Here is a 50,786-nt window from a genome sequence, read left to right as displayed (position 1 = left end):
ACTGGCGGCTCCTGTTTACGACGGTGGCTCTGGTTGTGCTGGGGAGCACGACGGTAGGAGCGGCGGGTAAGTTGGAGTGGTTAGCTGTTAGCTACCTTAGCTTGCTTGGGTTAGTTGGCGTGTTAAGTTAGCTTAGCTCTGCCGGTTCGCTGTCCGTCCTTCCATCTGCGGGGATTTCGTACGGTTAGTTGCTGCTATTAACTCACACACTTACTTAAAAACTAATTATCCAATCATAAGTTACTTTTTCAGAACAGAGTTTAGTAGTCAGTGAGTGATTCGGAACTAGTTTTGCTAGTTTGAGTGGTGTCGAACGCAGACGTTGGCGGTCTGACAGGAAAAGCAGCTCGAGGGTAGTTGATTCATGATTGGTTAGTTAGCCGGCTGGCCTTCTGCACGGTAAGCTTTCTTTCTCTAGACTTACTCTGGCGTCTCGGTCTTTTTACTCTCAGCTACTTTGATCCCTACGTCCGAGGTTTAATTTCGTCCCAACCTGACTGACTCGAGCAGTTTTATTGAAGTCGGTGACATAGACTGGTACGTAATGACGCAGTTCGTGGGTCGTGACACAAGCGGCTGATGGTGACGTCACGCCGCTGCGTTTTTTTTTCCCCTAGTCCCCTTTCTATTGGAAATCCTGGAGAAGGTCGCCCACCCTCATCCCCCGCTTCTTTCCGTGCGCAGTCCCTTCCCCCCCGAAAAGGTGGCGGGAAGCCGCGTGCACCTGCTTTATCGCATCTGATTGGGCAGATCGTGAGAAGTCCGTTCGGCTGACTGCGCCGGTCATGTAAATCTTCCAGAACCGTCACGTGGTTTCTGGATTCGTTATCCCCCCACTTTTCATTTTTCCAAAAAATATAAAAAAGAAGTATTAGTTACAGGGGTCATTTTGCAGTAGTGTCAGCATCTTAAGTTGATAACTACTATTGTTATAGGGACAGAATTTTTTTTTTTTTGTATGTTTCTGGAAGTTTCACACACAAAAAAAAAAATTCTAGTATTGATTGCATTTTCTGACGTTCTAACAAAACGTGATTCATGTTGATTGTGTTAAACTTTGTTTAAAAAAAAAAAAAAAAAAAAAATTCCAGATCAGGTATAAACACTGAAATCCTTCGAGGGCTGTGTATCATTGTGTGTGTGAATGAATTCTGTCTTCCAGATGACTGCAGCCTGAACACCAACTGCACCAGCTGTCTGAACAGTACTGCTGGGTGTTCTTGGTTTGACTGTCCAGGTGAGCGTATACTGCCGTGTCCAGAATCCATAAGCATGTTCCTTGCTAAGGACTTTGGGGGGGACAGGATGTGGTTTCCTTGTATCGGTGCTGCTCCTCAGCTCTCTGTAATTCAGTATGAGGTGGGAGGGTGGGGTGCTTGCGCAATGTGCTGAATCACTTGTTGTTCCATATAGTATGGGAACCTTGTTTGAGGTCCATTTTAAAAAAAAAAAAAAAAAAAAAAAAAACACAAAACTTGAAGCTCTCAATGTCAGTCCCAAGTTTTCAATTAAACTAAAGGGAGGCATTTATCAACACTGTATTGCTTTTTTTTCAAAACTGTTCATTTCTTTAGATTTTAGTGATGGCTCTATTCTCTCTGCTGTCCAGATGGTTTTCAGAATAACTGTTCTGTGAAATGCAAACAGCTGTAAGAAAAGCATTTTGTGCGGTAGCACACCTCAGTTTTCAATAGACTTTCCACATATCTTGAATTATGGGTCACTTGATCAGAGTTGGTAACTTTTGGAAAGGATTTGAAGTGAATCTCAGAGCTGTTGCTGAGATACAGGCTGTTCTGATGTACTTCAAATCCACATGGTAAGTCTGTATATCTGCGTTCCAGAGCAGGAGCTACAACTTACCGCAAACAGCAGCGTTTGGGTAAAATGTCTTAGTCACAGGATCAGAGGGTTTTTGCTCAAGATCTCCAGCTGTTCCTAATTCTAACCAACAAGTTATTTCTTCTTGCAGTATTTCTTGTGTGAAACTTCACTAATCTGAGCAAAAATACATCCTTTTAGCATATGTATAACTTTGCACGGTAACCTGTGTTGGAGTTAAATTTTGGCTATTAATTGTATCGTTGGAAAATTGTGCCTCGGCTTCAGTGGATTTTTCTCCTGTTCAGCTCTTCCTGCTGAACTACAGAAGGCCTGTGTTGTGTAACAACACATCTGCAGTGTTTTCCCTCTGTGCAGTACAGTAGACAGGCAGTGTATCCTGAACTCTCCTGGATATGTTGGGTTTTTTGTTGGAGAATTTACCTCTGCAGCTATTGTTTGTTAGGGTTTCCTGATGCATCGAGCCGCCAACATCTTAAAATGTTATTAGCTTCTGTTCACGATTTTACCCCAACCCAATTTTGTTGATCTTTTTTGAAGGGTAAATTTTTATACAGGCAGTTCATTTGACAAGGTTAATGAGTGATTCTTTAGTAAACATGGTCATAATGATAAGATGGTATAAGACTGTTTGCGTTAGTTTTGTTTAGTCAGTGTTCTGCTTGTGCTGCGTGTTTGCGTAACTCAGACGTAAAGAATCCGGGCTATTCTTGGTGAGTCGGGGGCACTTAGACCAACACGTTTACTTCACAGGGATGGATCATTTGTACTTGAATGTTGGGAGTCAAGTCCACTTTAGATGTTTACGTGGCAGCTGAGGGAATATATAATAAATGCTGTAAAAATCCAGCAATCCCCAGTGGAGGGGTTACAGTGATTTGTTGTTGCTGGATAGTCTTTGCTGTCAGTGCATTCACTGGTGTTAATTGGCTAAATTTCTCAGACTAGTGATCTTGCAAATATTACTCTTGGCAGATTAATGCATTTTAATTTTTTGTCGAGGTGGCATCAACATAATGCAGTTTGCGTGCGCGCGCACACCCACTGAAAAGTGTTCTTGGATTTTAGGACCCCCCCCTGCTGCTGGCCCAGATTGGCAGTTTGCTGTTGAATGTGTGACTGAGGTGATGTTCTGTGGAAACACCCAGTCTACACCACCTCATCAGGTGGGCAGAGAAACAAGTTTCCCGCTAGGGTGCTGGAGGTGGGAGCTGAGCCCTGAGATGTTTTGAGTGTTGTGCATTGTCATTCCTTGGGTAGTACAGAGAGCACTGTGTCCATGCCTTCGGTGAAGCCATGTCCTGTCCAACAGGAAAGCTTGGGGTGCAGCTACAACGCTGGGTGCGTGACATGGTCTGGAGGGCGAAGAACTGGCGGGGAGTAGGACCAGTGAGCTGCTACACTTCTTATTGACATTACTGCTGTTCTTGTCCAGAGCAAGACCTTGACACACAAGAGTTCTTGATAGCTGAAGTGCTATCCCATTTTTCACCTGCTTATTACTGCTGTGTTTTCTACAGATGTCAGCTGATGGGCTATTTAAAGTGTGTGCAATCATGCATGTGTACTGGTTTGCATTTGGTTTATGGCTTAGTCAGGGACTTCTGCATTTTAAAGTTTCTTTATGATAAATTGCTTTTAAGCAGGTTGTACACAAATGTGAATGCTGAACATTGCTCTGCAGATGAGTTTAGAAGAGAAGCTCTCCTATTACTGAATAGAGGGCACTTGGGGGGGAGGGGGAGGAAAAATTGTCCATTGGCAGCACAGTCATATGACCCTCTGCACTGACCCCTGGCTCACACCTCTTTCCTTCCACTGCCTGTTGCATTCCTTTTCCTTGCTGTGGTTGCATGTTACTACTATATTCTGTGTTCAGTAACCATTTTGACCTTTCAGTTTTTATATTTTTTCCACCCTCTATCATACAGTTTCCTTTGCCTGTATGCCGTGTGTCTTCGTCCGTTAGTTGTACTTTTACTCTGATCACATCCGAAATAACAGCAGAGCTTTGTGATTCTGAAACTTTTTTTTTTTTTTTTTTTCTTTCTTTCTTTCTTAATACGAAGTATCAGGGAACTGGTAGAATTAGTGTTTGGTATGGAGGAAGGTGGCGTTAGTCATGTCTTTTGATACATCATAGGTGTCTGGTATTGCTGTGGGGTTGAACCATGTCTCCCCTGGGGGGCATCCTCCCCCTGTGTATTCTGTACCGGTTTCACAAAAACTGTATCTGGAAAATGTTGTTTGGGGATGTCTCTTAAAATAGTTATTGCTGTGAAAGGTGAAGCTGCTTTGTAGCAAGAGTAAGGGTAAAAAATTTATATAATTTTCATCAAGGTTGCATCCTTTTTCTTCAGGTACAAACGACATCCCAAGCTTCTGTGGGAATGAGAGCTCACTGAATTCCACTTTCTCCAGCTGCATACAGCACAACGACACATGTACAGGCAAGAATGTTTTCTCACTTAATTCCATGTCTCTGTTTTGATCTTAAGTGATTAAAATTTGCCTAAATGACCCTCTGAAGAGAACAGGTTTGGGTATACTATCCTTGTCCCTGAGGGCCACAGGGTATGGGTGTTGAGATGGCAGTAGCAGCAGGCTGTGGTGATTCTGCTCACCTTCTCATTCTGATCTTTCGTTTGCAGGAGTTACCCCTACCCCCATGATCTCAACTACAACTGCTGTCACAGGTAACCTCATGTGGGATCTTCCCCTGACCTTGAAATCACAAGAAAGCAGTTCCCATAAAGATGCTCAGTATACCCATTACTCCGCTTGAACTATCTGATATCTTTCCAGTAAGGAGCAGTAAGCCTTACAAAAGGAGTGTGCTGGTTAAGGAACCAAACTATACAAAAAATTTCGGATCCTTTGCCGTTTTACCTGCGAGCGGCATGCATCAGGGAATGTAACATTCTGGGGTATCAAAGTTATTGGATTGAGAAGTGGAGCTACTTGTGAAATTTTTTTCTCTAACATTTGGCTTTAAATTTCAGGGTCCATGAACACCTCAAGCACTACTGCAGTTACTCAATCTCTGAACAACACAACAACAACCACCACTGCTGCTTCCAGTGAGTCCAAGTGTCCTGTTCAACACGATATTTAAATAGTAATGCATAGTTTTAATGTCATAGCCCTCTTAGTTATTTATTCATTTGTTTGATGTTTTTCCAAAACTGTTTGTATACTAAGGTACGTGCTGTGATTTTCTCAGTTATACAGCAGGGTGTTCTTTACTGTATCAGTTCAAGACTAAGGACCTGGGTCTCTCAATAGGAGATGGGGTTCCGTTCTCATTTAAATGCCAGGTGGTGCTTCTAACCACTGTGCCAGCTGCTGTCACTTTCTCACAAAAAACCCTGGAGCTGGAGATTGTCTGAATTTGTAATATGCAGGAAATGGATGTAGAAATCATTATAGATTAGGAAATGCATTGTACATGAGGTAAGAGGTCACTGACCCTGCCCCGGTGACCATCTGCACCCTTATTTCACAGAAACCACCATAACTACAGCAACGCCCTCTCCGCCCCCCCAGAAGAAGTCGACGTTTGATGCAGCCAGCTTCATTGGGGGCATTGTACTTGTGCTGGGACTGCAGGCAGTTGTCTTCTTCCTGTACAAGTTCTGCAAGTCCAAGGACCGCAATTACCACACTCTCTAAAGGAACTGTCCTCTCCCGCTCCCCTGACCTCAGACACCTGTTCCAACCTGCCCACCTGGCCTGGTGACCAGTACCACCGCCTCAAATCCAGTGTTCTCAAACGATGTTGTCACTCACTGGTCATAGCTAAGTGGAGCCTCTGCCTGGGTTGGGGAGGGAGCACGCTGCCTCTAGGCTGCTGGTATTCAGGCTAATGGGCTCTTCAGCTCCCAGTTCCCCTCGTCCCAAAATGGCTTGTATTTAAACATTATCACAGACCTGTAGCCTGTCTGCTGCTTGTCAGCCTTTCAATTGGCACCTTAAAAATAAATAAATCCCACTCGGAGGGAGAATTGCTTGAATACCATCGCTTTAGAGGGAAGCTTTGTGGTCTCTTGCCTTATTTTGTCTGAAACACTGTTTGAAGTTCAAAGTCTTGTACATAGTCTGAAAGATGCAGCTCTGCTTTTAAGGTCTCTCTGCAGAGTCAGTGAGGCAGAGTGTGATCCTCCAAGACAAGCCCGAATGGAATGGCTAAGCTGCAGTTGGGGGTGTTGGTAGAGGCATAGGACAATTCTCCCAGCAAAATTGTTGGTTGGCTGAAGGTCGAGGGTCAGGGGGGTTTCGGGGGCCAGGGGTGCTCCAAGCAACAAATTCATAGAGCCTCCTTGTTTTCTGGTCAACTGATTAGTGTCCTTGAGCTGATCAGCTGTAGCCATGTCCATGTAAACAAAACAAAACTTCTGTCACCTACTTGGTCTGCTTTAGAGAGGAGGGGATGGGGCTTAACACTCAGTTGGACTTTTAGTCGAGCTGCATCCAAGAAAAATTATGATGCACATGACTTCTTGAGGATGGGGTGATGACTAGAGGAAAGTGCCTTACGATGGTGTTAGTCAGGCGAGGGAAGGTGGGATGAATAGAAATATATCAGTAAGGTTCTGTGCCTTCATTGCCAACCCCCAGGCTTTGTGATTGAATGCCAACTCTGGAAGGAGCTGTATCGCTGTGCTGATGTTGGCAAATAGTGTAGATCCCCAGCAGGACTGTGTGATGTTAAGAGCAATGATGTTAATTATAGTAACTTTAGCTTTGCAGAAGGTTGGCCTTTTTTCTTGGGTCTGCCCCCCCCCCCCCCCCCCCTTTCTTTATGGACTAAGATGTTTTCCCTTGATTTATGATGTTGTCTTGGTGCATGTTCAGTGATCTTTCTGAGATGGAGTGGATTGAGATGAAGGTTCTGTGTTGTAGATATTGTTTTGCCCACGTCATCCTGCACCTCCTTTTCCATTAAATGGTTCGCCTGTGTTGGTCAAATTGACCACACATCTTCATTTAGACTATAAATATATTGTCGGCTTAAAAAACCCCTAAGAACTCATGTCTGATTTTAGTTGCCTTCCGTCTCTTTGAAAGTTGCCTTGACTTGAATTTTTGTTCCTTTGTCACTGAAGACGTGAATGTATTTTCAATTTTGAGGGTTTAAAGGCTTGTGAAGATTTTCTTTGATTTTTATGATGGCTCTTGTAACTTATGTAGGGAAATGCCAAGTGTGATGGTTGGGATTTTTTTTTTTTTTTTTTCCTCCTCCTCCAATAGTTTGTTTCATATCTTGGTTAGCATGTTGCTAGTGGTGAAGGATTGTCTCTGGTTCCAGCTTGGAAACCCCTTGGCGTTCTTGATTTAAACTTAGGCAAGACTAGTGAATGCTATTTGAGATCTTTGTCAGTAGTTGGCTCATTGCTTGCGATGTTGAGACAATCGGCAGATATTTTGTTTGTGCTTTATTTTTAGCCTCTTTGAATTGTATGTTTTTAGGTGTATGTATGGGCTTTACGCATTTCGGCAAACCACATTGACCTAAAATGAAGGACTGCTGTATAATGAGAGGTCTTGGCCAAGCATGGTAGGTGGAGCATAAAACTAATCTGTTTCTGCAGTGTTGGCTTCGTTTACACTGTTGCCAAAACTTCACCAGTGCTTGTTGCTTAACTGTAAATTGTCGCTTTAAGTTGCCAAAGTGATACCTTTTGGTTAGATGGAAGTAAATGAACACTAATGTACAAGAGTGCATAGTGTATTTTGGTCAATTGTTTTGTTTGCTAAGGAGAAGCATTTTAAAATCTGCCAAAAAAATGTTTATAGCAGCACTATGCTACATCCAAAGAGTCCATCTTCAAGTTGAAGCTGAAAAAAAATAACTTGCCTATAGTACTTCTTAAACTGATGAAAGGATGCAAAGACACTTTGAAATTAGAGATGGATGACAACTGTACACCAAAAACTGGTTGACTGTCATTGATGGTCATGAATACTGTACCTCGACACAGCTTGTGTTGACTCCTGTTGAGGACTTGCCATGTTAGGTCTTAAAATGTTGTTTGGTATGTGTAGCCATTTGAGTTTTGTGGAAGATTGAGTGATGGCCAGAGGGTTTTTTGGGTGCAGTATAACTACAGTAAGGACAGGCATCCGATACCCTTTTCAGATTGTCAAATTGCATTTATTTCTGCAGCACCTCTAAACAATGTGCCATGTTTTCATTTTCGTACCTTCAGGACAAATTAGTAAAATGTAAGTACACATTTTAACACCCTTGATATTGGTTCAGAAGTGCCTTAATTAGTTTGAAGCTTTTTTCAGTAGTAAGTTTTCACTTTTGTGCCCCCCCTCCAAATAATGAACATTTATTACCATATTGTAAACGGTTTATTTGCAGTGTCACATGTGCCTCAATTTGTGTGCCCTGGGACTTCACAGCATGAATGGGAGCAGTCACATTTCCACTCATTTCAGTAGGTCATTGACCTTTTCTCCGTACTGCGGTGAAATTTTGAAATGTACCTTTCCTGTGGTTTCTGCCATACCACCCCTGCTCAGAATACACACTGTTGCGTATGTAGCCCCTAAGCCTGCCTTAATGTTCTCTGCTTTTGTTTTAAGTGTACCTTTTAATGAGTGTTGGCCCTTTTCTAGTTTTGCGATTTAAAGAATGAAAATGTTAAAACCAATAATAAAGGTTTGAATACTGTTCCACAATCATTTGTCCTAGTTTTTTTTTTTTCCTTTTTCTCCTGTGCATAACCCTTTTCGTAACTGAGAAATTACTACAGCATTTAGGTGGCAAGGTAACTTTTCACTGTTGGAGCTTATTCCTCATCCTGTAACTTTTAATGTTGTACCATTTTACCAAAGTGCTTAAAATGCAGTTGCTTCAATGATGACAGCCTGTGGGTATGCTGACATGTAATGTGCTGCGCTCATGCATCCAACGCACATCCTGTTTGTCAGGCCAACCTTTTGCCGAAGAGGTCAGTTGTAACCTAGAAAAGTGGAGTACAGTGATAACCAAGTGAATGATGAAATTTCCATAGGAAATGCACAGAAGTATTTGTGGTGAAACATTAAGTGTAGTAGTATAAAGATAAATCTTTTACTAGGTAATGAGTTGCATGCTATTGGTTTCACTGCCTTGAGGGTTTTGTTTGTGACAAAAACCCCTTGCAGAGCATGATGGTGATGATGCCTCTTTGAAAATGAAACCCTTGGGCTGGAGGGGACTTCTAGGTCCTTAATCTGAATCTGACTGCGCTACAGGTTGAAATGAGGGCAGAATGATGTGTTCCTGGGGCTATTTATCTGTCTGACATCTCAAAGGGGGGTAAGGGAAGACAGTCATCTTTATCTCACTCCACACAGGATATTAAGCAGGAAGCAATGTTTCTCTGTGCTGCACTTTGTAAAATTCCTTGCTAATATAGGACAGCTGACATGCAAGGATGAGCCTTCTGTGACATTTACTTAATGGACCCATTAACTCCCTCCCCCCGCAATCTCTTTATTACCTAACACCCTTAACCTGATACCTTTTAATCAGCCAGGTTGTTGCCATTGTTCTGCTGCCCCCTGACTCGGTGATGGGCATACAGGAGCTTCTCTTATGTCATGTGTTCTCCATCCAGAATTTAATGCAGATTTTCAATGGTTCAGGCAGGGAGCCATGAGGAACCTTTTGCGCGATTCTAGATGTACGATGGGATGGGTGGGACGCTCGCGTTCTCATGCTGATGGTAACTAACTCTGTGTCAGAGGAGATTTTGCTAATTCTGCCCAGAGCCCTCTTTTTGAACCCTGAGTAGGAAATGCCTCGAGTGAGGAGTGTTATTGTGACCTCTACACTGAGTGCTGTCAACCCTCTTCCTGAACCGCGCTTTTGCTGGGTGGCAGGATGTCAGCCTTGCTGATGCTGAAGGATTTGTCACTTTTTAGGCAATGGGGCAAAGTATTGTACATAGCAGAAAGTGACCTGTGATGACTTTTTTTTTGTAGTTTTTTTCTGCTTTCTTTTAGGATGAGCAAATTTCATTAGGAGTGCAAACCTAGGATTTAGTAGAAGGGAAAAGGAACTGTTCCTGTTTTCAGATCATCTGCAACTATCCCAACCCCCACTTCTCCATCAACTGAGATTTGGACTTGGCTTGGGACTGAAAGAGGAGGGGAAGTTCCATGGGCTTGACCCTGGACCGTCGAGCCCTGCAAAGCCGTGCCTGGGATGAAGGCAGTCAAGCCTCTGGTGTGCCGTTCTCCAGAACCAGCGAGGCCACGCAACCTTGCGGCTCATGTCAAACCACACGCCAAACAGTCAGTCTTTGTGTGCGTCATGGAACAGACGACGCCAGCTCTGAGCAGAATAACTCAATTTTTTTCCTCAGCAGCCTCTGTAATCCAATTGGCCTGAGAAACAAAGCTCTGGATTCAGATTCCCCATGGCCCGTGTCGACGTCCCAAAATGCCAGACCGTGAGCAAAGCTGCGTAGCCTTGTCGCCCTTCTGGTTTTCATAGCTGTCTTCACTTCTCTTTCTGCGGCTTCTACTTTCCCTTTTCTGCCCCACGGAGCTCTCAGCTTTGGGTATCCATCCCCCTTGTGGTCTTTTTTTTTTTTTTTTTTTTTTTTTTTTTTTTAAAGAAAAAAAAAATTGTAATACGATTGACTTGACTCCAAGGTCCCAGAATGACGGTCTCAAAAAACATCGGTTACTAAAACAGACTACCGCCACTAGCACGGAGGAACAAGCCTGCTCCGCAGAAGCTGAGATCTGTAATTAGATGAGAGGTGGAGCGCTCCACAAGTACCAGTGTTTCCAGCGCAGGCCTTCCAGGCCGGAGAGATCCAACCTGCCAGCTCACTGAGCAGTGCTCGCCTCATGGTGATTCAGCGGTGCTCTAACTCATTGCATTTTTTTCTATTCGTAAACTGGATATTACTCTGAATAAGTGCAGGTCAGTCTTAAAACTGCTTTTTCAGCTCCTCTAAGAGCTGCTGCTTTTAGTCACCGAAGAAAGATGGTTATGCACAGGACTTCGACAGGGAAATCCTTTGTCGCTAAATGGAAAGAAAGCAAACGGACGGCAAATTCTATTAACCTGCTATTTGTGGGGAATGTCAGGTATATGGGAACAAATGACTTGAGGGCACTAACAGGAAAAAATGTGATGTAACTACACGGCTATAAGCATAAGACAGAAGGTGGGGGGGGAGGGGGAATCCAAATTTTGCCGCCGTTATCGAGACTTCTCTTACGAAAGCCTTTCGGATTCTGCAGGTCAGCTCTAGAGACCAAAGTCGAGCGGCTCAGTCGGCTGCGTTGCCTCGACAGGCCAGGTCAGCGGATCCCAGATGGCCACCGGCGCCGGCTGTTTGCTGAAGGCGTGTATGATGTAGGCTCTACCTGCTGCTCCGATCACATGCCCTCCTGTCTTTGTGGCTCCTTGTTGCCAAACCCCGCCCCTGAGAAACCGGTCTCTCGAGAAAGCTGCTGTCGCCTGCTGGTAACGACACGTCCTGTCTTGTCCGGACACGCGGCGATAAGTTTTCTGACCTTCAGCATGGAATCAATCCGGTGAAAAAAGTGCTCTTGTGTTTAGTTACTATACACCATATCAAATGGGTTAAATGTGTGGTTATTCCTACCTGTAAACTGACTGGATGGCTATCAAAGCAGGTGCGTTTGTCAAGAATTCACTCACTGGTTAATAGTGCTGAATGGAAAGGTATTTATATGATGTGACATTTTCTGCTGACAAGGACCTTCTGTTGGACTTGTATTTCTACATGTGAAATGAGCAGTTGTTAGACCCACAGTCTGCGGTCTTTATTTAATGTACTAATTTTGAGTGTCGGCCTGACTCTTACAGGGTTCTGTGTTTGGGAGCCAATAACCGCATACCTCTACTAACGGGATCAGTAACCACGGGTCTGGATACTGACCTTGTCTGCTGTGGGCTATAGCTGTGCCTGGCAAATATACTGGTCTTTTGTTTTACACATTTTCACACAGAGATCCCCTGTCACCACATTAGGAAGCCCAGGTGGGGTGGGCAGTCCCCTGGTACTTGGACTCTAGAGGTTTATTCTTTTTCTCCTCCTCTTCTTAGTGGGAGCTTTTTGTTTTCCTTTCCTCAGCTGCCTTATTCTAATGGTTAATTATAACTGCTATTGTACATTTTCCTGAAACTCTTTTCAGCAGTGTCACCTTGGTGAGAAGAGCCAAATATATAAAAAAAAAAAAAAAAACTGAACTAGAAATTGAATAGGCAAATTTTTTTAAATCTTTGTCATAAGCAGTTGCCTTTGTTCATAACAGGCCCGAGTGCAATGTAAAGTTTAAATTAAAAAAACACTGAACACCCTGCCCTTCCTTTATGTTTTTGTTGAGTTGGTATCACAGGTGCAAACCAGGTGCCAGATGGTATGTTCTAGAACCTGCGGATCTTTAACCGTCTCCAAAACCAGAGTTCTGCGCCCTTGATGCAGATCAAAACCGAAACACAACTGCACTGTTGCTGTAGGCGCTGGCTGTAAAACCCCAGAGTAGATCAGGGGAATTTACCTTTGTGGTAGAACTGAAAGGAGCAGTGTGTCAACATTGATTCAGATGTGCGTCTTTGCGGCCCGATGGCAGATGTGCAATTTTCCAGTCTCCAGTAGGCCTTGTACGCAGGATATTTTTATCCCTGAAGTGTTTGCTTTGGACCTGTGTGTTTGCTCTGTGAAGGTTCCCTTCTTATTCCATCCACCCTTTGCTTTGCGGAACCAGGCTGCACCAGCAGGGAGACACCTGAGGGACCCCCTGAAGGGTTTGGACTGATCCTCCTGAGAGGACCTTTGACTCAAAGAGAAAAGGGTTTTTCACAGGGAAACAGACATCTGCTTACAGCAGGACTTCACAGGCACCACGTCTCTTGGGTTGGACTGGGTCAAAAAGAATTTTTAATTTGCACAACCCATCTCTGCAGGAGAACCAAGAAGTGGAAAAGCGGATGTGGGGTGGGGTGGGGTGGGAAACAAAACTACAGCCTGACCTCCAAAAACAAGGACCCTCCCAGGTTAGAAATGACTTGAACCTTATAGCTGCTCAGTCCCTCACACAGAACTGCGGTACCCTGTGTGTAAAGTAAGCTCCTGCTGGGTGGTCATGTTAGCTGGAACAGTCTGCCATGGAGCTGGAACATGGTACAGTGAAAGGAGATAGATAGGAATTTACATTTATTATGCAAACTTTTATCTGAGGTGATGTCAAACTCAGGGCTAAAAAGGTGAATTCCACAACAGATGAGCTTTAGCCACAGCCAAGGAATCATCAAAGCATAGCTGTGTCTGATACCACTCTGCTGATTTACACCCCTCAAGTAGCTAGCTACCTGTATAAGTGGGGTAGCTGTCAGGAGAGAAGTGGCCCTGAAAGAGAGGGGTTTGAGAGCCTTCTGGAATTCCGGGATGGATTCAGTAGCTGTGAGGGAAAGAGGAGCACAGTGGAGCTAGAAGTGAGAAGCAGAGGATTAGACTGGATGAGGCCACAAATAAATAGTGCTGAAAATGGGGGAAAGTATGGAGGGTTAAACGTGTGTGTGTGTGTGTGTTCCCAGCTAGTGTGCTGCATCATCCTTGTGCAGGGCTCAGTGTGAGTGCAGAATGTGGAATCTGAACGAGCCAGAAGCGGTTTTGCTATTCTTAAGAGCATTAGTGCGTGTTGCCTCACGAACAGAGAGAGAGAGCCATGCTTTTCCGAATGAAACGCCGCACAGGCTCGCCTCTTTACCGATGATACAGCATTTTTTCAGAGGAAAGCCTCTTATCCACAGGATTTAACTGGCAGCTTCACTGGAACTGCGTGGCTTTCCCTCATCCCTCTGCTGGGCCACAATGCCTGAGGCTGTCTCCGGGAGTCTATGAGAGATGTTTCAGGCTTCTTCCAAGGACAAGTGATCTGAATGCAGAGAGCATTTTGGTTTATAAAACAGTACAAGTAAAGACCTTCACGATATCTGCTTCAGCTACTATGACCCAGTGAGTTTCTATCACTCTTTGATAAGGAAAGTAGTTTGTGTTCATTTCACCGCATCCCACGCAACCACCACAAAACACGACCCTTGTGATGTTTTCATCCTATTGAAGCATGATCAGCTAAAAGCATCTTGTACTTCCTCATTAAATTGTCATCTGAATTAATGAATATAAATAACTGCCAGCAGCCCAGTCGTCATTGACAATATGGACTGAACAGTGCCCCCTACTGGTGGTAGTTTCTCTCGATGAGGGGCCAGTAGTTTTTTTTTTTTTAAACCATGAGAGCAGCCAAACAAGCTGACATACTCAGTGTACTCCTTAGTTTTCTAACAGTTTCCCATTGCCTTGCTGAACATACTGTCCAATTATGCAATGTAAAAGAATGACTGCTTTAAATGCTTTTATTTAAAAAAAAAAAAAAAAAAAACTTGATAAATCCAGCTGCGTAGAGAAGTCAAGGACTTTTAAAAAAAAAAAAAAAAATTACATATGCCTGGATGGAATTCCACCCTACATTAAAAAGTTTAATTGTGACTTGAAGGCATTATAGGAATACCAGTATGTTTTACTGTCCTGAGTCGCTGGTTGTTGACCCATAGTGATGCTCTGGGGGTGGGGCTGGTATTCCATTAGTCTAAGGTTAATTTTAAGGGATGTCGTTAACCCTCTTATTGGCCTAAGGTGAAATTGAGTGGGCGTGGCTCAGACCCCCACAGGCCAATGATGAGAACGGGGGGGGGGTGGCTAGACTTCCCATTGGACAGCCTCTATGTCCAGATTGGTCTTCAGCCTCTGTACCCCTTTGGGCCCACGTACACTGCTCTGGTTCCCCTGGCTGGGGGGCTTAGATGGGGACCTGTTGCTCTCTGGAGAGGACAACAGAGGTCTCATGCTCCTTCTCTTACTTCCCGTCCCGCTGTTGATCCTGGCGGTACGACTCTTTGGCATCTGGGCTCTCTGTTTCAGCCTCTCCACCTGCCACAGGAGATAGAAAGAGGCAGTAAGGTGTTTTTGTGGAGATGGTTGCACCGGAAAAATGCAGAGTCTGTTTGTTTCTACCACAGTGAGAGCTTCTTTAGGGGACGAAGAGTCCTTTAACTCAAAGCACCAAAATGTCACCGAGCAGTGGAGTGGTGCTTAAGGAACAGAGCAGATATGCAACATTTTTCAGGTGCGAACTCACTGCCAGCTGGTGTTTCCTGAGCTGGGAGATCTGCGCACCCTTCTCTTCCATCCGCTGCACCAGGCAATCCAGCTCGCGCTCCAGGTCCTCGCGCAGCTCACACTTACGAGTCTCCTCGATCTGCTTCATGAGCTCCTGGTGCTCTCTGTCTCACACACACGCATATATATATATAGACCACTCAAGTATGCATCCATAACAAAACTCAAAAAGGAGTTTTGTTTTTTTAGTGTACCTCTTATATGTGAAGATTAAGATTGGAGTGTATCAGTCCACTCCAAGTGTGTTATCTGTAAACAAGAAATAGCTGAAACACTCACAAGCTCATTTCCTCCAGTTCCTCCTGCAGTTCCAGCAGCAGGTCACCCAGGCTGCCCAGGGCTGGGATTCCCTGACTGGATGACAGGGTCCCACAGGCTCTTGGGCTCAGCTTTGCCACAGGCCTCAGGTGGGCATGTGACCGGCCCCATGGCTGAGGACCACGGTGTTTCATCATGTGCAGGACGCTCTGAATGTTGGCGTGCACTGAGTGGCTGGGACTGGTGGACTGGGGAAGGGGCGGGAGGGGGTGAGGACTGACATTACCATCATCACAATCACCACCACCCTTGGGGCACAACCTCCATTGAGCTCGTGCTGTGGAACCACTGAGAAAACACTAGAATTTTCATGGGAATATATTTGGCAAAGTATCCAGGTATGTAAGAAGAATATAAAGGATGCAAGTGTGAAAATGGGATCTTTAAGGGTCCAAAGTGGGATAAATTAATTGCAGTGGAAGCTCCTTACATGTGGGGCGGGGAGGAACCGAGGCCATTGTGGCTCTCTGACCCACTGCAGGTCGGCCGTTACGGTTCCGAGACGTCACAACGTGCAGCAGCGACAAAAGGAACACTCACCATTCCTGCCACAAAGGGCAGCTGCTTGGCTCTGGAGACACACGGAGACCCCAGGGAGACACTTCTTACTGTGGCTGTTTTCTGAATATTAATTTATATATTAAAAAAAACTCTGTATATAAGCATAAATTAAAATGTGGATATGGTACCAAACAGAGAATTTCAACTTTGTCCCTGATACGTTGCTCCAAATCAAACATTGTTGAGGCAGATGTGAACTCTGACATGTTGTCAACCCTTCCACCCTGAGGAGCACATCAGTCCATACCCTCACAGCCTTTGTCTTCTTTCTCTGCTGACCACCTGCAGGGGCAGAGGAACAGAGGAGGAGGTCTTCTTCCACTTCTCTCTGCAACTGGAGCAAGAATTGGCAAACAAATGAGAACACGTGACAGGAAGTGGTGTCCGTGACACAGTGGAACCCTGATGGGAAAAACCAGGGATGTTAGCTGGTGGAAGAAGGAAACTGACCTCAGCGGTTTTCTCCTGCACCAGCTTGCGCTCCTGCTCCTCTTTGTGCAGCTTCTGCTCCAGGAGCTCAATCTTCTTCTGTAAAAAAAAGAAAAAAAAAAAGAAAAACACACAGGCCCACAGGGTGATATCTCCACCCTCATGGAGGATATATCCAGTTTTGTGGGACGAGAATCTCAGCTGTCTGCTCCCCCTGACAGAATGGCAGGAGGCCGCCTTCATTCCTCTCTTTCAAGACCAAATCCTAAGTCGGAGGAAATACCACAGGATAGAAATAGTACCTCAGCCTCAGACTGGCTGCTGGTGAACTTCAGGCACTCCCTTTCCAGCTTCTCCACCTTCTGCAGCTTGGAGCAGATGTCTGCGTGGTCCTTCAGCTTCTCCCTGTGCAGAGAAGCCTTTTTACGAGGAAGAGAAAGAGTACACACCGGTCATTTTTCCAACCTCGTTGAAAGTGTGAAACACACTTGAGGCCCACGGCAAACAAACAACACCTGTTTCTCCTCTGTGGACCTTTTGTCCTGTTCAGCCATCTCCACCATTTTCCTCATGTAGTCCAGCTGCTTCTCCAGAAGAGCACAGCGAGCTTCTGTGGACTGCAACTGACATACAAGCTCTAAAAGCATGGGGCAAAGTGTGGAGTGAAACTCAGAGAATCTATGCAAGAACACACAGCAGTGTCTCTATTCCACATTACACCACGGTTTACACCATCGTAGTAAAGTCATTCAGATACGACAGGAATGAAGATTCAGAACAATTTCAGTTGTTTTAAACCATCACAATTAAACTGAAGTGGATTTTACTTTGAGAACAGAAGTGGGGTCACCTTGGTTCGTTGCGCTCGCCTCCTCTGTGGTGCTGTTCCCTTCTGGATCACCGGAGCTCCTGTACCGCTGAGCGGCCTGCGAGATCTGCTTCATGTTCTGCTCTGCCTGGACTTTCTCCAACTCCAGTCGACGCATCTTCTCCTGGAGGGATTTCAGTGCTGCTATCACTGCTGCTGGAGTGAAAACGACCCACAGCAGTTATACCGCAACAAAAATCCAGCAAAAAGGGCATTCATTAATTAATGATATTTATCCTGGTGAAATCAGTGTCATAGTTGAGTCTTTAGGCATATAATGATCCAACTGGACTGGAGTAAGTGTTATTTTAATTATTACGAACTGTTACAATTAACGGATTTTACTTTGACAACAGCAGCGATGTCACCTTGGTTCGTTGTGCTCGCCTGCTCTGTGGTGCTGATCCGTTCCAGACCAAGGGAGCTCCTGTATTTTTCAGTGCCCAGTGAGTTTTGCCTCGCGTTCTGCTCTGCCTGGACTTTCTCCAGCCCCACTCGATGCATCTTCTCCTGGAGGGACTTCAGAGCTGCTATCACTGCTGTTGGAGTGAAGACAATCCACAGTAAATTTACCACAACAAATATCCAGTAAAAAGGGCTAGGCATATTTACCCCGGTGAAATCATGCAAATCCACAACAGTTGAAGACATGGACTCAGAACCTGAAGGTTGATAGTTCAAGTCCATGTTGTACCTCCGAAAAAGGTACGGATAACATTTTGTAATAACTTCCTTTGGAGAATTAAACCTTGATCCTGTCACAGATCCTAACAGCATCGCCGATATGTCATGACTTCTCACTGAAGCTTCTACAACAGCCAAGGAAAACAGGAAATACTACAGAAATACCATTTGGTCTTATCACCCACTAGTGGGTTGCCAAACATGTCTTCATATCCCAATCCTCACACCAATGCTGTTGCTCTGCTGCGAAGAGCCTTCACTGAGAATCAAACGGTGACTTTCCACACTATAAGCAGGAACCTTTATCACATCACCCAAGGGTCATGGCCTCTTAGTATGACTTAGAGTATGCATAAACTGGGAAAATCAGTTTAGACAAAAACACAAGAAAACACATTTAGGGTCTAAAGCAAAAGCTGATCTAAATTTATTCACAGAATAAACATAATGATTTGCTAATAAATGTAACTTGACAACTGAGACCCAAGGATCGTGAGCTAGTAGCTCCAAGTGGCACAATTTACCTTTGCTGTGAGGGTCAGGTGTCAGTGGACATGACTGAAAATGGACTTTGGGAAGCTTTGTGTCTTTGCGTGCGGGGGACTCTTTGGCCAGCGACGGAAGCAGGTGGAAACTTCCCAAGTAGCTGTTTTTGAAGGGGGATCCCAAACTGAGACTCTAAAAGGAGGAAAGAACCCCGGCACTGTCATACTAAACACATTACACTTAATCACACAAAAGGTGGTGCAGTGGTTAAGGCCATTACCTTGTAACCTAAAGGAGATGGGTGTGAATCCCACCTCCTACTGGGTTAAGGTACTTACTCTGCCTGGAAACAGCAGAATTAACCAACTTTATAAATGGCAGAATAACTGTAAAGATAACTGTGTAACACAAGGTGCTTAAACAAAAGCCTGAATGAAGGTTAAAAACAATGAATGCAGTCAATTTGAATTGGAGGAAAGTTCAGTTATGATCCAATATGAATATAACGATTCCTTGTGAACGTGGGAAAGAGTAAAAATGAGACTGGAGATGTAAACTAATTATATACACAGGATTAGCGTACGTGACGTGTACAAAAAACCAGTTTAAATTCAACTAAACTTATGTTATGAGTTTGTCATTGTAAGATTAACACTGACTGACTGTCAACTCAAGTGAACTTGTTTGTTAAAAGTAATTTCATAAATTCAATTGAAAATATCTATATTCTTTTAACCAACCTCATCATCCTCCCAGAGCTCCATTATGTACCCTTCGGCAGGAAAAAAAGAAAAAAAAAAAGTTGTAATTACAAGTATAATTATCTATGTTTCTATTGCTGTCGGACAGTCGTTAGGTGTGTTACACCTTTAAATTTCCCTCCTCCCCAATTCCGTTGGGCACGTGTGTGTCTCAGTTTTAAACATCCGTCCGGGCACCGGTCTCCATCTCCAAGGTTCCACCGCTCAACGAGATTTCGAGCATTTGTCATTTAACGCACAATGCGTATTTTTCTGATCTTATTACGGTGGTTTAATATATACACACAGTTTAAAAATTTGTTCATATAATACTGTGATAATGTTGATCTGCTTTCCCTCAGTTGTTCCCGGGGTTTAAATTTCCCACATTGCCGTTTTCACAATTCGCCTGTCAGCTCTAGCTTCTAACACTGTATTCTCGACCAAATAAACAGTGAAGATCTTATTTTTAAAAATAAATATATAAGTAATACATATTCTATAAAACGAGTGAAACTTTTATTGAGCATGTTAAGAAATGTTAAATAACTTTTGATGCATTTTGGAATTTGGCTACTTTCTTTAAAATAACAAATAATGATTCACGTGTGTTACAAAAGTATTTTTTATTTTTAAACTTATGTTAGTGCGTTACATAAAGATGAACTTAAAACTATCACAGTATAACAGCCTACAGTCCGTAAAAAGATGTTTTCAGATAAACAAGCGACAATTTAATCCGCATTGGTTTTATGGAAGTGTAGTTTTTATGCAACACCTCACTGTGGTTCCCAAGGCGCAAAATAACAAGCGTGATACTATAACTCCCATTAGTCCTTGTGACAGGCGGGGAACACGCCTCCGTTTAATTTTCATTGGTTTATTAGCGCTGAATACCCGCCTTCCCTGGATTTTCTTACGATTCATAGGGCGTCCAAGCCGTCAGTCACATATTTATCCCACCAGCTGTGAAACGAATGGCTCTGTTTTTTTTTTTTTTTTTTTTTTTTTTCTTTTTTTTCTAGCAGTTGCAGAGACGGGGCTCTCGGCTCTTTCGCGGTGTGAAATGGATTAAGTGAGTGAATATTGGGTTTTGTGTGTCTTACCTAGAATTTTATACATCTGGTATATATTTAAACCCCGAAATAGGCTCAGTGCCGGTATTTAAACAGGCTGTGTTGGAGTGAAGTTTAATAACTGTTAGAAATGACAGCTAAGTGAGTGAACAGGGTTATTTACATAAACACCGAATCCCATTTTAATTCAGTTATGTAATGTTTAAGCTGTGGGAAATTAATTATTTTCCTTTTTTAAAAATCTTATCGCCTGCATGTCAAGGTGGAATTTCTGAACCAAGCAGAACAGGTACATTGTATTAATTATTCCTTGTTTTTACTAAATTCTGTTATTTAATGTTAACAGAGTCAAAATGATATTTATTACATAAACGGGCCTTTTTTTTTTCAAGGCGGTGTTTAATTGGATGATTGTGATCATTGAGGGTATAGTATTTATTAAGGTATTTGAATTGTGCTGCTAAGGGATGAGCGTTTGACGAGCAGGAATTTGAGTCCCCAGCCAACCTCACAATGTAACTGCTATGAAATATGACATAAAGGGTAAATCACTGTAGTTTAACATTGTAAGTGTCTTTGGAGAAAAGCTTTAGCTAAATAAATAAATGTAAATTTCAGAGAATTTACTGGTTCTATTATTGTAGTATCTGACACTTTTTTTTCCTAAAGTGATCTGCAGTGATTTGTTCATTAAGCTGTTTATGCTGATTTACCCATTTGTTCCAGGGGCTGCTTCTATTGTAGTGGTTAGAACTACTGCCTTTGGATCCAAAGGTTGCAGGTTTGATGCCCACCTCCTGCTCTAGTACCCTTGAGCAAGGCACTTACTCTAAATTGCTCTGGTAAAATTACCCAGCTGTCTAAATAGGTCAATAATTGTAAGCTTGTCGCTGTAATAATTGTAACCTTAACATTCAAAGAGGCTTTGGAGAAAAGCGTCAGCTAAATGCGTAAATGTACTGCTAGGATATTTTTACTGTACCAATTCAGGGTAAGTACCTTGATCCAGGGTACTCCAGTCAGTGTCAGCTGTGATGATCTGTAAACACTTCGCTGTTGTGACATCGTCTGCGTCTCACCCTGGAGATGAAGGCTGACTGCAGGATGGACGTCGAGGACTCGGAGGGCAGCTGGGAAGCGCTGGGTAGCCGTGACCCCGTGTCCAGGGAGGCGGCCATGGAGAACATTCGGCAGGAGGTGATGAGGAGGGTGCAGAACACCGGACCCGCGCAGGAGAACCCGTCGTCTCCTGGTGCCGCCGGCACCTGCCCGAGTGACCTCAACCACATGCTGGCCCGACTGCTCATGCTGTCCCAGAGGTGCCCGCATGCTGATGTCAGGGAGAAGTGTGCGGGCACCCTGCAGAGCATCCAGGTACGAGGACCCTGGGGGGGTTGCCGGATCTGGAGCCCCGTCTGGTGCCAGGAGACTGTAATGTTGTTTTTGTTTTAAACACATTTCTCTGCTTTGCACATTTTTCATGGGGTTCATGGCGCTACTAAGACCACAGCCAGTGACGAGACTGTCTTCGAAAGGCAGCAAAGAAAATGTGCTGTTAGGGTTTCGTATTTCTGGCACTTCAAAATGAAAGCAGAGCCAGAAACATGTACTAAGAACACTGCTTTGTGTGTGTGTGTGTGTGTGTGTGTGTGTGTGTGTGTGTGTGTGTGTGTGTGTGTGTGTCCTGCAGGTTTGTTCTCATACATTAATCGTGATACTTCCTGTCGTCATCCCAAATTCACACATCTGTTCAAGAATCAGTTCTGTTTATTTGAGACAAGTTGCTTCTTAGAGCTTCACTTCGGTGACCACACTGTTTTTTTCAAACAGCAAATCACACACACACACACACTGTCTGAAACCCCTTATCCTAAGCAGGGTCGCGGCGAACCGGAGCCTATTCCAGCAACAGGGGGTGCAAGGCCAGAGGGGGAGGGGCACACCCAGGACGGGACGCTAGTCTGTCACAAGGCACCCCAAGCAGGACTCGAACCCCAGACCCACCGGAGAGCAGGACCCGGTCAAACCTGCTGCGCCACCGCACCCCCTACAGCAAATCAGTTTCATATTTATATTTCAAATACCACACAAGAATAATTGCTGTCTGTTCGAAAAGGGGAGGAGTGATATGATGTCCACAATGTTTGCCAGCCTGTGTGACAACCGTGCACGCGTGGTCGCTGTGATCGTATCTGCTCGTGCAGATTTACCACAGCGTTAACTCTCTAAACGGCACCTCAGTTTGTTCAAGCCGCCGCAGATTTGCTTCTCAGCCACTGCCCGCCTCTGCAAAAATCACCCTCTTAAGAAACCAGACAGCCTCCTGCCGACTTCCTGCCGCACGTCGCTCACTTTTGCGTTTCTTTTATTGATGTTTTATGGGAGTGTTGGCACATTTCACACCGTACATTGAATTTTGTTTTAATGACAAATCTCTGATTTGTGGGAGGGGCTTGTGGAAGTGGGAGGGGCTTGTCAGGTCGAAGTGGCAGACTCGTATACCTGCTCATATATCTTGTAGGTCCAGTGGAAAGATCTCCATGTGGTACCTAGCCATTCCTCAGCGCTGCTGTTGTACCCTGGAGAGGTGACCTCCCTGAAGTTCTGTCCAGCTTGTCCTGATTGCCAGGTTACAAAAGTCACCCGGATAGCGTGTCTTCCGAGCAGGTTAATAATAGTAATGTTAATGTAAAATTAGCTCGTACTCGGAATTGGCCGTCGCCGTCTCTCGGGTCTGGTCCAGCTCGATGGAATCCGTTCCGAAAGGGGAATCGGCGGGGCTTCAAAACAAACACGCGTTCCTTGAATCCGGGTGGCGCACATGGAGTTGCGGGAACATGGACCACCGAGATGCTCCGTGTCGCAGCAGTTTGGCACCTGCCGTACCAGCTTATATTGATTTTCCAAGGAGGCTTTTATTTGTTTTCAGTCTTTTCAGCCGAATCTTGATTTTGTGCTTCACCTGTATGGTGTAAAAGCGCGGCGCACCGTGGTTAAGGGTCTGGAAACGTGTCCACCGAGACGCTCCGGTCCACGTCTTAATGCCCCGGCTGGTAGCGACACACTTGCGGTGCAGTGATCGTTGCTGCTCTGCGATGCTTTTTTTTTTTTTCTTTTTTTGCAGAATTGCACAAAATCTGGACTACTTCTCTGAAGCAGGACGTGATCGATCCTGGAAAGTGTTTCTCAGTAGACTGGGCCCTTGATCTGCAGGCACGACCCCCGAAAACGGTTATTTAGTCATCCTTTTAGGTGACGTTTTCCTTCAGAGCGACTTAGAATGATTTTCTCCATTCGCACAACAGGGTAGTTTTTACAGGAGTAGTTCGGGGCAAACCCCTTACTCAAGGGTGCTACAGCAGCAGGTGGGATTCGAACCCGGGTTCTTCAGCTGCACAAAGGCATGTCTGTCAGCGTGAGGTCTGTACGCTAATCTTACGGTGATTTACGCAGTTGCTGCCCTGGGTAATTTTTCCAGTTTGGACGATTGGGAGGTTTGTGAAAGGCCTGGACACCTTCTCTGGGGTCACTACCCCTGGGGGGCATCAGGATGCCCCGCTTCTGCGCATGTTGGCTGTGTTATGGTACATTCCATAGTATTTACCTGGCTGTTTTGGCACGCGCGGCTCATGAGCACAGCTGTCTCTCGCACCTCTGTGGCCGAACCCCCCGCGGTGTTTGTTTCGTGTCGTTCTTCAGCCGTCTGCCTGCCAGTTCCGGTAATAACTCTTCACGCCTCGATGGAGCGTCGTGGGTTTTTCCACTCTCCATTTCAGTCGAGATGCTATTACACCGAGTTTCACTCCTCGCTCCTCTCCGATTCTCTACCCCTCAGCATTTCCTGAACAGCTGATGGAGCTTAAGGCTTGAATGAAATGAAGACCATCCCTCCGTTTATTCATTTAGCTCATCATTTTCTCCAAAGCTGTTTAGTGTTGTGCTTCTTACAATTGACATTTACCCATTTATACAGCTGCGTAATTTTACCGGAGTACTTTAGGGTAAGTACCTTGCACAAGGGTATTACGGCTGAGATTTCAGCCAGTGACCTTCGTCTTACCCTGAATTGATACAGTAAAAATTACCAAGCTGTACAATTGGATAAATCAGTGTAAATAGTTTAGTGCACAAACCTGACATTGTAATTCTACTTGACGAAAAGGATTCAGATGAATGAAAAAATAATGATTATTAATTTTTTTTTTTTCCCCCCCCAGTTGGAAACTACCATTTTAACGCCAGTTAGTAAACGGCATAACTATAGAATATTTTTAATTTGGTTTTGTTGTATGTGATTTCTGCATTGGAGAATCAGGAAGTTGAATTTGCTGCTTTAACTGATTAATTGTGAACAATTTAATTGTCTGCAGTACTGCATTTGAGACACAGGGGGCGCTAGAGCTTCACTTAAAGTCCTCGAGTGACAAGTGGAGTCACTGGAAATTTTCCAAGCGCTCCTTAATTGCGCTGGTGAACTGTGTTGAACCCCGGTGAACCACGGTAAACTGCGGTGAACCGTGTGTCGCTGCGGACAGCTGAAAGTCGACGCGCGGGCAGTGAAAGATTGCGAGCGTGCGCTCGGGATCGCACCTGATCAAATTGCCGAGCAAACTGCGTGGCGTCCCTCCGGGATCGTTCCAGCGGCACCGGGCCGTGACCGGTATAGGGTCTAGGGCAACCGAAATGGGGCCTGGTTCATGGCTCATGCGGTTCTGTTCTGGCAGGACTTTGTGAAAATCGGTGCAGCGGAGGTGGGTGGAGTTGGCGATAGGTGTTTCCTGTACCCTGTGTGTGTGTGTGTGTGTGTGTGTGTGAGTGTGTGAAGTAGATAAGGATAGGTCCCATATTAGTAAGCACAAGGCTGTTAGAGAATCACATGGCTCAGAACCCAACTCCTGATCAGGAGCTGCTTTTTCTTTTCCCAGGAGTGCCCCCCCCCCCGCCCCTCCCCCATCAAACTGAATCACCTTTGTAAACACGTAGCTATAAAAATAAAGTTTTATGTAAACCATTCTGGACGAGAGCATCTGCCAAGCTAATAAACAGAGCAATTAAACGGCCGTTACGTGGAAGAAAGGTGGGTGTGTTTTCGAGGTATTTGAGATCGGGGGGGGGGAGACTTGTGGTGTGTCTCTGCAAACCTTTATCTCCCCCCCCCCATTGCAGAAGCTGTGAAGTTCCTCATGGTCATCTCCGCATGAGGGTCTGAGGTGCGAGTGAACGGCGCCGTTTCCTCTCGTCCACTCCTGGACACGCAACGTGGTGGGCGGAGCTCCTCGATCTCGATCCCAGGAGTCGATCTCGCGGTCGCTCGGTGATGGATTCCATCCCAACGTGCGGTGTCGAGCGTGCAGTTCGGAGGATTTGGCCGCGGTGCCCGCTCCCCTCCGCCATGGCCGGAGCGTCACGCCGCACGTGCGTCGCCGGCCGAGCCGCACGCGTGCGCCGTTGGAGACGCGCGTGTGTGTTTGAGGAAATGGCCGAGTTCCCCTTTCTAACTGTCTTGTCTGTTTTCTAAAAATACGAAAAGCAGAAGTCCTCTTTCTGGTGGTCAGTGATGTCCAGAAATAGACGTGGGACTGAAATATGTCTCCAACTGTGCTGTGTGTCCTTCAGCGAGCGGTCCTCTTCCTACAGCACCGCCACTGCAGGACACACCACTGATCGTCCCCTCGTTGTTCATTCGCACTAATGGCTGAGGGTCATGGCTTTGTAACAGAGACCTCGGCCAGATGGACTCACTCACACACACACACACACAAACTCTATTCTACCACTCATTTTAACTGCATTGGAGCTGATATAGATTCAGCTCTTCATCTCACCAATTGGTTGTCCCACTGATGTACAGTATATTCAGGCTTTTCTTGGACTGGTCTGCCGTCCACGTTCTGTGGACACAGTCCTTTGTTGTACTGGCTAGTTATCCCTGTGCTTTAGACGTAGTCTTTTTGCCAGACCGCTTGATTGTCCCCATGCTGTGGGCACAGTCCATACTTTTATAGTTGGTTGTCCCTCTTCTGTAGACATAATTCTTTGTTGGATCATCTGGTTGTCTCTTCTGTGGACGCAGTCCTTTGTTGGTGTGGTTAGCTGTTCCCATGCTGTGCATTCACACCTCGCCGGACCATTCGTTTGTTCTTGTTTTGTAGACGACGTCCTCTGTCAAATCGGTTGATTGACCCCATGCGGTGGACACAGTCCATTTTTGGACTCGTTTGTTGTCCCAATGCTTTAGGTGTTGTCTTTTGTCAGACTGGTCGGTTGTCCCCATGCTGTGGACACAGTCTTTTATTGGACCGGTTTGATGGCCCCATTCTTCGGACAGTCCTTTGTTGGACACGTTGGCTGTCCCCATTGTTTAGATATTGTCTTTTCTCCGACCAGTCGGTTGTCCCCGTGTTGTGGACGCGGTCCTTCGGTGGACCGGTATGCAGCTGGCGGCGCGGAGTGAGAACAGTCTGTACATTAATGTGGAACATAAACAAGCGTGAACTGGAGGACAAAGGGCCTCAGTGTGTTCCGCCTGCCAGCGTTCCTCCCCGGTTCCCACCCCGGCCGTCCGCTGCCGGCCCAGCGGGGCGCGAGGCTCCTCGCATTCCTCCGCGCTCCTGGGAGAGACGCCACGCGCTCGCGCTGCGAGGGCTCCGGCGCCTTCGTAAATAACGCAGCCCCTTATTGCAAACCCAGAGCGTTGCGCAATAAACCTTCCTCTCGACTGCGGAGAAGCGCGGCTCCTCTTCTCCCGGTAAATGACGGCGAAGCTGTTCCTGTGGCGCGGAGAGCGGTGTCGCGTGACCCTGTGAACGTCCTCGACGATGGTTTGTAACGCTAAATCGCTCTGTTCTAAGATCATCGAGAGCGGTCCCAGGGACACGGACTCGCGGGGAGGTGTGCGAAATGCCGTCGGCTGCTTTGATCTGATAAAGGGCAGAAGAAGCAGGAGCAACGACACTGGTACCCCAGCGCTCCTTGTACCGCCCACCTCTTTTCGAAAGACCCGGCGGACATCGCTGGGTGGCCTCGCCTTCTAGTCCTCCTGTATTCTTTAGCCGCTCGCACCATCAGGAGCCGGGTCACGGCACCGTGCCAGTCATGCGGACGGCCTGGGTGGGGTAGGGTGGCGGGGGGACATAATGGTCACAGAAAGCACCCCGTCATGTCTGTGTCCCTGTGTTGGCCTTTAGGGTACTGACCGGAGAGCGAAGGCGCCTACAGGACGGTACCCAGACCCAGCTACAGGTGGGCTGTTTGACGACTTACCCGTATCTCCATGGCAACACAGCGATGCTACTATCGGTTCGGTATAAAACGACGGTCTGGGCGGAACGCTACCGCTTTTGTCTTGGATAGATTATGAAAATGTTGACTGGCTGCTGCAAAGTGGAGCTTGATCTCAGTGTAACAGTTTTCCCCACGTAGTTTTTTTTATTTTTAAACATGTTTTTTTCTGAAGCTTTCTTAATATTGATAACATATGTTTAATAATAACAGCGACAAAGATATTTAATTGAGTTTGCGGGCAGCAGGTAGTGCAGTGATTACAGCTTTTGACTTGCAGTTGAAGGACCAGGGTTCCAATCCCCTCTTCTGTTGCAGCATCCTTGATCGAGGTTCTTAATCCTGAATCGATGCTGTAAAAATGACCCTGCTGCATAAATGGGTGGATCAGCGTAAGTAGCGTAGCATGCAGATGTCACCTTGGAGAATGGAGTCGTGTAAATCTGAAGTAAAAATTGCCGCTATAATAGAGTTTTCAGTGGTTCGGGTTCAGTGCTTTTCTTAAGGGTGCAACAGCAGCCTTGGAAATGGCCGGGATGTCCAGAATTTTTTTTTCTTCAGAAGTTTCTAGAATACCAGGAATTCGGGTTCAATTTAGTGTTCCAGGCAAAGCCATTCTGGAATGTTATTTTATATTTCTGTACATTTTTGAGGTGTAAAGTAAATTATATGGACGGTTGTACGGGATGCAAAAATAATATCGCGACGGAGGTCACGCTGGAGAGAAGTCGTTATCTTCGAGTGCACTTTTTATCGATGCGGGGAGCCTGTCGACTTCGCCGCGATGCGGAGGCCAGGTGTTCCTCGCTACGAGAGCGTTACGGGCCATCGGCCCCCTCCGTTGGTTAGCGAGCCGCACGCTAAAGCAGCTGACCTTCCCCCGCAATCGTCCATCACTGTCAAGAACGTGCAGAAACAGCAGAACAACAACCTCCCTTTCGTGTGGGGGGGCTTGCCTCCCGACCGCTCCCATTGGCCGGCGTGGCCAAGCTCCTGGGATCTGATTGGCTGGGAGGAGACACACCTCTGGAATCTGTTTGTGTTGCGAGTCGAGGGCCCTGTGAAGAGAACATGGCTTGCAGCAGAGCGGGGGAATGGGTGGGATGTTGTTTTGGCAGCAGCTTGGGGTGTTGGAGGGGCTGCGGGGGAGGGGGGGACTCGGCTCTGGAAAACGTCCACTGGAGGCATTTCAGAACTTCTAGGAAACAGAGCTGTTTGTTTGCGCTGCTCTGGGAGGAGGAGTGGGCCCTTTATTCAGCGTTATTTATGGCGGACGTGTTTGACTGCTGTTATTTACAGGAGTGCGGCCTGCTGCTGCAGTTTGGTGCGGTCAGAAGGTCCTCACTGTTTACGACGCTGAAGAAGGCCCCCCCCACACACACACACACACCCTGCAGGCCCCTGAAGGAGACGGCAAACCGGGAGCGATCTTGGCGCAAATGGTTTGATGCCGGAGTTCGGTTTGTGATTTGCCCCACAACGGGAGTCTGCAGGGGTGTCGGTCCCAGACATGAGTAAACGATCACCGACATCCTGTGCATACTCTCGCTTGCTGGCATGGAAGGCGATGAGCTCGGTCCCCATCTGTTCCGCTCGCCCCGAATGCAATACCTGCAGGTGGGCCGCAACCTCCACGGAGAGACGGTCTGCGCTGTTGGCGCAGGTGGTGGAGGGAGCGTCATGCGTGGGGGTGCGGAGGTGTCGGCACTCGATTACGACAGGGAAAACGAGCTCTGCGGTGAAGAAGCGGCCCGTGCAATTGCTGATCAGTTTGCTGCGGGAGATGTAACCATGTGAAATGCCAGTTCGGGTCCTGATGGCTGTCTGTCCGCCGCAGGATTGACTGCCTGCTTCGGTAAGACAGCGGCTCCGATAGCTCCGCTCTTGGACAGTCGCAGCTCTTGGTCTCACGGAGACATGCTCAGCTTGCAGCACGCACTCTCTCGCTGATCTCGGTAACCAGAGCGCCCCGCTCTCTGGGTGCCTGTCAGTTGCCCGCGCTTCTTTCAGTGGGGTGTTAATCATCCACGACAGTGTCTTTCTGAGCGAAGGTTGCGTCCCGCCGGTGACGGAGAGGCGGGATTCGTTCCATGGGGTCCTCGCCACGCTGATACGGTGCAGCGCTGAAGTGTGAGCAGAGAGCGTGGGAGCGGCAGTACAGCTGAGCTCAGGCCTACCTTCCAGAGGAAGTGGGGGCTTGTGGGTAAAAGGTTACATTGCCCCCTGAGGGGAAGTCCCAGCACTTTCGCAGGCACACAGAACTGCACGTGCAGCGATGCATGCACACACGCACACGCAAACACGTGTGTATATACACACAGAAGTGTAGACACCCCGACATGCAAACCCATATGCAGCACCTGCACCTACACGGGCATGTGCATACATGTTTGAGTGCACTGAAACGCACACAGATGAACCTGTACATTTATCCTTATGCCATCACACACGCTCTCACATACACGCACGCACACACTCTCGCCATGGCTCGCTGGCTCTGACGAATGCGCTATTGTTGTATCGAGCAGCTGTCTGCGTCTTTCCTGTAAAAACACAGAAGTGCTGAGGTGGCTCGGATAGGGGGTGGGGGATGGGGGGGGGGGGTGTGACGGGCCGATGGATGGTCGGGGAAACCAAGAGACCCGGGGATCTCACCTTGCCCGTGACCCTCAACTGCCTGCCTCCGCTATTGCGTTGGGGTTTCCCGTCCTCCCGAGGGATTTGGACCGGGTCGATGGGGAGCGGCCGAGGGATGACCGCCGATCTCGGCCCAAATCGTTAAATCATCCTAAGGAGCCTAACAAATGAATAATTTTAAATGTGGTATTGTATTCCGTCCACTGACGTTTAATTCTGATGGAGACAGAATATATGTCAAGTTCGGGGTCCCTTTTTCGCGGCACGAAGTAAATCCGACCCGACGCAACTGTGTCCGTTTCCCGGACTCGACCCCCTCCCCTCGAGGCCTCCAGGGAGGAAAAGACCGCCTCTCGCACACTACTGAACCTTAGCGATTTTGGTGTATGCCTCCTTTGTATGTTTATCACAGAACCTGTTATCACATTACCTGTTCGTACAGGTTAGGTTACAGAGTCACATGAGCTCAGTAACTTGAATAAATGCAGAATAACCCAGGTCTCCATGACAACCTCTCTGTACATGTGTTAATGTGGTTAAGGAACCGGGTTTTAACTCCACTCCTGCTATAGTTCCCATGATCAGGCTCCTTACCCTGACTTGATACCATAAAAATCACCCTGCTGTACAAACGGGTGAATCGTTGCAAGTAAATTGTTGCACGAAGCTCATGTTTTAAGGTCGGTAAATAAATGTCAGTGCAATACAAGTGTATAAATGGGTTAGATGTCATACTGTAAGCTGACTGGAAGAGATGCATCTTCAAAGTATGTGTAAATGAAGTGCTTAGTCAGGTTAAAGTCCAGAGCCAGTGCTGCTTTTACCGCGATTTTGTCGAAGCACAGAGACGGCGGAGGCGTCTGTGGTTTGTGGAGGTGACGGGCTTTGGAGGAGAGATGTCTAGAAAGCAGAGGCGAGACGGCTCACCCACCCCCGGCACCAACAGCCGCAGCCGGAGGGGAGGGCAGGGGTCACAGCAAGACGGCTGCCCAGGGTCTTCGCTCTCGCTGAGCAGGTGAAAAGTTCGCCGGAGGGGTGGAGCGCGCAAAAACAGAACGCTGTGTACCGATGACCTAACGCGCTCCGCAGGAAGGAGCGCTTGGATCTCGCATCGCCTTCCTGAGCCATGTCGGCATGTGAGCTCATGAGAAAAAGCTCTCCGGTTCTCCAGTTTCCATTCTAGCGATGGCAGTGTTCAGGGCTGTGGTGTCACGCTCTATCTCAGCGGGGAACATGTTGCAAGACTTTCCTTCTGCCTCAGGTCAGTCATCATTCATTAGAGGAGGCCAGCCTTTTTCCTTGAGTTCAAAACACAGCGGAGATGTTTTTGATGGATTTTTATGGAAGGAGTGCCTAGGGGGTCCATTCAGCGTGCTTGAACTTCTTCGCGTTTTGAATTTCAGCCTCGAAGTCTCATACGTCGCGAATCGTCTTCTTGCCCGTCCCTCTCTGAGTTCTTAGGGTACGTGGATTCCACCTGTGTGCAATAAATCTTAGGTTTTTTCACATGAAGTAAACGTGTTTCGCTAGGGTTCCACAGGTCGGAAGGGAATTCAGAGCACAGGTGTCAACATGAAGACCAAACCAAATGGTGGAGGACGGTACTAGAAGGTACACTTAGTGGAGGGGCATCTACATTACTTTGAAGGTAGTGAAGATTCTTGGTACAACGGTCATGTCAATCACAAGAGGAATGGAAAGTATGATACCACTGAGACTCATAGTGTAAACTTTCTTCCAAAAATGGAGAATGCAAGCAAGGAGCACGCTGGACACAGACTAAGATATCAACGACGTCTCTCGAATAGCTACAGACTTCCCTGGCTGAAACAGCAGGGATGGTATGAGTTTCAGCAATAGTTCAGGTACACCGTAGATGTGATCTGCAGCGAAGGTGGGATTGACTACCATAGCGACCCCTCTAGGAGTTTTCAGCAAGACACTTTTCCGCAGTTGAATTTTGGTGTGTTGGGTTGGTGGCGGTGGTTGCTTTGTTGATGCTTGAACACACATGGAGTGCATGTCCTGAGTTTTCTAGTCCAAGTTTAAGACCACACCAAGACTGTGGTCTACTAGCGATTTTGGTCCTCCTTGCCTGAGCTTGAACAAGTTCATCATGGAGACCCAGTAAATGCTGCATGATCCTCTTCAGCAAGGCTGTTAGACTCCAACTCAAGAGCATTAAAACTTTAATTGCTGCCAGTGTTGTCTGAACCTGGCCTTCTAGTCAGTTGGAGAGGGAGAAGAGTATCGTCATGTTGACTGTGTAGATGCACTGCAACCTAAATAGTAATGGAACCTCCAGGGCCTTGAAACTGGACCTGCACATTGGTGGTGACATTGCGACCCAACACAACATGCACCAGAAAATGAGGGTAAAACCTTGGGTTGTGAAACGATTGTGGGCTTATCCTTCTTCGAGTCTCGAGACCGTGTGCTCTTCTAGTTTCTGTCCACCAGGCAGAATCAAACCGGAAGAAGCAAACACCGAGGGCCACACGGAGTGCGTATAGTTTCATTTACCGCACCTTTGGGCAACAAGGTGTCAGCTGTTGTTGATCAGGAGCTGTAGCGAGTATGTCGTAACTTCAAATCCAGGAAGACAAATTGTGAGGGTGCTGCACCTGCAAGATCCCCAGGCCTTTGACCCACGCACACCTCCACCTGTGCATACACTCCTGTCAGTTTTGTGGCTTAGATATGAGCCTGCTCCACAACAAAGACTTCTCAGTGCTGATGGGGAATAAGGCCAAGGACATGGGGTGATGGGAACCAACGCTCACCTGGTGCACAAATGAGCTGATACCTTCAGTGAGGTCATTGCAGTAGATGGTGAGATCACCTGGGATGAGAGATGCAGAACTGTTGCTGAGGGCAGCATGTGGCGGAACGGCTAGAGTTATCATCTTTTAGTTGAAAGGCCCAGGTTCGACTCCCACTCCTCCTGTAACACCTTTTGTGAAGGTACTTATCCTGAACTGATACAGTAAAAATTCTCCTGCGGTATAAATTGGTAAATCAGTGTAAATAACTTATATAAATGTAGCTTGGAAAAGTGTTGTTGCTGGGAGATGGGGGGGGGGGGGGGGGTGCTATCCAGCAACTTAAACAGGAACTGGAATCTGTGACTTAAAGTTACCATCTGTACATTGGGTCTGTTTTTCAGAATCTCTCTAATGAGTTTTAATATTTTAGTTGTTTCATGCAGCAGGGGTGCGATGGTGCAGCGGGTTTGACTGGGTCCTGCACTCTGGTGGGTCTGGGGTTCGAGTCCTGCTTGGGGTGCATTGTGATGGACTGGCGTCCCGTCCTGGGTGTGTCCCCTCCAGCCTTATGCCCTGTGTTGCTGGGTTAGGCTCCGGTTTGCTGCGACCCTGTATGGGACAAGCGGTTTCAGACTGTGTGTGTGTGTGTGTGTGTGTGTGTGTGTGTGTGTGTGTGTGTGTGTTTTATGCAGCTACTTGTGTGATGAACATTGGTTCATATGTTGGAAAGAAACAAACTAAGTGCACTTAAGAATCGCACGTCTGCCTCTAAGTGTCTCTTTCTGCTGATGTAATGAACACATTGTATTTTCTATGAGATGTACGTCGCTTTGGAGAAAAGCATCTGCTAAATGAATACATGTAAATATGTAATAAGTACATTTCCAGAATGTTAAATGGATAAAAAAAAAAAGAACTATATGTAACAGTTAAGTTTTAGCCAACAGGGGCAGTACTGAAGGATAGAAATGCATGTGTTACTATGAAATCAACATTATATTTGCTTGTTAACATTTCCGTTTTGCTCATAAACAGATTCTCTCCATCTTACACACTCAGGGCTGTAAATGTATGAGTTTCATAATGTATGTTTTCCTGTTGTTGTTTCTTTGACTTGTTTTGTGTACTTTCTGTGGCTTTGAGCGAGGAATGCATACCCTGTAATAAAGGTGTAAATGCGTGACACGATGGGGCAGCGTGGGGGGCCCCCCCACTACACCGTGTCTTTTACACTTTCTAGTCTTTGGCAGCGGAACAAAGAACATGACCGAGACACAAGAAGCGCACGCTCTTTGAAGTGATGTGCAAATCATTTACAGGCACTAACGGAAAAGTTTTAATTTAGAATGTTTTCTTTGTCCGTAAAGAAATGTATTTCTGCATAAACTTTTGTTTTATGAAGTTGCACACATGGCATAAAAATGGAAATGAGTCTGCAATAAAACTATGTGGTAGAATTGGACTTCTAGCCTGGAAAAGAGTTCTTGGTTTGGTTGGTTGGTGAAGGAGGTTGTTTGGCGCGTTGGGTTGTTTGGCGCGGTTGGTTGGTGGAGGAGGTTGTTTGGTTGGTGGAGGAGGCTGGTTGGTGGAGGAGGCTGGTTGGTGGAGGAGGTTGTTTGGTGCGTTGGGTTGGTGGAGGAGGTTGTTTGGCGCGTTGGGTTGGTGGAGGAGGTTGTTTGGCGCGTTTGGTTGGTGGAGGAGGTTGTTTGGCGCGTTTGGTTGGTGGAGGAGGTTGTTTGGCGCGCTTGGCTGGTGAAGGAGGTTGTTTGGCTGGTTGGGTTGGTGGAGGAGGTTGTTTGGCTGGTTGGGTTGGTGGAGGAGGTTGTTTGGCGCGCTTGGCTGGTGAAGGAGGTTGTTTGGCTGGTTGGGTTGGTGGAGGAGGTTGTTTGGCTGGTTGGGTTGGTGGAGGAGGTTGTTTGGCTGGTTGGGTTGGTGGAGGAGGTTGTTTGGCGTGTTTGGTTGGTGGAGGAGGTTGTTTGGCGCGGTTGGTTGGTGGAGGAGGTTGTTTGGCGCGGTTGGTTGGTGGAGGAGGTTGTTTGGCGCGGTTGGTTGGTGGAGGAGGTTGTTTGGCGCACTTGGCTGGTGAAGGAGGTTGTTTGGCGCGTTTGGTTTGTGGAGGAGGTTGTTTGGCGCGTTTGGTTGGTGGAGGAGGTTGTTTGGCGCGTTTGGTTTGTGGAGGAGGTTGTTTGGCGCACTTGGCTGGTGAAGGAGGTTGTTTGGCGTGTTTGGTTGGTGGAGGAGGTTGTTTGGCGCGGCTGGTTGGTGGAGGAGGCTGGTTGGTGCGTTGGGTTGGTGGAGGAGCTGTTTTGGCCCATTAAAGCCTCTTCATCAACCTTTTTGGCCTGTTAGTTTGGTTGAAGCAGGGTAGTTTGGCTGGTTGGGTTGCAGAAGGAGTTGATTTGATGTGTTTGGTTGCTGAAGTAGCTGTTTTGGTGTGTTGGCCTGATGGATACAGTGTCCTACAGAATAACCACCCTTCACTGGTCAGGAGACTCTCCATTCATCAGTGAACTGCCACTGGGACATTTAGCATTTGGAGGGCGTTGCCAGGAAATACCGCTATGAAACAGAAGCAGGGCATGCTGGGAAAAGCTCAGCAATTTAGGTCACAGTAGTCCCTGCTGTGTGTGTTGGGGTGTTTCTCACCTCTGATTGATGTGTTTTGGGTTGCTGCGATTTGTTGTGAAACCGCTGCTGTAGTTCATTCCTCGGATTTTATTTAAAAACGTTTACGAGTATATCCGTGAACATGTCTTTGACTGTCTTTCTGATAAATGACTTGTTTTTGGGTTTAGTGGTGCTGATTAATTAAAGATATAAGACATTAAAAAAACATCATCGTGGACCGTTAATGGACAGTTAGGCTCTGGTTCAAGAACCTCAGCCTACGAAGCTCCTGCTGTTGACGCTGTTGGACCACGTTCGCATCGCACTCCGTGTCAGAACGTTAAAAATAAGACAGCGGGTTAAGCAACTTTTCCGCTCCAGGGGAGAGGCTGTGTCCTGCAGTTGGCGGCGCATTCCTCCGATTATCTGACTGACAAACAGCGTGACGGAGAGCCCCAAACCAGCGTTTCCCTCACCTGGCGAATCTGTTCATTCCTCTATGTTTACCACATTATGTTTTACTAGGAATTCTCCATCACTCGGCTGTCTGTGCATTTTTTTTTTTTCTTTTTTTTTCTGTAACAGGAGGCTTTCAGAAAAAGGCTTGTTTACTGATGACTCAAGTGATTATCTCAGCTAGAACTTTGCTCAAAAACAACTTAAAAACAGATCTGAACAAGGTGGGACAAATTTATACCGTACTGGTATACCGGTGTGGTGAAATGGTAAATTTTGTTTTCGATATATTATTACATCATGATTATTTTTCATTGTATATTATTCATTCTGTTATTAATTAACCGACATCTATATCCATAGTTACTTAGTGTTAGATAACCAACGTCAAACTAAATGGAGAGTGATGATAATATTCAATTAATTTTTACAGAGAGCTCTTCTTACACAGTGACACACAGTGTTGAACAAAGCATCAGAGGCATAATACAAATAAAAAGTTGGCTATGCATTAAATTACTACAATAACTATGTAGTTATTAATTGTAAGCTGTAAGTCAGTTTACTGGCCACGGAGGGAAGGAAGAAAAAAATTCTCAACCGAAAGGCAAGGATGGAGAAAAAAAAAAAATCTCTGGAGGTCCAAGTGCCAGTGGTTGCCCACCCCTCCTGGGCATTCAGAATAAAAAAAAAAAAAAAAAAAAAAAGACTTTCAAGACAATTTACTGTTATTTATAACACTGTTTGTAAGTGCTAATAACTCAATGTCCCTGTTCACAAAGGCACGTCTTGTCCATCATGGTATGCAGTCATCCGCTTCCGTCAACGTGGAGTGCTGGTATCATGGCCCAGACATCTCATCACGGGGAAACTATACTAACAAGAAAGAAAGGGCATCAATATATTGATCTGATAAATTTATTACATGCAAAATTTTTACAGTGTCTGAGTTTGTACAATGTACACATTTTGTAGAAGCCCCCGAAGAGTCGGTGGCACGGCGAGTAGTGCTGCTGTGTCACAGTGCCTGGGTGGTACGAGAGGACGTGGGTTCGATCCCCTCTCGGTCTGTGTGGAGTTTAAATGTTCTCCCTGTGTCTGCGTGGGTTTCCTCTGGGTGCTCTGGTTTCCTCCCACAGTCCAAAGACATGCTGTTCAGGTTCACCCATAATGTGTGAGTGACAGAGTGTGTTCCGCTGATGTATGGATGAGTGACCCAGTGTAAGTAGTGTACCTAGCAGTGTAAGTCACCGCGGTGAATAAGGTGTGTGGGCTCATAACACTACATTGAAGTCATTTGGACGTGGTTTGGTTTTTGTCGTGGTTAGCATCACATCAGGGGCTCTGAGGTGGTCCCTGGGACCTGGTGAGTGAAATGTAGGGAAGATGGGCTCCACCAAGCATAGATGACCCTAATGAGAGTGTTCCGTTCATAAATAAGAATGTGTCTTTTCCCTAATTTATTATTAAAAGTGCTTTAATCCAGGTGCAACAGAGAACTAGCTGCGGTATTCTGGTTCTAGCTGGAATCTTCTGGTTCCAGCTCAGTCTGAGTGCCGTTCCTATGTTCTCCAAGTGTTTGTGTGGACTTCCTGCCACGAAGTGGCCAAACACGTGCGCTTCAATCACATAGTGTGTGTTTGTGGCAGTGAATAGCAGTGTGTGTGATTGCCCTGTGATTGACTGGCATTCCGTCCAGGGTGTATCCTGCCCAACACCCTATGTTCCTTGGATAGGCTCTGGACCACCACGACCCTGCACTGGACAAGCAGTTCAATAAGTGGCAATGGGAAAAATTTTGTGTGTGTGTGTGTGAGAGAGCGAGAGAGGGTGAGATGTTGCATCTTCATAGTAGCGTACGTGTCTCGGCTTCGCACCGCACACTTGCAGTTCCGCTTCTGCGGAGGACCTCAAAGAGAACTGCGGTCGCCGTCGTCCTAGCCGCCGTTTGCGCACCCATGTCCATCAACCCGGGGGGGAGGGGGGCACAGCAGGGGTGGTAACGCTCTCATCATACATCGTTGCGATTGGTGTTTATCCCCCTGCTTCTCGCTTACTTTCGCAGTCGGACGCGGAGATGTTGCTGGAAGCCGAAAGGTGTCGATTTCCTCTCCCCGCCTACGAATAATTACAGCTGGAAGACGATAGCAGCCCCCTCCTTTCCGCAAGACCCTCACGGTGCTTGTGAGGGGGAGAGAAAATGAAGGAGAAGTGGTTTGGCACAGGATGGACGTCGAAGGGGAGGGGGGCGAGAGTGGGAGGAGGGGACGGGTGGTTGTTTGTGCTGCAGAAGAGGGACGTTGGAGGTGGGCGGGGCTCCGAAGCCCCGGCGCTGCTGTTTGCACTCGGGATTTTCTTTCCATCTCTCCCCTTTGTTGGCTCTTTATTTCCTTATTGGCTTCCTTTTGTCTACCTGTTATTGCATCTGTCACTTGAGAAACGGATGACTTGCGATGACTGTAACAAGAGCTTCCGTTCGGCCTGGGAGCCAAGCGCTAATAGAAAAATAAATTAATAATAATAACAGTGAATGATCTCCCCGTTTGGCTGAATGATGTTTCTCTGATCCGAGAATGTCGCGTTTGACTTAAACAGCCCGATTAATGAGTGTGGTGCAGACAAACAAAAACCAGTTTGTTAAGTTTGGCGTAACAAGTGAACGACGGGCAAACGTATTGCCGGTTACTTCTGGAATTTTCTGTTGTCGAAAAAAAGGCTGTTTAATTTTATGCATGAAAATCAATCTGGAGTTTTTTTTTTTTTTTTTTTCCAAACTGCAAAAACTGCTTGTGATGTTTTTCTGATAAAATGAAATATGCAAGCGTCATAAATAATATGCACGCACATCCAGTCCTTTGACTCTGTCTTCATCATCCGAGCTGGAGCGGTTTGTGCAGGAGAGAGGATTTCCTTCACTGTATGAAGTCTTACAGATCATTTAATTTTCGCCGTTTGATCTGAGCCCTGAGGGTGTCGACCCCACAACAAAGGCCCTTCCCTCTTCTTGTCATCTGTAAAGATATTTATAATTCTTCCCTCTCTTCTGGCTCTGTGTGTCCTTTTAACGATGTAATAATTTAACGTAATGTAAACGTAAATGAATGACAGAATTTAAAGGTGCGGAGACGGTACTTTTTCCAGTGCAATCTGAACCCACAACCTTCTGGTTAAAACCCCTTTGGCTCAATACATGCACACAAGCCAGATGAAAGGCATGAGCAAAACAGTTTAAATTATTGATCCTTTCGGTGCCGCTGACGTTATCCGGTGCCGACGGGGTGCTCCGGAGGGATGGGGCTCCAAGGTGTTCTCGCTGTCGCCGCCGTATAAATCGTCCGTCGTCATCATCTGGTGCAAAAGTGGAACAAAGGTACGGGAACATAACAGGACAGAGGCAACATGTTTTTCAGCTTGTTTAGTTGCAAGGAAGTGTGTTGTGTGACTTCACGGATGGGTTACTTATTACCAAAAAACAAACAGTGCCTTGGCTGCCAGTGTGTCCCTCTTTCCCACACCCCGTGCACTTGGAGGGTTTTGTCGAAGACGTAACGCGCTCCTCCTGTTGGACGTTTCGGGCGAGAATCTGTTTTTCTGCCTCTTCCGGCCCTCTGAATGACTTGTCATCTTTCGGTCATAATACAGCTGTGCACGTGAGCACAGCGCTCTTGCCGCGGAAGCACCCAGACTCCCGTGGAAGAACGAGCGAAAGCGACTTCCTGTCACCGCTGCCCTCGGAAAGCTACCCCCGCAGAAGTCGGGAAAAGCTCATCTCTGTTCTGTGGCAGAAGACCTTGGGACCATCCTGTGTTGGAAACTTCCACCATCCATAATTCATACATAGAAATTCATAATGCATAGAGCGTGGAGCTTCCACACAACCGGCATTCCTTGCGCGATGAAATATTTAATGGTTGGTTGCGCTGGTTCCGCTCACGCTGGTCCCAAGTTAGATTCCTTGAGTTTGCTCTGGGTGCGGGGTGAGGAAACGGGACATGGGGAGTGTAGCTCTTTCTTGGCAGTAAGGCGACACTGGGGGGGGGGGGTGAAGAGCTTGGTTGGAGGTATGTTTACAGTGGAGATGAAGACCCTGTTTGGTGGTGTGGCAACCCCAGGGACAAATGCCTTGGTTAGTCGTAAACTGACATCGATGACAAAGAACTAATTTGGTGGTATGTTGACACTGGGGACAAAGGCTTTGTTTGTTGGCAGGGTGACACCAGGGCAAAGGCCTTGGTTGGTGTTATAGCGACACTAGGAATGATGGACTTGGTTGATGCTAGGGTGATACAGGAGACAAAGCCTTTAGTTGGCGCTACGGCAACACTGGGTATGAAGACCTTGGTTGATGAGAGCGTGACTCTGGACATCGAAGGCATGGGTTTCCAGTAAATTGAACCTGTGGACAAAGGTCTTGGTTTTTCGGTAGAGCAGCACTGGGGATCATGGGCTGTGTTGTTGGTAGGCTGACAACAGGACCGAAGGCCTTTGTTGGAGGCGGGCTGAAACGGGGGGCGAAGGCCTTGGTTGGCAGTAGGTCTTACCGCAGACGTCTCCGAAACGGTGTTTTCCTGCTAGCCTGTCTGAAATGATCAAGTGACACTGTGCCAGTGGCTCCCAAAGGAACAATTCGTGTTCCCATAGAAGAGAAGAGTAGAGAACTAATGGCTTTCTGATTGCATCTCATTCACTTCCATGTAATGACAAATCCTTTTAAGAGCTTCAGGGAATGGGGGCTCTGACTCAGTGCTCCAGGGACGGCCACGGCCGGCATTTCGCGTTGGATTTCGCCCGGCTAATTGATGGTAATGTCCCTCAGGTGTGCGGCACGGGGTGCGTCTTTCTCCACCTCCGACCCTTTAAAACCATTTCCATCGCAGCACTCAAGGGTACAGTGGGGGGTGGAGTGCGAGGGGGCAGCAGACGGGCAGGGGCAGGGGTGGCATCGGCCCTTGACTTTCACTGCTCTCCAGACGTTGTTTTGACTCATGTTATTGGGTTTGTGGTCAATGACGAGATATTGGGTTTGCCTCTAACCAGCACCGCCTCTTGGGGCAAAACTGAAATTCGAATTAGAGGAGGGGGAGCGATGAAATAAGCAGAGGCTCTTCTCCCAAAAATTGAAGACTCCATAGGAAGCGCCAAGTCCTTAAACCTCCATACCGGTCGAGAAGTTTCGATCTCTTGCTTTTCTCACCGCGTGTTGATTTCACCCCTTTGTTGTGACCGAGCCTGCGGTTGACTCAACGCTGTTTGTTTTGAGATGAACAAGTTTGCCCCGCTTCGGCTGGTGCTCAGCCGCTACGTGGAAATGAGATCAGAAGGTCATCGTTCGACTCAACTCGAGGAGGACTCGGTGTTGGCGGGACCCGCAGGGACGGGGTACTTATTTTTAACCCCCAAACAAAGACACGGAGCTGCTTTTCATTGTGTTTCTCTGAGAGGAACTGCAGAAGGACTTGTGTGTTTGAAGAGTTTCAGGCCTGGGCAGATTTCCAGGTTTCAGAGTACAAGCAAAACTGTGCAAACCAACAACCTTCTCATTTACATTTCTTTCTTTTCGCGACGATTTTCTCCAAAGCACCTTCCAGCGTTAAGCTTCTTACAAGTATTTACCCATTTATACAGCTGGGTAATATGTTTTACCTTAGGCAGTTTTAAGATGCATACCTTGATCGAGGACGTTGTAGCAGAAGGAGGGATTTGAACCTGGTGAACTCTTTCTGGTGAAGGGCGGCAGCTCTAAGCACTAAGCCATACGCTTCATCTGGGCGTGAACAGGGTCTCATACATTACACACATCCTAAGAATATTACTTTTTATTACATTCATATGTTTTGCGTGTTGTTATATTTTCGAGTTGTTTGCAGGAGAACTCTAATAAAGCGTCTTTCCAATATTGGCCATTTGGGATGTGCTAATAAAATGTGGGGTCGGGGCTTGGGGGGCGGGGGTGTTTGCTGTAATATTTTATATGAGCGTTCTGTTTGTTCTGCCCATTCCTGCCCAGATGGAGAGGTATGAGCCCTGCATTAGTGGGACGTGCCAAGGACAACCCCCCCCCACCCCGTCACGTAGGACGCCAGGCGCTCCTTGTGTTGTCTTACTTGTTTACTCTGCAGATGAGAAGACGAGACAGATTCACACTGGATGGAAATTTTTCCACTTTTACCTGTTTGTGCATTTGGTCAGCTGTGACCGAAGGGGACGAACAGCAGCCGCAGACACACAAAGAAAGTGGAAATCGCTGAAGGATGTGGGGGTGGAGTGTTTAAGGTGAGGGGTGGGGGGGTCTAAGAGGAGGTCTGCTCTGGGGGGGGGGGGGGGGGGGGGGGGGGGGGGTTATAACGAGAGGTCTCGGTCTCTTGGATTAGAATGTCCCCCACAGGACAGCCCAGCTCCCTGTTCCTGGTCCACCTTCCCGGAACCACACCGAGGAACGGATGAGCCGTGAGACGTTTCAGATAAACGGCTTCTGCCCCTCCGCTCTTCATCCCTTCGGAACGAGACGATTTGCTTTGGCTGCAGTAAAACCAGGGATGTGGTTCTTTTTTTTTTTTTTTTTTTACCTGATCTGAACTTTTCTTTAAAAATAGGAGTGAAGGCTGAAGAGAGCAGGAGAGTTTGACCCAGCAGTCCAGTACACCTGGAGCTGTTATTGTTGAATGTACAATTTGGGTAATGTGTGCTTATGTGGTGTCATGGGTGGCTCAGCAGGTAGCACAGGTGCCGGCGAGTTTGGATGTGGGTTCACATCCAGCTCAGTCTGTGTGGAGTTTACATGCTTAACCCATTTGCGTGGGTTTCCTCAAGACGCTCTGGTTTCCTCCCACAGTCGAAGGAAGTTCTGAAGTCCTCCATCAGCGCGTGTGTGTGTGTGTGTGTGTGTGTGTGTGTGTGTTACTCTGCTCTCTTCTGCTCTCTCACTGTAGGTAGTTTATGGTACCGTACCTAACACCGTAAATCACCTTGTACAACCATTTGAGAGAAATACCAGCTGATGATCTCACTCTGGAGAAGAGAGTCGTTGACTTTTACATTTATTCATTAACGGTTCTGTGTGTTTTCAGCGACGCCGGTCCCTGCCTTTACGGAGGAGCCGCGCGAGTTTTTCATGGTAACAGCGGAGGGGAAAAAAAAGCGTCGCGGACGGAGCGCGGTGCCGTCGCGCGCACCCATTGGCCGGCGCCTGTTGCTAGGCTTATGTCACTGTTTTCCTTCCTTCGCTAAAGTGGAAAAAGTCAGGTTTGAACTGGTTGAGAGGAGCCGCTCTGTCAAGCAACTTGTGTCGCCCGTCGAACACCCACAGCGTGTGGTTTCGCTTCTCTCGCGCATGTGAAAAACACATCGCGGCGCAACGGACGACGTCTCTTTGGGGCCCTGCGAACGCTGCGAGCGGCCGACCGTGACCTTCCGCGTGCGACAGTCACGTCGTGGCTTTTTAAATCAGATTCCCGTTCGCCGTTCATCGACGTTTTTGCCACCGCTACGTATTCAAATAGTTTCACGAGACGCTGCATTAATATAATCTTCACGCTGATGGGAAATTCGTAGGGCGCTAAAATAGAGCAGCGAGTTAAAGGTAAACCTGCTATGACGAGATTGGCGTGCGATAAAGTCGTTGCAGAACCCGAATTAGCCGTCCTCCCGATGGAGCCGCTTAGACGGCTGTGGGGTCGGGGCCTCGGGTTTGACTCTCGCCTTAATCTGAGCTCTTGTCGTCTCATCTCGTGCTTCGCTTTTGGGCTGGGGAATGCAAACACGATCAAGTTGAGTCAAGTGGGTGATCTGCACGCGTTCTAGAACGTTTCAGAAGATCGCCCCGCAGCTTTTCGGCTCAACGTGGGCAAACGCGCTTCCTCCAGCCTCGATCTTCCCCCATCCCAGGTGCCCGCCTAGTCGCAGGACTGTCGAATTTCTCGTGGCGGAGGGTCTCGTTCGGCCCTTCTCGCATCTGTAGACGTTTGTTCCGAGTTCCGTGACCGTAAAACCGTCATAATTGTCCAACTCGTATCTGACAACGAGAAGGTGACCCTGCTATAAAAGTCTGGGGCTCCGAGCCAAAGTGGGCAGATTCGGGTCCGAGGCCTCAAATTGCTTTCGTACCCTTGAGAAAAACACTCGGGCTGAACCGTGCCGATAAATACCCAGCTGAAGGAATTGCACGAAGTATCCTGACGTCAGGAAAAGCGAACGGATTCGCTCCTAAGCAGAGTGCGAGACCTTTGAACGGTGGCCGCAGTAAAGGCCCGTGTTTTGCCCCAGACGTCGGCACGTGCGCCTGACTCGGCGTACGGAGCGGTTTCGCCGCGATTCGCTGCGACGGTGGACGGGGATGACCTCGTGGCGTCGTCCTCCGCGTCGCTCGTCCGCTCACAGCTCACCAAGTTCGCCCCCTGACAATTGCTTTGGCAGACCTTTAAAAGCGCCTAAGCCGGGCGCTGACGAGCCGGACCTTGGACCGCTGAGCCGCGGGGCTTACGGGCCTCACCGGTTCCCAGCATATTGCTGACTGCGGCCCCGGCGCTGTTTACGGCCCGCGGGGCCGACACAATGAACTTGCTGAATGGCGACAATCTGCCTTGCAGCCCGTGCCAACTGCGCGAGCCCTCGGTGCACCCCCCTCCCCCCGCGTCCGTTCGCCAATATTCCCCGTATTGCATCGCCGCTGCTCCGAGTCGCGGCTGTTTACTTGGCTCGCCCCTTACGCTGTGTGCTGGGGGGGGGGGGGCGAATGCAAACAGGCTCAATCCGGAGAGTCCGAACGGCCGGCTTCTGAAAACTACGGCGGGTTTTAAGCGCAGATTGCTGGCAAACTTCCCGCCGTCATCCCGTTGCGCGAAAAACACGCAGCAAAGACGAGCGTGGCTCGTCGTTTGAAGAACGCAGAAATGTCGGTGTTTTCCGGGCGTCTTTGTGAGCCGTGTCAGTTTGAGAAGAACTTTTAAGGCCGAGCTAATGAGGACAGGAGAGCGTAGGAGAAGAGCGGACAGTGGCGCAACAACAAGGCGGGCCGCTGAGCTGCTCTGCGCTGGACCGCGACGGCCTCGGCCCGGACCGTTCCGGAACCCAGGATGCCCGCGAGCGCGAGGGTTTGCGAAACGCGCTCGAGCGGTTTTGCCCCTCTTGCCCTGCATGCGCTGTTGCTCTCTCGCCAGTTTTCTTCGACCCCGAGATCAAATTTTGGGACGTTGAGGTTCGGACGCTGAAAGCGGATCGTGAGAAGTCGTCTCCTGTGTGCTCATTTCCTTCACACGTCGTAGAGCCAGAGAGACACACTGTATTTGCAGTTTTTTTTTTTTTTTCTTTTAACCCTGAATAGGGTGTGTTTCTGGGGTTTTTAACCTGAGCACTCAGTGAACGTTCATCTCCCTGCTGTTTCTCAACCCTTTAATTTAAAAAAAAAAAAAAAAAAAAAAATTCTAAAGTCTGAATTAAACTGACATCAACAACTAGAAATTTCTTAAATGCCAGAGGTCGCTGTATGGATTTCTGTGTTACGGGAGATGAGTTCCTGCTCAGTGGTGCAAATGGGACATACAGAACTCCACTCTGATAAACTGTAATAAACAGCAGTGAAAAATATTTACCAAAGGCCGCTGCTGCGAGCGTAACCCAGTTCCTCTGTGACCACCTCCCCTCTCACGGGATTGGTGGAGCCTCAAACGCTCTTTGCTCCGATTGGCTAAACGGAACGTCAGTTGGTCCCCAAGGACCGCCCCTGTTTCCGAATGATGTGGGAAAAGAGCCAATCAGGAAACAAGGGAAAGCGCTTTGCGCAGCGATTGGCTGAGAGAAAGGCTGAGTCGAGGACGGCGCAGTTTATTTAGCAGGAGAAGCGCTGCCGAGTGACAGAGGAGATCTGGTAACAAAGAGGCGGAACAGCGGCGGCTTTATTACAACAGTTTATAACAAAAACGCAAAACATCGCCGTTCCAGCAACATGAGACATGCCACACCAGCCAGCGAAGCTACGGAGACTAACTCCCTTCCCGTGTCAGAGCTCTTTAAAATGTGCAGCAGCTGTGAGAGACTCAGAAAGGTAGGAGATGATAAATATAATCCTGCGCTTCATTCACTGAAACTATCATAATATCAAATAGGCGATGAGAGATTAATAAGACTTATTAAATCAACTACCAAATTATTAATTAAAGCAAATCAAATTCAGTATTAGCGCTGTGTATTATTTACTACCTATCACTAATTAATCACTGTCCTCTGACCATAAATTAATTCACTAAATCATGTTTATTTATTTGGTCTTGAAAAGACCTGAGCAGAAGGTAACAAGGTTCACCACTAAAGATCTTGTTTTTCATTGTGTTACATATTCAGTATAGATTGAATTTATGTGTGTGTGTGTGTGTAGAATCGTCCGCAGGCCAACAGCACTATGGGCAACAGTATAAAATATGTATCATAAGTGAATATTAAAGATTCATATGTCCAGTGCAGGAGGAAGGGTGTGGAGGAGACAAACAGCTGAGCATTGTGTGTGTGCGTGTGTGCGCTGTTGGGTCACACTATGTGGTATATCATTTGTTTTATGTTGCAGCAGTAGAAACACACACAGCACTGCAGGGGTTCTATGGCTATCACATCAGCTGTACCTGTGAGTGCTGTGGGGGGGTCCTGGTGGAGCTGCAGGGACTGCGGTCTGTGTGTGGAACGTTCTGGCAACTCATCTTTATCTGCCAATCAGATGTGGGCTCTCCTAGGGGGTGTGTGTGTGTGTGTGATGCCACGGGCTTAAAGATCAAAAAGGTTCGCTGTCCATCTGGAGCGGAAGTCATGACATAACAGGACAAAAAAAAGTGTGTCGAAGTATGACCGATGGTCCCTCAAGGATGGCGAATCGCGTCAACTTATAAACGCTGTGTGTGTTTTCTGTCTCAGGACATCGGAGCGAGGATCCCGAGACCGCTAGGGAACGGACCAAGCAGGTTTATCCCTGAGAAAGAGGTTTGTGTGTGTGTGTTGTTTCCTTTGACTGACTCATACACTGCAGCAGGTTTTAACATACCGATGACATGATTTGCACGCTTGCAGAAATGTTAGTCATTTCATGAATGGGTTTGATGCCTTCGGTGTCTCAGATGTGTCCACCTCTGCTAGATCCTGCAGGTGAGCAGAGTGGAAGTGAGGACGCAGTCCATATTCGAAGATGCTTTCGCTGCCCTCGGCCGCCTGGACAACATCTCCCTGGTCATGGGCTTCCACCCGCAGTACCTGGAGAGCTTCCTCAGGACGCAGCACTACCTGCTGCAGATGGACGGCCCGCTGTCCCTTCACTACCGCCACTACATCGGGATCATGGTGAGGGGGCGGGGCAGAGCCACGCGTTCAGGCTTGGTCTTGCAGCAGCTCCGAAGGGGCGCTCGGCATCTCTCACTCTCCGCGTTGGGCTCTTCTAGGCGGCCGCGAGGCATCAGTGCTCCTACCTGGTGAACCTGCACGTCAACGACTTCCTGCAGGTAGGCGGGGACCCCAAGTGGCTGAGCGGCCTGGACGGAGCTCCGCGCAAACTGCAGCAGCTCGGCGAGATCAACAAGGTCCTCGCCCACCGGCCCTGGCTGCTCACCAAGGCGCACATCGAGGTACGAGGTCACAGCGGCGACACGTCTCCTCGACCTTATGCTCCAGCTCACTGTTCGCCGTACAGAAACGGAGGAGGGGAAGTGTTTAAAAGTGAACTGCAGTGATTTAAAACTAATTACAATTCATTGTCTTTATTAAAGATTAAGACACCAAGAACCTCGACTTATAATCGCTGTGTTGTGACGATGTGGTTTTAGTAGGAGTGTTGGGGTGAAGTTCCCGTAGTGATGAAAATAAGTGTGTGTGTGTATGTGTGTGAGCAGCAGCTGCTGAAGGCTGAGGAGAACAGCTGGTCGCTGGCTGAGCTCATCCATGCCGTAGTGCTCCTCACACACTACCACGCCTTGGCCTCCTTCACGTTCGGCTGCGGCATCAACCCGGAGATCCACTGCGACGGCGGCCACACCTTCAGACCGCCTTCCGTGAGCAGCTACTGCGCATGTGACATCGCCAACGGCAACGGGGCCATGGAGGAGGTGCAGGGCAACCATCAGGTATGTCCCCCACGCCCCAGTTCAGGCACCGTCTCCCCGTCGCGCTCCCCATCTGAAGCTCACGTTTGCGTGCCAGGTGCCCGAGGCGCCCTGTGAGGTGGAGGTCCTCATGGAGAAGATGAAGCAGCTGCAGGAGTGCCGGGACGAGGAGGAGGCGAGCCAGGAGGAGATGGCCACGCGCTTCGAGAGGGAGAAGACCGAAAGCATGCTGGTGTCCACCTCGGGTATGACGCTCTCCTCCCGTAGATGTGATCCACCCTTCTCTTCGTGGCGTTTCGCTGTCCGTGTCACGGCGCAACACAGCGCTAACGTTAATCCTACCGCTAACGCACACTAATGCTGGCACCAGCTAACTCTGACCAGGCAACCAAGTCCCGGAGAGAATCCACTAATACGCATCCAACTATTTGTATTATAACTTTCCAGCCGCCTTGACTTGACGTCAATGTTCTTGCAGAGGACGAGGAGACGTTGCCATCGAGAGAAGTTTCCCGCCATTTCGAGGACCCCAGTTACGGCTACAAGGACTTCTCCAGGCGTGGAGAGCACGTCCCCACGTTCCGCATGCAGGTACAGCAGGTTTCTTCGGTTTGTTCAGAAGGAACATTTCGGGTGGGGTGGGGTGAGGTGGGGGGGTCTTCCAGACTGCCGCTGCTCATTCGACCAGATTCGGCTCCCACCTGCAGATGTGCAGAGCTCGCGAAGCCCTTCCTTCCTGTCTTCTGCACATTGCGTTCCCTCTGCCCCCGGTTTCACCTCCGTTTGCAGTTTGACAGAAGGAAGAGCTTCTAGACAACAGCTTGAAAGCAGTCAGATCGGACTAGATAAGGGGATCGCACCTGGCGCTCGCTTTCTCTTAACCCCACGACAAACCCGCAGTACGTCAGGAGTGAAGCGGCGATGTGCTTAAGGAACTGGACTTGTCCAGTAGGTTGCGAGCTCCGGTCACGGATGCCACGGGTTTTGAGCAGTTCCACTCGTATCGGTGGAGTTTTCAGCTCTACCTGCTGGGACTGTAGGTAGCGCACTTGGTAGAGCTGCTGCCTTGCAGTAGAAGGTCCCAGGTTTGAATTCCCAACACCCACTGCAGCACCCTTGCTGAAGGTACTTACCTTGAACTGATGCAGTAAAAATTACACCAATTTACCCATTTATACGATTTGGTACGTAGCTTATAGTGCAAACCTAACACTGTAAGACAATGTGGAGAAGTGTCAGACATGCATAAATATTAATACTATAAATGGGCGAAGTGTAGCAAGGTGGGTGGAAGCATCTTCGAAAAAGCGATGATGGTGGTCAAGTGCAGAGTTTTCTGGGAATTTCTGCGCCTCGTACGTTTACTTGTGCGGCCTGACGGGGTTCGGCATCCTCCAGGATTACAGCTGGGAAGACCACGGTTTCTCGCTCGTGAACCGTCTCTATCCGGACTTCGGGCAGCTGCTGGACGAGAAGTTCCAGATCGCCTACAACCTGACGTACAACACGATGGCGGCTCACCGGGGCGTAGATACTTCGATGCTGCGACGTGCCATCTGGAACTACATCCACTGCATGTTCGGCATCAGGTGGGAGACCGACGCTTAACGTCGTGGCGCCAAACCTTCTCTCGCCGTAACGATACGGCTGTTATTATATAAAGTAATTAGCCAGAATGCGCTGAGTTTTCTGTGTCAATAACAGAGGTTTTAAGAGATATTTGCAAAATCCAGGATTAAGCATTTTAAAACGGGGATAGTTGTGTTTCCTTTGAACTTGTCATAATGTGCACACACAAATGGAGAGGGTTACTTTCAGAATGAATGTTCTCGTATTGAATATGAAGCACTGAACGAAAACTGAGAAACTGGGAGTTCAGATGTGGCCCTTCGGCATCAGATCTGATTCTTCTGGAATGACTAGTGGAGCTCTAGTTTTTGTTTGTACCAAAATAATAGAAATCGTGATGCTTGTTTTATTCCCCCCCCCCCCCCCCCCCCCCCAATGTCATAAAAATGTGTCCTTCCGGCACGCAGATATGACGACTACGACTATGGCGAGATCAATCAGTTGCTGGACCGTAGCTTTAAAGTGTACATCAAGACCATGGTGTGCAGTCCTGAGAAGATCACCAAACGAATGTATGAGAGCTTCTGGAGACAGTTCTGGCACTCCGAGAAGGTGCGTCTTCAGCACGATCCATCGATCAATCCATCCGCTGGAGGATCTCCAGGTGTGCGCGCGTGCGTGCGTTTCGGCAGAGGAGTGACGTCTCTCCCTTTGTCTCTCCCCCCTCCTTCTAGGTCCATGTGAATCTGCTTCTTATGGAAGCAAGAATGCAGGCTGAGCTGCTCTATGCTCTGAGAGCTATCACCCACTACATGACATGAAGTGGCTTTTTTAAAAAAAGAAAAAGGAAAAAAAAAAAAAAATTAATACTGTTATTTCTAGTATTACAATTTTTGTGCGCTCGTTGGACATTACAAAGGAGCCTCGAATGTGACAGAACTTGATGGCGGATTGTGGAGGCGGCTATGGGGCAGCACTTCTGGTGCAGCCCTGGTTGGCTGCACACGAGAGGTGTCTGGGTGGGCGAAGGGCTGGGGGGGGGGGGGCGGCATTTAGTGGAGCCCCAATTAGCAAGGCCAAACTGCATTTGTACTCCGTTCTCTTGTGGGTTTAAAGTTGACATGGGGGGGGGGTCTTCGAAGCAGCGCTGCTGCCTTGGCGTTCAGTGTGCTC

The 50,786-nt window shown here is 47.6% G+C and overlaps 3 protein-coding genes across 7 annotated transcripts in view; 2 read left to right on the top strand and 1 right to left on the bottom strand.

The window, feature by feature from the left end:
* cd164 (CD164 molecule, sialomucin) overlaps window positions 1-7,552 on the top strand; it is a 7,704-nt gene extending 152 nt beyond the window's left edge. The window contains exons 1-6 of the mRNA XM_018730386.2: window positions 1-66; window positions 1,163-1,237; window positions 4,203-4,292; window positions 4,494-4,538; window positions 4,845-4,922; window positions 5,348-7,552. The exon at window positions 1-66 is cut by the window's left edge and continues 152 nt beyond it. Coding sequence (XP_018585902.2) covers window positions 1-66; window positions 1,163-1,237; window positions 4,203-4,292; window positions 4,494-4,538; window positions 4,845-4,922; window positions 5,348-5,514 — 521 coding nt within the window. The 3' untranslated portion in view covers window positions 5,515-7,552. The remainder of the gene's footprint in view (window positions 67-1,162; window positions 1,238-4,202; window positions 4,293-4,493; window positions 4,539-4,844; window positions 4,923-5,347) is intronic.
* Window positions 7,553-14,289: 6,737 nt separating this feature from the next.
* cep57l1 (centrosomal protein 57, like 1) lies at window positions 14,290-19,285 on the bottom strand. 2 transcript variants are annotated; one of them, XM_018730306.2, is made up of 12 exons: window positions 19,152-19,285; window positions 18,450-18,603; window positions 17,610-17,780; window positions 17,224-17,397; window positions 16,889-17,010; window positions 16,676-16,792; window positions 16,395-16,472; window positions 16,192-16,278; window positions 15,924-16,004; window positions 15,345-15,571; window positions 15,025-15,169; window positions 14,290-14,816 (listed from the first exon to the last, which is right to left on the bottom strand). In XM_018730306.2, exons 1-12 carry the CDS (start codon window positions 19,173-19,175, stop codon window positions 14,586-14,588), a joined length of 1,611 nt encoding a protein of 536 aa, XP_018585822.1. In that variant the 5' UTR covers window positions 19,176-19,285; the 3' UTR covers window positions 14,290-14,585. The 2 variants fall into 2 exon arrangements, with proteins under 2 accessions (XP_018585822.1, XP_018585823.1); XM_018730307.2 differs by having other exon boundaries at window positions 17,224-17,394.
* An 890-nt stretch (window positions 19,286-20,175) lies between these two features.
* On the top strand, window positions 20,176-50,461 carry sesn1 (sestrin 1). Of its 4 annotated transcripts, none has more exons than XM_018730304.2 (11): window positions 20,176-20,226; window positions 21,314-21,601; window positions 46,870-46,935; window positions 47,089-47,289; window positions 47,388-47,570; window positions 47,838-48,065; window positions 48,142-48,289; window positions 48,523-48,635; window positions 49,443-49,633; window positions 50,081-50,225; window positions 50,348-50,461. In XM_018730304.2, exons 2-11 carry the CDS (start codon window positions 21,314-21,316, stop codon window positions 50,432-50,434), a joined length of 1,650 nt encoding a protein of 549 aa, XP_018585820.1. In that variant the 5' UTR covers window positions 20,176-20,226; the 3' UTR covers window positions 50,435-50,461. The 4 variants fall into 4 exon arrangements, with proteins under 4 accessions (XP_018585820.1, XP_018585818.1, XP_018585819.1 ...); XM_018730302.2 differs by having other exon boundaries at window positions 47,835-48,065; XM_018730303.2 differs by lacking the exon at window positions 20,176-20,226 and adding an exon at window positions 20,500-20,516 and having other exon boundaries at window positions 47,835-48,065.
* The last annotated feature ends 325 nt before the right edge of the window (window positions 50,462-50,786 follow it).

Source organism: Scleropages formosus, chromosome 1, assembly GCF_900964775.1.
Source record: "Scleropages formosus chromosome 1, fSclFor1.1, whole genome shotgun sequence".
Taxonomy (NCBI): domain Eukaryota; kingdom Metazoa; phylum Chordata; class Actinopteri; order Osteoglossiformes; family Osteoglossidae; genus Scleropages; species Scleropages formosus.
Note: the sequence above shows the minus strand (reverse complement) of the source record. Positions and strands in the feature narration are given on the sequence as shown.

Excerpts from the sequence above, each read along its gene's own strand:
- cep57l1 (XM_018730306.2), bottom strand. The coding sequence starts at position 19,175 with ATGGAGCTCTGGGAGGATGATGAG. Across the intron at positions 18,604-19,151 it reads AGCTCTGGGAGGATGATGAG|AGTCTCAGTTTGGGATCCCC; the intron begins GTTGGTTAAAAG and ends TCCTCCTTTTAG. Across the intron at positions 15,170-15,344 it reads GAACTGGAGGAAATGAGCTT|AGAGCACCAGGAGCTCATGA; the intron begins GTGAGTGTTTCA and ends TGTGTGAGACAG.
- sesn1 (XM_018730302.2), top strand. The coding sequence starts at position 21,314 with ATGAAGGCTGACTGCAGGATGGACGTCGAGGACTCGGAGGGCAGCTGG. Across the intron at positions 48,290-48,522 it reads CATGCTGGTGTCCACCTCGG|AGGACGAGGAGACGTTGCCA; the intron begins GTATGACGCTCT and ends ATGTTCTTGCAG. Across the intron at positions 49,634-50,080 it reads CACTGCATGTTCGGCATCAG|ATATGACGACTACGACTATG; the intron begins GTGGGAGACCGA and ends TCCGGCACGCAG.